At 42.1% G+C, this 72,089-nt stretch overlaps 1 protein-coding gene across 1 annotated transcript; it reads right to left on the bottom strand.

Annotated features, from left to right (window-relative positions):
* Positions 1–51,258: 51,258 nt before the first annotated feature.
* On the bottom strand, positions 51,259–55,257 carry LOC126267492 (uncharacterized). Its single transcript, XM_049972777.1, has 3 exons — positions 54,579–55,257; positions 54,335–54,448; positions 51,259–54,237 (listed from the first exon to the last, which is right to left on the bottom strand). The coding sequence occupies exon 3, from the start codon at positions 54,094–54,096 to the stop codon at positions 51,583–51,585; it is 2,514 nt and encodes an 837-aa protein (XP_049828734.1). The 5' UTR covers positions 54,097–54,237; positions 54,335–54,448; positions 54,579–55,257; the 3' UTR covers positions 51,259–51,582.
* Positions 55,258–72,089: the final 16,832 nt, after the last annotated feature.

Genomic DNA, 72,089 nt, shown 5'->3' with positions numbered 1-72,089 from the left:
AGGGCGTATAGTGGGCATGCGGGAGGCCGGGTGGACGTACCGCCGAATTGCTCAACACGTGGGGCGTGAGGTCTCCACAGTACATCGATGTTGTCGCCAGTGGTCGGCGGAAGGTGCACGTACCCGTCGACCTGGGACCGCACCGCAGCGACGCACGGATGCACGCCAAGGCCGTAGGATCCTACACAGTGCCGTAGGGGACCGCACCGCCACTTCCCAGCAAATTAAGGACACTGTTGCTCCTGGGGTATCGGCGAGGACCATTCGCAACCGTCTCCATGAAGCTGGGCTACGGTCCCGCACACCGTTAGGCCGTCTTCCGCTCACACCCCAACATCGTGCAGCCCGCCTCCAGTGGTGTCGCGACAGGCGTGAATGGAGGGACGAATGGAGATGTGTCGTCTTCAGCGATGAGAGTCCCTTCTGCCTTGGTGCCAATGATGGTCGTATGCGTGTTTGGCGCCGTGCAGGTGAGCGCCACAATCAGGACTGTATACGATCGAGGCACACAGGGCCAACACCCGGCATCATGGTGTGGGGAGCGATCTCCTACACTGGCCGTACACCTCTGGTGATCGTCGAGGGGACACTGAATAGTGCACGGTACATCCAAACCGTCATCGAACCCATCGTTCTACCATTCCTAGACCGGCAAGGGAACTTGCTGTTCCAACAGGACAATGCACGTCCGCATGTATCCCGTGCCACCCAACGTGCTCTAGAAGGTGTAAGTCAATTACCCTGGCCAGCAAGATCTCCAGATCTGTCCCCCATTGAGCATGTTTGGGACTGGATGAAGCGTCGTCTCACGCGGTCTGCACGTCCAGCACGAACGCTGGTCCAACTGAGGGGCCAGGTGGAAATGGCATGGCAAGCCGTTCCACAGGACTACATCCAGCATCTCTACGATCGTCTCCATGGGAGAATAGCAGCTTGCATTGCTGCGAAAGGTGGATATACACTGTACTAGTGCCGACATTGTGCATGCTCTGTTGCCTGTGTCTATGTGCCTGTGGTTCTGTCAGTGTGATCATGTGATGTATCTGACCCCAGGAATGTGTCAATAAAGTTTCCCCTTCCTGGGACAATGAATTCACGGTGTTCTTATTTCAATTACCAGTAGTGTAATTCCCAATTTGTACTACGTGATATCTTTATACCGCTAGTCAGTCACCCAGGCTGCCGTTTACTGCTACTACACTGTTTAGAATGTACTAATGGAAACCAACTTTCAGTGAGCATGATAAATGTGTTATGGAAAGCATTGTATTTTCCATCTATGTCATCGGCACTATAACATCCTGCCACTCTTGTTCCTTAACGGGGTTTATTAATCTCTTTTTGCATATTGCTGTTCTTGTGATTCAAAAATTATAAATGTGAGCCATATGACAAATAATAAGAAAATATTCTCAACCACAACGACAACGACAACAGTAATATTAACTGTACTAATTCTTATTAGTGTGTTTGTATTAAACCGGGGACCTAGAAATCACGGAGAGGCTTCATCCCGCGGTAGCGCTACGTGGTTCACAACCCCGCAACAGGCCACAGCAGTCCACCCACCCCACCACAGCCCCACACCGAACACAGGGTTATTGTGCGGTTCGGCCCCCACTCGACCCCCCCCCCCCCCCACCCCACCGCCTTCCCTGGAACGTCTCATACCAGACGAGTGTAACCCCATATGTTTGCGTGGTAGAGTTATTATGATGTATGCGTACGTGGAGACAGTGTTTGCGCAGCAATAGCCGACATAGTGTAACTGAGGTAGAATAAGGGGAACCAGCCGGCATTCACCGAGGCAGATAGAAAACTGCCTTAAAAACCATCCTGCTCAGGACGCGCGGGTAGCTGGGCGGGCAGTTCTTAGTAGTCCTTTCATTCTCATTCATCACGGACATTCAAATAAGTACGGAAGATACAGAGAGTGCTATATCGGTAAAGCCAGTTTCTGAAGCCCTTAATCTGATCAGGTTAAATAAATTAAAATATTGTTTAAACAAGAAACTTTTTAATTTAAATCTTTTTAAAAAGGATTAAAAAGTATAAAGTAATTTGTTCTAGCCTCTTACAGATTCCTAACGCCATAGAGAATTTGTTGTTGTGAATTTTTAATGCCTGTGAAAATACTAGTAGAATTTGAACCGAAAAAAGTGGGATGTATGCAATAGATAATTGTATTCATGCACCAATTATGAACTGCATGCACCCCACGTTTGTCGTTTTAAATTCTGTAAGTATTTTCATAACTTTTAAAAATTCACAAGCACAAATTTTCGGGACTATCTGTTTATGGTTAGGAATCTGTATGAGGCAAGGAGAAGTTTATACCATTTAGTCTGTCTTAAAAACGTATTATATCAAAAAGATTTTTATTCATATCCTTATTTTCTGATTTTTAGTCTGGTGTGTGTCAAATTTTACAATCGATTTCAAACATTTTGGTGGGATCGCAGTAAATGCACATAATAATTTTGAGATTATCAGTTTCTCTTCACTGGAGCCCACAATGAGATTTTCACTCTGCAGCCGAGTGTGCGCTGATATGAAACTTCCTGACAGATTAAAACTGTGTGCCGGACCGAGATTGGAACTGCGGACCACGTGCCCGCGAAAGGCAAAGATCCCCGGTTCGAGTCTCGGTCCGGCAAACAGTTTTAATCTGTCAGGAAGTTTCATATCAGCGCACACTCCGCTGCAGAGTGAAAATCTCATTCTGGAAACATCCCCCAGGCTGTGGCTAAGCCATGTCTCCGCCATATCCTTTCTTTCAGGAGTGCTAGTTCTGCAAGATTCGCAGGAGAGCTTCTGTACAATTTGGAAGGTAGGAGACGAGGAATTGGCAGAACTAAAGCTTACCATGAAACATTCGCATCTGATAGAGACAAATAGCTGCGGTGCTCAAAGAAAGCGAGTTCTGAGCTGTGCGGAATTTCGAGTCAATCTCATCAGGAAACGACAGTGGTAAGCAAAGTACCCTCCACCACACACCAGCCAAGAAAGCTAGTACATCGGGAAGTTAGTTTAAAACCAGCCGCAAAATTTGTACGGAACAGACAAGAAAACGACCTAAAAAGGTGTAAAAAATGAAACGCTTGTGTCTGTGTATGACTGAGTGGCAGCGAGCATCAAGGAGAGCAGATGTATCGGCTGACTGCCCAGCGAGCGGCAGCAGAGTAACGACGAGATTTTCTCGCGTCCCGAGGACGGAAACGCACCTGCGGCCGGAGATTCGGCAAGTCAGCGCGCCGAGCGGCCTCTAACAAAAGCAGCTCGCTGCCCCGTCGTCTCCTCCCCCTGCCCCGCCACTCTCCTGCTCGCTGCAGACGCACCGCGGCTAGGCACGTGCGCCGCCGCCCGCCTGCCGTAGGTTATCTTTGGAGTGCGTAACCGGAGCCCGCCTTTGTGCGGCGTGCCTTTTTTTCCAGGACGCCGACTTGGATGCCGACGCCAGCAGCGCCGTCGCTCTCTGACCCTACCAGCAGCGGGGGAGGCTCCGCTCTGAAGTGTCCGGCTGGCTCAGAGCTCAGGAATTCCACAGTCCACTCCTTTTTACGTCTGCTGGCGCCAAAACAAGTGGCGCCACTCTATTTCAAGGAAGCCTTTCCAAAAAAAATATGGTGTTTAAATGAACAGTTACGTGGCGTGGTTTACATCACCCGATAAAAAAATTGCGAAGAATCCAGACGGGAGGAGGACACGAAACGAAACTTCATGGGTCGAAAGGGATGTGATGTTATTCAATAATCACAAAATCGAGCCATAGTTACTAACATCTAGTCAGTATGAGTCCACTTCTGAATATGAGGTTGGATATCCCAAAGAAAGCAGGTGTAGACAGATGTGAAAATTACCGAACTATCAGTTTAATAAGTCACAGCTGCATACTAGTAACGCTAAAAACTGGTAGAAGCCGACCTCGGGGAAGATCAGTTTGGATTCCGTAGAAATGTTGGAACACGTGGGGTAATACTGACCCTACGACATACCTTAGAAGAAACATTAAGGAAGGGCAAACCTACGTTTCTAGCATTTGTAAACTTAGAGAAAGCTTTTGACAATGTTGACTGGAATACTCTCTTTCAAATTCTAAAGATGGCAGGGGTAAAATACAGGGAGCGAAAGGCTATTTACAATTTGTACAGAAACCAGATGGCAGTTATAAGAGTCGAGGGGCATGAAAGGGAAGCAGTGGTTGAGAAGGGAGTGAGACAGGGTTGTAACCTTTCCCCGATGTTATTCAACCTGTATATTGAGCAAGCTGTAAAGTAAACAAAAGAAAAATTTGGAGTAGGTATTAAAATCCACGGAGAAGAAATAAAAACTTTGAGGTTCGCCGATGACATTGTAATTCTGTCAGAGACAGCAAAGGACTTGGAAGAGCAGTTGAACGGAGTGGACAGTGTCTTGAAAGGAGGATATAAGATGAACTTCAACACAAGCAAAACGAGGATAATGGAATGTAGTCGAATTAAGTCGGGTGATGCTGAGGGAATTAGATTAGGAAATGAGACACTTAAAGTAGTAAAGGAGTTTGGCTATTTGGGGAGCAAAATAACTGCTGATGGTCGAAGCAGAGAGGATATAAATTGTAGACTGGCAATGGCAAGGAAAGCGCTTCTGAAGAAGAGAATTTTGTTAACATCGAGTATAGATTTAAGTGTCAGGAAGTCGTTTCTGAAAGTATTTGTATGGAGTGTAGCCATGTATGGAAGTGAAACATGGACGGTAAATAGTTTGGACAGGAAGAGAATAGAAGCTTTCGAAACGTGGTGCTAGAGAAGAATGCTGAAGTTTAGGTGGGTATATCATGTAACTAATGAGGAGGTATTGAATACGATTGGGGAGAAGAGGAGTTTGTGGCACAACTTGACTAGAAGAAGGGATCGGTTGCTAGGACATGTCCTGAGGCATCAAGTGATCACAAATTTAGCATTGGATGGTAGAGTGGAGGGTAAAAATCGTAGAGGGAGACCAAGAGATGAATACACTAAGCAGATTCAGAAGGATGTAGGTTGCAGTAGGTACTGGGAGATGAAGGGGCTTGCATAGGATAGATTAGCATGGAGAGCTGCATCTAACCAGTCTCAGGACTGAAGACCACAACAACAACAACCTTCTGACCAGGACTCACGCCCTGATTCGGTTGGGAAAGTTGTCTCCTAGGTGCCTATTCTGTATCTTTCCGCCACTGTGCCGACCGTTTTGGTACTCAATAGCACCGAACGGTCAAGTACCCGAATTAGAGCCACTGCATTATTCAGTATGCATTTCGGCAGCGACACCCTTCGGGTCTAGAGAACCGAAGCGCTCTTGTCGGTTCGCTTCGCGCAAGCCAATCAAAAGCAAGCGGCCGCAGATCCGCGCATGCGCACTGCAGCGCGCACAGCGCCACGAACACAAAGCGGCTATCAGACGACACAGGCGCGTTTTTCTTCCAAGTACCGAAAATTGCGTTTACGTTGCCATAACGCGCCGGCCGCGGTGTTCTCGCGGTTCTAGACGCGCAGTCCGGAACCGTGCGATTGCTACAGTCGCAGGTTCGAATCCTGCCTCGTGCATGGATGTGTGTGATGTCCTTAGGTTAGTTAGGTTTAAGTAGTTCTAAGTTCTAGGGGACTGATGACCACAGCAGTTGAGTCCCATAGTGCTCAGAGCCATTTTGCCATAACGCATGATGCCGCATTCCATCGAGCTGACGTTCCCGCCTTCATCGCCCTTGCCTTCTCCTTAACAGTATCAGGGGCAGTATATCCATTTCCATGATTCTCAGCTGAAATGCATAAAAATTTTTACAGTTTCTCTGACCACATTTTTCCATGCATGCTTAATAACGATAGCGTATTTGACTGTATTTTGCAGATTGTCGCAAATGCCGCATTATGCCATGTTATTCTCATTCACACTAACATCGTATTTTGGATTTTACGTTTCGGAAAATAAGTTAGGAATATTGAGTAGTACCACATTGTACAAGTACGTCTATAAAAACACCCGAAAAATTGATTCAGAGAGCTTCAAATAATAAGAAGATAAATAGAATGTGGTTATAACACGTTCCTAGAGACCCAAATGATAAAGTAGCCGACTTCCCTACATGATACGTCAAGTATTTGGGTCTTAAAAACAAAACTAAAAAAACCCATTTTCGAGAGCTCCTGCAGTTCATCAAAGTATATAGCATGCATCTCATGAATGAAGATGTTTCGTATATGGTGCTAAGTCTAAAAATATTACGGCAGAGATCTTTGTCTCTGTCTACTGTTGTTGAGGATTCGATCGCAGATAAATACTTCTGACAAGCAAGATTATTAAGATGACTGCTGCTAGTTACATTCCCAGTAATTTAAGTTGTGCTCTTAGATTCCTGTCTAAGCACATACTAAGAAATCTCTACATATTCGGAAAAAATGGTGAATTATTTCTGACAAGAAAAAATATAAAGGTCACTTTCGGTTGTTTCACTCACAGCAATTTCATATTTCGTATTTTAAACACACAATAATTAGGAAATCATTACTGAGGAAGTGCGCTCTTACATTTAAGTAATAAAGAATATTGCAGAAAAATCTTAACTTACACGAATAACAATGTCTCAGAACGTGTTGCATATTTCAATAAGAAATTTTTTTTTGGTGCACACGCCCATGCGCGAACCCATGATCTTTCGTGTCTCAATCCCGCACACCAACCACTTGGCCACGCCAAACAACGGACCTGCAGCGCTCAGTTCTTGTAGTGTTCTGTAGAGGAATGTAGGCTGACTTCGTTGCCAAACGGTGCTGCGTAAGTCATAAATGTGTGATAGTTCGGAAGGTTTCCAATATCAGTCTTCACACAATTGCTTTCCATTGTTACTTGAAAGTTGTAAACAGGTTTTGACAATTACTAACTAACCCATTTGCGGGAAAAAGTACACAAAGGCACTAGTAACGTCAGTTCACACTCATGTAATATACGTAAGCAGAGACAATGTCTTGATATTTAATGATGTTTAAACTCTTATTTACATAAAAATAACACATATTTCGAGAGAATATTGAACGAACACTTTTTAATGTAATCATTCAAAGCAACAATCTAACCTAACCATATTTCTAACAAAAGAAAATAGTCTATTACGAATTCACTTTCCAACCGGATACGTCCTCTGGTGATTCTTTAGTAACTCAATCACTAAATCCAAAGCTAAAACCGCTAAATACGTTTAAAATAACAAATTAGAGATGTACATAAACCACAGGTTACCGATCGACAGGGCCAGACCGAAATCCAAATCCTCTCGGTACAATTGTCGTAAAATCGGTGGGAGGACCATTCGATAACAAGTCTCAGAAGCTTACTGAACAGGATATTTCGATGAGGAACCGAAAATGACGTCACTACCGAGACTAGCCTACTACGCCGATTGGTATGAACGATACAGAACTGGGCCCCTGGGGCAAGCCGGCCCACAACTGTTGCAAATGGTCCTTGATATGCAGTGTAACCGGTACGGGATTTACGTCCAAGCTGGACCCACACATTTCCTATGGGGGACATACCTGGGGATGTCGCTCGCTATGAGAATACCTCAACATCACACAGACAGGTGGTACAGACATGTACGGTATGTGTACAAGCATTGTCATGTTGAAATTTGAACTACGACACTGTCACATGAGAGCTAACACATGAGGACGTAGGCTGTCCATGGTGTACTGTTGTGTCATCAGAGTTCCCTCAATCACTACCACCGATGACCAGAAGTCTAAACCTTGGCACCCCACACCGAGACGTCAGTAGCAACACTGCTGTCCCCCCAAAACTCTGGAAGAAAGTGACCTCACCCCCAGTCGCCGTCATACTCCTCAATGATAGCCATCTGGGTAGTGCAGAATTGTAGTTCATCGCTGGGCTCAATGTGACGCAATCCATCAGCTGCCCATGCTTCCCCGTTAAGGCACCACTCCAAACGCATCCATTTGTGTTGCGGTTTTAATGGTAGCCTAAACTTGCGACGTTAATTCCCTAGTGTGGCTGCTGCTTGTCCTTAACCAATGATGCGGAATGACACGTCGTTGCAGGGAGTGCAGCATTTGTTCTCGAATGGCAGATGCCCATATGAAGGGTTAAGATGTCGTTGATGTACGATACGGCGATCCTCCCTCGTAGTGGTCTGACGGGGGAGACTGGAACCATGACGACGAGTATAGCTAATCTCACGGTTCCCATGCAGCCAACATCAGCTCACTGTCACACACAAATGACCCACGTATCTGCACATTACACTATTCGACCAGCTGGCCGAATAGGCACCCAGAATGAGACTATTTCCAAACAATCTCTGATACTGATTACGCTGTCTCACATGGGTAGGCCGCATAGTCTTGTCCTACACAGTGATCAAACATCAGCTCACTGTCACACACAAATGACCCACATATCTGAATATTGCACGATTCAACCAGCCGGCCGAATAGTCACCCTGAATGAGATCCTTTCCAAATACTCTCTGATACTGGTTACGCTGTCTCACATGAGTAGGCCGCATCGTCTCATCCTGCACAGTCATCAAACATCTGATGCTGTCCACACACCTTGCATGCCCCGTGAGGCCTGGTAACAATACTAAAAGTGAGCAACAGTGGGCACTTTACCTGTCACTGAAAATTACGCTCATGATCAGAAAAAAAAAGAACTCCTTGAATGTCTAAAGATACGACGTTCGTATTCACGAGGGATATACATTAGTATGTTCTGCAGAAATGATTAGCATGTCAGTCACCTCAGTTCAGCATGTGTCCTTTTGTCTATTAGGCACAGGGTCAGCCATAGGATCACGATAACTTGTTCCGTGTGTGATGGCAGTGACTCGTGTAAGGAGCGAATGGCGTCCAGCGGTACAGCCACCCACGTTGCATTTACGTGGTTACAAAGTTTATCGTGGTGGTTGCCATTGGGTCACAACACTGCACCTCTCATTTCACCAAATCTTACAAATTTCGATTGACGACAAATCTGGTGATCGGTGGGCTAGGGCAAAAAGCTGACATCTTATGACAGCAAGACGCCACGTATTCGTGCAGCAACGTGTGGTCGTGCATTGTCTTGCTGAAAAATGGCGTCTGGGGTGTTGTGCAGAAAGGGTATGACTGTTGGTCACAACATGTCGTTCGCGCAGGTCACATTGGAGGACACACCACAACTGTTATTTGTGTTGTACCCAATAGCCCCCCACACCGTAAGGCCTTAAGATGGCGCTGCATGTCTTGTGGCAATGCATTCACTGTGATGCCGCTCCTCTTGTGTGCCGCGAACCAAAATACGACCATCATTTTCAAACAAACAGAACTTGCATTCTGTAATGTTATGTGTGCCTCACTGCTTTTTTTAAAACTAATTTGTGCCTGATTTTATTCTGTGAAGCTCAGTAATGTATGTAAATACCGAAAATGTAAATGTGATTCAAATAGTACTTGAAGTGAAGTGAAGCGCAGCTGGACAGCAAGAAACTCTTTAGAGCGCAATCCCCGCAACGATAGTATTAGAGAATCTTTGAGTATGGACTCTAAAAAAAGACTGTTGATCTGTATCTTGTGGAAAGAGGATTTGTTGCTAGGCCGTCGCTCGGAACGTATTGTTACGTTTAATGAAAATTGATATATTAGTGATAAAACTGGGTGAAGTATGTGTAAGAGTTGCCAAACATTTATGTATACAAATTTTCTGGAAGTGAAGAATAGAAATATCTTGTTTTCGGAAAAGGAGGTGAACTTCACTGTCGTCGCCGTCTATTAACTGACAGAATTGTAAGTGTACTAAGTTCATTAAAATACAGGAAAAGAAAAGAATTCTCTATAGTTTTCATTCAATAAGTAACAACCTCTCATAATTTCTTAATTACAGTAATTGGCTTATATTCTTGTACAATAGTATGGTGCTAAACTCCACTGACCAACTTTTATGCAGCAGGACGTGCAGTTGAAGGAAGTTTGTGTTTCAAGCAATCTCCTTTTCTCACGAATAGCAGATTGCTGTTTGATCTTATTTATTTACAACAGTAGTCCCTTAGGTATGAAAAGTTACGAAAACTTGGGCTCAAAGCTATCCGCAATACGGCCAAGTAACTAACAGAGTCGTATTTTAAAACTTAAAGAACAATAACTTCCTCCAAACTGCACTACGTCAACAATTAGTGCAGAAGCTGATCATTGAAGGAGGCAACAACCAAAATTCTGGTACCAGTTACGACTTAAAGTAAAAATCTCAATCAACAATCGATCTCTCTCTCTCTCTCTCTCTCTCTCTCTCTCTCTCTCTCTCTCTCTCTCTCCAAACACATATATGTTGTTGATGTTGTCTTCAGACCTGAGACTGGTTTGATGCAGCTCTCCATGCTACTCTATCCTGTGCAAGCTTCTTCATCTCCCAGTACCTACTGCAACCTACATCCTTCTGAATCTGCTTAGTGTATGCATCTCTTGGTCTCCCTCTACGATTTTTACCCTCCACGCTGCCCTCCAATACGAAATTCGTGATCCCTTGATGCCTCAGAACATGTCCTACCAACCGATCCTTTCTTCTGGTCAAGTTGTGCCACAAACTTCTCTTCTCCCCAATCCTATTCAATACCTCCTCATTAGTTATGTGATCTACCCATCTAATCTTCAGCATTCTTTTGTAGCACCACATTTCGAAAGCTTCTATTCTTTTCTTGTCCAAACTATTTATCGTCCATGTTTCACTGCCATACATGGCTACACCAAAAGAAAAATTCGGAGTAGGTATTAAAATCCATGGAGAAGAAATAAAAACTTTAAGGTTCGCCGATGACATTGTAATTCTGTCAGAGACAGCAAAGGACTTGGAAGAGCAGTTGAACGGAATGGACACTGTCTTGAAAGGAGGATATAAGATGAACATCAACAAAAGCAAAACGAGAATAATGGAATGTATATAAATATTCATAATATTATTAGAAAAAGGTCAATTTACAATTCGTTCCGAAACACTATCTGATGCCATTCCTGTCCCCAATGACGTATTTCCATACACTGCTGTCGTGTAGCACGTTTCTGCACATTTGTCCAAGTAGGCGGTGAAGTGGACGACACGCACGTAACCCACGCCATAACAGGCGGTGACGGACTATTACACCCAATAATGGACGATGTGTTACACTATTCTACTGTTGCGCTAGAGCCGAGGAGGACGCAGATCTGTCCTGCAACGCCATTCGGATGAGGTGTCGATCTTCTCGGTGGATGATCTGGGTGATGCGACCTGACACATTTCATCGTGTTCTACTGCCTTACGTCAACCACTCTTCACACACCCATTGCACTGCCGAAACACAGTCCCACACGAGCAGCATGTGGAGGTATGCATCACATTCGCTCATGCCAATAAAGCGCTCTCTTCAAACTCACTGATTTGACGGCACGATTCGCGCATACGTCTACGTGCCATCCTGCACGTCTACACAAGTCACACTGGACTACTGTCTTCGATTTATGGCGACAACTAGAGCCGCAGCAATATTTTACCCGTAGGTGGTGTTGCACCGCGATGTCGTTGATGACCTTGAACCCGCGGACCGACCGACTAGATTCAGTAGCTAATCATTTCTACAGAACATGATGTACCTGTCAATATCAACGCCCTATCTCTAGTTGTTCAAGGTGCTCTGTTTTCTTCTGAACATGAGGATATAATACTAAATCATTTACATACCGGCCCATGGTGTGCACCGTGTACGAAGTTACATTGGCATGCCTTACTTTTTTTTGTCTTGCACTGTAGTTTGGCAGTAATATTAAACCAGCCTGCCCGGTTCGCCGTGCGGTCTGATGCACGGCTTTACGGGCGGGAAGGAGCGCCGGTCCCCAGCACGAATCCGCCCAGCGGATGGTTTTAGGCGGTTTTCCATCTGCCTCGGCGAATGCGGGCTGGTTCCCCTTATTCCTGCGGCAACAAGTTCTCCACGCACGCGTGCACCACCATTACTCTACCACGCAAACTTGGGGGTTACACTCGTCTGGTGTGAGACGTTCCCTGGGGGGTCCACCGGGGGCCGAACCGCACAATAACCCTAGGTTCGGTGCGGGGCGGCGGAGGGGTGAAGTGGACTGCGGTAGTCGTCGTGGGGTTGGGGACCACTGCGGCTGCGGCGGGGAAGGAGCCTCTCCGTCGTTTCTAGGTCCCAGTTAACATAACATAATATTAAACCACATGATAGGTATAGGCAAATATCTGAAGCATTCAGTGAAGAAATATAAAGCAGATAGTTTCGCCAGAAGTAACAAGCACACGATCATTTTCTGAGGTCATTGAGATCTGCAGTCATGTGCTCCACGATAAGTGTGATGTTGTCAGGGAACAAAGAAACCTGAATAACATTGTTTTCTTAGACTTCTTTCAGAATGTGTCTGATATATTAGACTGCAGTTAATTATAACGCTGTCACGTCTCTCTACAAAGCACAACAGGCCCACTTATTGTAAACGAGAGACCATGCGCAGTTCCTTATGGGCACATGTCATATTAACATCCTATTTATGTGCAGAGATAGCCTTTGCTGCTTCCCTTCGTTCATCACAGGCTGTCTGAGCGTCGACTGCTGTGCTTTGTCGTTTCGTATCGTATTAGTGCTTTATTGTTCTGAATTGTTTTTACAATTTTTTAAAATTATGTATCCATATCACCCCTTTAATTACCTGCTCCTTACGGCCCCTACTTGTAACTTACCACGCTTGCCACTCTTCAGCACCCACGAGGATGAAATTCGTATGGGGACTTCCATTAACACGACCTTGTTTCCTGCCAGACCACTTACAACGCTGCAGATATACAATCCGTCATCTCGGTTTCTTACTTGTTGATTTTTAGTCTTCCATGTTCGTTTTCGTTTCGTAATTGACAAAAGCCAGTTTCACGTTTCACCACACTGTGCTTCTGATTACTTCTCGTGTGTATTGTATTTTTTCAGCTGAGGGGGTCAGAAGCAAAAGGGGTACAAGCGACATTCCCCAGAAAAATGATCTAAGTGCATGTAGAGCGCCGCGCGGGATTAGCCGAGCGGTCTACGCGCTACAGCCATGGACTGTGCGGCTGGTCCCGGCGGAGGTTCGAGTCCTCCTTCGGGCATGGGTGTGTGTGTTTGTCCTTAGGATAATTTACGTTAAGTAGTGTGTAAGCTTAGGGACTGATGGTCTTAGCAGTTAAGTCCCATAAAATTTCACACACAGTTGAGCAAATGCCTGTGCATGGTGATGCACGTAAAAGTGTTGTGGCAATGAGATAAAAGTGAAATTCCACTCTGTGCTGCTCTCCGGTGTACGAGAAGAACTGAGTCATAAGATATCACGAAACAGCTGGCACCAAAGAGATACATAGGCTCGTGTGTCTAACAAAACAAGACAGACAAGGCAAAACTCCCACGAATGTCGTCTTGTCAGCTCTGTAAAATTAACCTCCAAAGCTTAAGCTTTCTAAATATAAGCATTGTGGACTTGTTTCCATTTATCCCGCCTATCCATCAAGAATTCTTCCGCTCACTTCCTGAAGAAGGGCAACCAGGAAGTACAACTATGGATGACCTGCCTAAAGAACTTAAACCGACTGACGAGAAAGACTTTCTAGACACAGATCATGAATAGAATGTTTCTTATTTTGTAGCATTATTTTAACGCTGTATCAACAAAATGTGTTGTATTCAAGTAGGATACACTCATTTTTAATGTTTTGTGTTACCTAAATAACCTCTTTTATGACACACGAGACGAGGGAAGTGACGCAGGTGGTGCGAAATATTTTCTATGATGGAATAATGCATTCAACAATATTCTTTCTTATTGTGTTTCACTATTTCCAGCAAAAAAGGCATAGTACCCATGCATAATTACAAAAACCCTTTGTTATAGCTCTAAATATTTTGTGATAACTGAATGGATAACAACCAATAATAAAGCATTATAGAATAAATATAAATCACTTTCTTCTTAATTCACAGTATTCTGGAAGCAAATGAATGCAAGTCCATACAGACCTATACGAAATGTGATATAAAACTGATTATTTGTATTAATCTGTTATTGCATCATGCAAACGGAAAATGTTACAAAGTATTTTTGCTTCTAATGTACACAAAAAAATTCATATTCTGTTTTGCAATCTCAAGACACTACTGAAAACATTTCCTCAAAACTACAAGAAGTATACTTATACCCATTTTCTTCTGACTCCCTCACTTGGATTGTAAATACGTTATTCGTATTCTGATGGAGTTCTGCTCGCATCCGTAACACAGGGTGGGGTAAATTATCCCTTATTTCGTTTTGTTTCACAGAAAACTGAAGCGGGTTTCGCTACGTGGTGTTCTGTGGACTTTATTGTATTATTACCGCTTACGGATCTGTACATGAACTGCTTGATTTAAATACATTTTATTGTGCTTTATTTTCATTTGCATCCTTTTTCCATAGTTTCTCGTTAATTGAGAATCCATGTTAGCAACTTTTGACAGTATTGGTATTTAACTTTATTGCATATTGTCATGGAATGAGTACTTGAGTATGCTTTGAATGGCGTTACTTCTTCGCACAGTACCTTTCATTTCTCAGTGGCTTGCAGAGTATGCATATAGGTGTAGATGAGTGTGCTTTGTAGTCTTGATGATTACGGAATTATTACTTGCAAATGCTATAACGCAACAGAGTTACGCAAACTTTTTCACTCTTTATTAACTGGTACTACAAACAACACGTTTTAGCAGAAGCTAGTGAAAATTTCTGTGGCCTCCATTAAATGCGAGAGCACGAAAAACGGATGGGAACAAAAATATCGTAGAATACGAACAATATGCTTACAAATCATTTAAATCGAGCAGTTGACACACGGGTTCGTAAGCAGTAACAAGTAGACATGAGTCCACAGAATAGCGTGTGACGAAATCAGCTTTTGTTTCATATGAGACAAAACGAAATATGGAATTTACTCCACCCAGTATTACAGACGATAGAAAAAATCAAGCAGAATACGAGCAACAGATTTACAATGCAATCCACAGAGTGCCGTACACACAAGAAGGTCGTAATCAGGAACATAATTTCCATTAGAAATTAGCCACACTGTAAAACTGCAGTATTGAATTCTACAAACAAATAAACTTTAACACCAGATCCACCCATAAAATATAAATGAAAAGTATTATCATCTAGTGCTCATATTCCGCAAAGCACGAACACCGATTATCGCGCCGTATTTTCCCCAACTCAAAGTTCACCGCCAGGCCACGCGAAGCGCTGCTGTCGGTCTCTGTGTCCGTATCGTAACATGGGCCTAACACTTCTGATATTTTGCTGTTCTGTGCTGTGATCACTCAGGACGCTTGACGGATAAGTACGAGAGACGTAATTATGCCGATTAGACTGTTAGTTAGTGACATGCCCCAGAGATCATTTGATCCATTTTTTTAAAATCGAAATGACGTGAAACGACTCAGTTTAAAGGATTGGTATATATGATTAGTTCTAACGTTAGTAAACACATCATTATTTTTAGTCCTAGTCACGCAATTGTTTTTTTGTAACCGACTTCTTATCATATTCATCTTATTATAGTGTTTTTATGATGTTTGTTGACAAGTTGTTTTTCAGAATTATTTAGTTTAAATAACTCATATCGTCCGCAGCTCGTGGGCGTGCGGTAGCGTTCTCGCTTCCCACGCTCGGTTTCCCGTGTTCGATTCCTGGCGGGGTCAGGGATTTTCTGTGCCTCGTGATGACTGGGTGTTGTGTGATGGCCGTAGGTTAGTTAGGTTTAAGTACTTCTAAGTTTTAGGGGACTGATGACCATAGAAGTTAAGTCCCATAATGCTCAGAGCCATTTGAGCAATTTTGAACCATAACTCATATCCATTTTAATAATAGACGAGTTCACATTCCATTACGTCAGCTTATTGTTTTTTAGAAGTGTGTGAACGCATTCCTTTGAATATTTATGTATTTGAACTGTCGTTGACGATTTTTATTGCTGCCATGTGACTAATTCTCTCGTACATTAGTGCTTGACATTATTCGGATACCACTAACTAATGGTTTTGGGGGCAGAAATAGGTCGTGGTTTTAAATAAACAGAAAAGTGCAACTGATGAAGACATTTTCTTCACAGATGAGGAATCGCCATATAGACGTTCCACATGCTGAACAAGAAGTTACAAATAGAAATACAACAGTAGCAAATGGAAAGAGTTAAAGAGTAATGGGAGACAACGGAAGACCTTTGTCATTTGTCAAACTTCGAACCGAAGAGGATTTCCTGTCCACTGCGAATAGTCACCTGAACACTTAGGCTATGTAAGCGCATCCGCAAGCCGGCCTTCGTCTGTTGTTATGAGACGAACTTCCAATTCCCGCCACAAACTCATACTCATTACACTGCTGGCTCAGCATATCTGAACGGTTTGCAGTCGTATCATTTCATGTCACTGCTACTTCATCGATCCGTCGTCGGAATTTCAGCGAATTTAATTAACTTTAGAAAGAGTAAACTCATTCCTGTGTAATCCATTTTCTTCACGCGAAGCACACTCTAGTAATCAATAGAGATGGAATGGCACGAGATGCAAAAATCAGGAAGGTGGAAGTTGAGATCGCTGCTTGTCACCAAAAATATTTCATTTGTGTATTGTAGATGGATATAAAGGAATATCTCAATGTGGAAGTTCTTTCTTACGAATTGATACGGTTCGCATAGGCTATAACAGGCGTCGTCGAAAGCGAACAGAAATTTTGTGTGTGTGTGTTTGTGTGTGTGCTTTTGTGTGTGTTTGTGTGTGTGTGTATGTATGTGTATGTATGTGTGAGTGAGTGTGAGTGTGTGTGTGTGTGTGTGTGTGTGTGAGAGAGAGAGAGAGAGAGAGAGAGAGAGAGAGAGAGAGAGAGAGAATTTGGTGGACTACGGATGTTCAACTGAAGATTATTAGAGACTTTGCTAAAATAGTCCGTGGTGAATAGAAATTGAGTGACGTGCTTAATGAAATGCAACATATGCTAACTGATGGCAACAGAAACTAATGTAGCGACATGCGTATAAGAGACTCACTTACAGGTGAACGAATTTTGTTAAGTCAGAGATAGTATAGTTATAGAAGGGGAAGAAACACGGACACACCAGGAAGGATTGAAATCAAAAGATATTTTATCAAACGAAACAGTCCGTAATATCCACGCGTATAAAACTAGATCAGAAAATATTCACAATAAGCTACGTTTCGATCACTTAGAAAAAAATATAAAAATTAGCAGGGTATTGCCAGTTGGAGGGTTGATTATGTGTGATATAACGAATCCATTAATGGGAAATAATTAGTTAAGAATTGCTTACCCCTGAGTACCAGTTTTTAATCGACCAATTAAGCGCTGTAACTGTAAATTGTCAGGGTCCGACAACGATGGAACTCTTATTGACATTAACACTGATGTTGCAGATAAAGACAGGAAAACTTTCTCGAAAGATTTTTATGCGGGAAAAATGGCTCAGGGATACCAGATTCTCGACACCCTGGCACCAAATGTACAGCACGCAATGTAGGGCTACGTCCGCTGCTTTCGGCTCTATATGGCCACGTCTTCCCAACTGTGTGAGATGCTCGTCCTTGGCTTAGGCACCGGGAGAGGTAGTGCAGTGGTTAGCACACTGGACTCGCATTAGGAAGGACGACGGTTGAAACTCGCATCCGGCCATCCTGATTTTGGTTTTCAGTGATTTTCCTAAATCGCTTCAAACAAATGACGGGATGATTCCTATGCCTTTCTTCCCCATCCTTCCCTAATTCCGATTGGACTGATGATTTCGCTTTTTGGTTCCCTCCTCCAAATCAACCAACGAACTTGGCGTAGGTAAAGCTAGAGACGTGGGTATCTCTCGCATGTAACCCCCGTTTGGGTTGGTATCCAAGGCCAGATGGTGGGCCACGTGATCAACGTCATGTCAACAGTTTTTCCATGAGGTGATCTCTTTCCATTCAGGTGCCCTTGGTACAGTGGTTGTTGGGGTAACTAGTTGTAGCAGGGCAGTGTGCTGTTTCTAGGTTTTCTCTAAAAGTCTGCTGTTTCAACTAAAGTAGCAGATCAATATCAACTGTGTTCTCACTGCTGAAATCATTAATAAACGCCTTTCACTTCATTTTGTCTGATAAATGAAACTCTTATGGTTGAGTAACGGCTGCGGAAAGAAGATAACTTAGGTGTGAAATAATTTCATTTGCACGGTGACAACGCGGCACGGACGTTGGTCCCCCCCTCCCCCTCATCGACCCTCCCTAAAGCCACCACAGGCAATCGACTTCTTATTCAAGCCTTTCCGCACACTGAAATGTATGGAAGCAAAAATGGAGAAGGGGAAGACAAGGAGTAGATAAAAGCCTGTGAGATGAGGTGTTCAAGGAAAATTTTGAAGATACAGTGGATTGATAGGGCAGAGATATCGTACGAGTCAAAGTCTACGTCTCTATCTTAGTTTCCGCAGCCGTCACTTAGCACAGGATGAATTTCATTGAGCGCCTCACTCAACCTCTGTTCGCCACGGACTATCTTAGCAAGGGCGCTAATAATCTTCAGTTGAACGTAGTCAGTCCACCAAACGTTCTCTCTCTCTCTCTCTCTCTCTCTCTCTCTCTCTCTCTCTCTCACACACACACACACACACACACACACACACACACACTCACACACACAGAGACAAACAAACAATTTCTGATTACTTTCGCCTTTAATAAAGAATAGGTGCTGCTTCAAGAAATACACAACATGTTCGTACGTAGCGCAATAAAATACCTCGTCTCGGGTACACAGAAAGTTTTCCTTACGATATTCCTAACAAAACAGTTATATGGCCTATATTATAGTAATGATCATATCGGCGTATAAAGTTGCATGCGTTCAGTGGACCGAACAACACAGATTACAGTCAGTATTATAGTTCGATGAGACGCAATTTTGTGTCGTTTCAAGTGACTTAAGGCGTCCACGGAACCGACGATCGGATCAGGCGTTTAGCTCGCAGCAGTTAGTCGTGGTTGTAATTCAGGCCGGAGGCGATTCTGGGATATTTTGGGGTTATTTGTCGTACCATGACTTGCATCCACTCACTCTACTTTCCCAGAAAATGAATTAGTATGTTTATTTCATACGAGTTAATACTTTTTGTCATAGAGTTCTGAGCTTCGTGGAAAGTTTCATGTCTCTAGCTCACCGCGAAATTAGTTTAAAATCAATTGGAAAATCTATACCGAACAGACAAGAATCGACCTAATAAAATTTGTTAAAATTATCTGACACGAAGGTTAATTTGGTTCTGGCATTTACTTTAAAAATAAGATGCTGTAGTGTCTATAAACAAAGATAATTAACCCCATAATATCCGATTATAAGGACAATGATGAACATCTTCAGCATGCCATTTTTTCAAACATTTTTATTTGTACTGCTAAAAAAAAACTGGGACGTATTTGTTCCTGTGATCCTTAAAGGACAGTTACAGAACACATTACACTTAATACATCGAAAAATTACAGAGGCTGTGTGTAGGTTGTCTATTTGATGTGAAATTCTGCAAAACAGTTTCTGCTTGAAGTAAAGCATAAATTAACACCGCACTGTTCGCAATAATTGTAAGTGCGATTTTCAACACACTTTGAAGCACAATGAACACATCTCTTCCTTACGTCCGATTTTATCATTCGGTGCTCTGGACTCTTTGGATTGCAACTGGTCTGCGACCTTCTTGATGTTTTCACTACTGTTGATAAATTGCTTTGTCGACTTGAATGATTTCCAATTAGATTTCTCGCTATGCATTGCCTGAACTCTAGGGATGATAGTGTTGATTTGAATCCTGATTCTTCTGCCAATTTTGAATATATTACATACGCATTGCTTACAACAATGTCAAGAAGATCAAAGAAAATTCTCAAGTAATACTTAATCTTTTCCTTCCTGTCGATCTCATTAGTCATTTTCTTCTGGTCCATAAGATCCACCTGTCCCATCCACTTGCTGCACTTTCTTATCATAAGAGGACACTGAACATTGATCTTTTCAGAAGAACCAGACTGACGCCTCTTCACTGTCGTACATGGTATTCGGGAAATATAATTAGTGAGTAGAAAAACTGGCTTGTTATCCATCCATTTGAGGATTGTCAGACCATTGCTACTGAGACTGTATGAATCACCTCTTTTCATTTCCTTGTCTGGAGGGGATGTCTTTGGGATGTTTTTACGATTGGTGCGCACAGTTCCACATAATCTGATATTTTGTAAACCAAGGTAATACTGCAAAGCTGGAGAGTTAAAAAAGTTATCTATGTAAATTCCACATCTCAGTCTGGATAGTGATTTTGTCAGTTGCAGACCTACTGACTCACCAAGCCCTACTTGAGCACCTGAGGGTTTTTTTTTTTTGCCAGTGTATAAATCACACTCAAATAGATAGCCAGTTTCCGAATCACATCTGCACCACATTTTGAAATCCTATTTGACTGGCTTATTTTTGACATGCTGTCGCATAATTTTATGTCCTTTGAATCTGATCATATGCTCATCTACAGATTGAGCCCTAGTTGCACTAAGAGATTCCTGGAAGGTTTTGTTCAAATGGGTAATTACAGGTCTCACTTTGTATATGCGGTTTTCCTTTATTGACTGATCTGCATTGTTGGAAAAATGTAAGTACTTTCGAATCTCTTCAAACCGATGTAGTGGCATAATTTGAGTTATATAAGGAATACCTAAATCAGGTTCAGTCGCCCAGTAGCTTCTACATGTAGGCAAAATACGGTACCCCATTACCAGGTTCATACCAATAAATGCCTTGATTTCATCTTCATTTGTGCTGAATGCGTTGCCTGATTGTTCTGCAAACCAAATACTTTCAGGAATTGATATATCATGCACCAAATCTTTTAGGCCAATAGTGGAAGAAAAAATTTCAAATGGCTGTGACATTTCACGATTTTCACTGACACTAAACAAAAGCACTTTCCCAAATTCATGATTCATGTTATCACTGAACTGTCTTGGTTGGTAACTTCTGGACCATTCAAATTCTGGTAAATCTGTAAGGGAATCAGGTACCTCAGCATTTGGTTCTGAAATTTCGTCTGTATGCCTACTTTTGCTAGGTGGGCTACATGTTTCTTTTTCAGGATCTTCTATAATACCATTTCCTCTTTCATCTTCCATATCTCCTTCAAGAAAATTTTTGTCTTCTTCATCCAGTAACTGATTATCTTCGTCATCACTACTGCAAGCCTCCAAAATCTGCAAAACACTTTAATCAGTGATGAAAAATTCTCTTTTCTGGAGCACATGACCTAAAAGCAGATTTGAAATTATACCAGTACAATTTTTTTCCGCTTATTTAATAAAATGAAAGATAATATATTTTCAACAGACTTTTAAATACAATTGTGCTCGTTTTTTTACGTATTAGTAACTACTTCATGACATTCAAAAACAAGAACACAAATTACTATTGTGGTACATTGGGACAACTATGTCCCACAGAATCAAAATAAAGATTTCCACTGATGAAATACAATAAATGAATGGTCTAAAGTAAAAGAGAAACTTATTTGAATATACTTTCAAGCTTTGACAGTAAGGCAGAGAACACTATACACACACAATAAGTGCATAAATTTGTGTGTCTACTCGAAGTGAGAACTACCAACAGTAATCACGACTAATGCTAGTTATAGTAATTGTTGCCACCAAAGATGTACGATATTAAAGAAAACAAACATCTCTCCTTCAAGTAGAGCATCTGCAACACATCAACTGTGATTACAGTCCAATTAGTAAGGTGATTTATATGTGGGACAAATGTGTCCCATGTACAGTCATGCTCAAAAGTATCGGAACGACCTGAATTGCATTTCACCTGATTCGCATGCAACCGGCATAACGCAGGTGTCTACCAGGTCCTCTAATCGCTCCTTGGTACAGTCGTTTGATATTGAAAATGTACTGCTCCGTATCGCAGTAACTCAAGATGTAAAGTAATACTACAAATATCAGGGAACACCTTATCACAGATAAGACTTGTCCTTAAGGCTTATAAGCTCACATTTATTACAATAAATGACATACCTGAAATATTACCACTCTCATTATTACGTCAGATAGGTAATGCAAGTAGTAAGTTCGTCGTATTCATGATTTCCTCTTCAAAGTAACATACAGTACTTATTATTTGACACAAAATGACATTAAAAATTTAAGTTTGTACATTAGCTGTCGTGTGGTAGTGGCATTTTATTCTTCTTCAAACATTGTTTGACAGCCTTAACTCAGAACAAGTTTTCTACGTGTGTGTAATCAATAAACTGCGTGTGCAGTGTCCGACTGTTATAGATAACATCAGAGAATTCGCACATATCGTTGATGACTAATTTCGCTCTCACGTTTACTATCGTTTCAACAACACTAAAGGAAACCTTACGAAAACTGCGCACTGTATTGTAAGAAATCAAATAAAACTACCAACGATAATCTTACGACGAAAGTCTGTTTTAATAAAACTGAGTATCTGTACACAAGCGTGCCTCTATCGACACGAATTAGTAAAATACTACTCACTTAGATTTTGATTGGGTCTAATTGGTATGCTGTGTCATACTCAAGAGGTATGCAAATGTGGCATTTCATAAGTATAGTCATGTATATCTAGAAACCCAAAATTTGCTTGTCAGCAGCGGAAAGAGGCGTTACCTGTTGTGCAGCATTGTAAGCTTGTCACCATTGCACTATGAGCCGAAAGTATTTTCTTGCGATTTCCTTATTGATGTTTGATCTGACTGCTTGTAGCTCTTACACAGAAGGGATAAAAACTTCGCATTCAGTGCGACTGGAACTGCGAACCATAACAGTAGCTTTTTCACAGGTCAGCACGTAACCACAGAGCTGGCGAAGAGGTACGTGTCTTACCTTCCTCTAACGAGGCCAATAGTGGCTAGACCTCATAAACCGCTACTTAAAGGACGAGACTAGGTGCGATTTCCACCTGCAACGAGTTTCCTGGGCTGAAAACCGTAAGTTTACAATCTTTTGTTACACCTCAAGCGATAATAACTCAGATTTTTAAATGGAAATGACAGGTAAAATCAAGTGAACTTGGAGGCTTAATTGCGTGCGCACCTGGAAGTAACTCGTCGATCACAGAGTTGCCAAACATACGTTGCCTTGTTGCCAAATCTCAGTTACAGTACCAACAGGTAGATGACGAACCGATGTGATCCTACAGCGGGCTGTGAAATGACCATAGCTAGTGTCTCCAAGTCGCAGCTGCTACAGCCTGGAATACGTAATGCGTCTGATTCGCATTTCTGTAACTAGGTTTAGGGACTGGAGCGTAGCTACTAATAATACTCAGAATTGACTGCAAACTAAGCATCATAAATCAGTAACCCTCATAATTGTTTTTATATTCCTTTCGTTAGTGTACTCACAACTATGAAACTCATTCACAGGCGTTTTCGTGCCTTGCCGATAGTCAAGCACAACAAACAAATAATAATAAAAAAAGAATGTGTGTGTGTGTAAAACAGAGTGAGAGAGAGGTCACCTTCGATCTTGATTGTACGAACGTTTGTGTTCATGGTGCAAGATAATGGTTTGTTTTGAACGTTTCTTAAATGCTGACGGTGTCGATTTTGGATGTGTAATGCATACATCCCATAGAAAGTCGACCTCTACACCCATTTTCTGTCGCCCTCCTGATGCACATGGTGAGTCATTAGCAGCTAATATTTTTCGTGTCATAACTGATTCTTAGTAAAGATTGAAGCTGCATCCTCACACTCAAGGAGTTCCTTGTAAGTAAAATATCGCATCGATGTAAGTATTTTTCAGTACACTAATACAGGCTGAGTCAATGGCTTGTCTCTCAAATCTGTTGGTACACAAAAAGTTAAAGCAGTCTATTGCTTTTCGAAAATCATTCAGTCATAGACAAACGAAGTGGTTCATACTCATTTCAACGTCTTCTAATCTCGCTCAATTGTACTATATCCAATTGCGAAGCCCACTAGTTCCTATAGCCACTCTAAAGTGGCTATAGTTTATTTCGTAGGGAAAGCTAAATAGGAGTATGTGCAAGCTGTAGGGTGAAACATCTAGGAAGAGTTGAACTGTGAGACTAGAACAGGCCTTATGGCCAACATTGATAATAATGATGACACCTTTAACTTGTATATTATTCGCTGTTTTGCGCTCCTCGCAAATGCAATGCTATCCATTAAAACTGCAACACCGAGAAAGATAGCAAATGAAATTTCGCTTTTATACAGTGGTTAGTTAGTTAGCTGGTTGCCTGTACCAGTGATAAATCGCACAGTACGGTAGCCGTTATTATGTGTAACGTGTCAAGTGCACAAGAAATGCACACATGAAACAAGATTTTACAATACAGAGTTAAAGATTGATAATTCTGTTATTTGCCCCATTCCCTTAAATGGCACAAAATGCATATACTATATTTATAGATTTATTTATTCCTGTTCAAGAACTCAATTACGGTATAGAAGGAGTTGTCAGGGAGATATGATTTCAATTTATTTTTGAAGCTATTACTGCTGTCTGTCACATTTTATTTGTTGTGGTAATTTATTGAAAATTGTTATAGCAGAATATTTTACCCCTTTCTGTGGTAAAGATAGGTTGAGTAAAGGATAGTGTAAGTCTTTCTTTTTTCTAGTACTATAATCGTGAATGTCACTGTTGTTTTTAAACTAATCCATGTTGTTGACAACAAATTTCATTAGTGAGTAAATGTACTGTGAGGCTGTTGTAAGAAATCTTTTAAATGAGACCTGCAATATGTGCGACTATGAACCCCACACATACAGTATACCAAGAAGAACACGTTACTAGACTTGTCAGTGATTTGGGGTTCAAAGGAAGCGAAAAACAGTACATAAAATTGACACCTCTAGCTGAAAAGTGGCTCAAACACGGCAGTACATTATGTCTGACAGAGCTAGGATGACAGATACCGGTCCGTCATTCCATGCTCCTCCATATATGTGGCTGATTTTATCAATTGCGTTGGTTGGCGAGGGGTGCCGTGCAATCTCCTTGACAGCATGTGTTGGCCAGTCGAAAACCCTCTGTACAGAACTAGGTCATGACAACCCCATCAACATGCTGAACGACAATGTCACGGAGACCACGCAGATAGGGCACATCCTCCAGCCTTAACACGAAATAAACTGTGAACCAGAGATGATAGTGTTGTATAGCCAGTGGCGCCAGACAATTAGGCGACGTGCTGGGCACGTATGACAACTGGCTAACTTCTTTATAGTCGGAACTTTGAAGCACTGTTGCGAACACGGAGGTGCTTCACGTAGAGCCGGCACTTTTCTAAAAAGACTTGTGGTGACACTCCTGCCCATAGTGCTGTCGTTGGGTTCTCTCTGCTGCCGCGCCTGTGAAAGCCGTAAAAGTGTCGCCATGTTGTCGCATTGTCTGTGTATATACGTATATTGCTGTAAACAAGCCCATTTCCTGACGGGTGGCGTAGCTGTAAGATGCTGATACGACGAATGAACTGAGTGTCTGTCCTCTCGGGTGGTACTTACTGGAGCCACTGAGATCCAGCATTACGTTGTACCCCCATCCCCCCCTCCCACATTCACATGACAATTTTGGGATCCCGATCGAGCAACAGTATTGAAAACACAAAAGTACGTTGCTGGAAACCCACGATCCTGCTGGTGTCGAATTCCGTCATGTGCTGGTAAACGTTTATTTTCCTCACAATAAGCATAAATTGATGTTTTCAATTATAATCAACATTCAAACACGATCTCTGATTCAGGAAGGTACTGCGTAATCTGTTATTATAAACAGGACGGTGTTACGTGTACCTGCTCCTATTCCTAGCTGATCTGCAGAAGTGCTTGTACCGAAAACTAAGCACAGTTCATTCACATTATTGTGTCCTGTCCAATAACCAGTCGCAGACAGCATATGGCAGCACTAGCAATCGGATGTGTGTAAGGCGTATCGGGTGCACACGAACAACCCTGTAGTCTGAGACCTTAATTACCCGGCATATACAACGTTCAGATAACTTAAGGGAATGCAGCCGGGTGACGTCCTCAGTAAGAGCTAATATTTCTATAGGAGCACACCCTAACGTTTTCAGGGCAAAACTACAACAAATAAGGGCTGTGCAACCTCAATTTTCACAGAAACTCCGTAAAGATGACACACACACACACACACACACACACACACACACACACACACACACACACACACACACACACTGCAAACACTACAGCCATCACAAACCAGAGATGACTGACGTCAGACTTCTGATGTCGGTCATCATTGGTTTATGATAGCGCTAGCTTTTACAGTGTGTGTGGGTGTGTGTGTTGTCTTTACGGAGTTTTTGTGAGGTGTTAAATTCACTTGCACAGAACTTATTTGGTGCAGTTTTACATGGCAGGGTGCGCTCCTGTCGAAATATCGGCTGTTGTCGACGACGTCACCAGGCTGCATTCCCGTACGTTATCTGAACAACAGTGCAATCGTTGGCGTAATCAGGAAATGGGGCAATTTATCTGACATCCAAAATGGCATTTGGCTCTCGGACCAAGGGTGGAAGCATTTCCTAAACGTCTAATTTTGTAACCTATTGACGTAGCGTGTAACACTTATATCGATTAGGAGTAGGTTTATTTTAAGTAACTGTGTATCCGCAGTTTATGAAGTGTGCATTCCGTGTTGTTTGAACCTGGTTGATGTATGGCAGGAAAATTTGAGTTTGTAATGTATATATGAAAGAAGCGAAAGTATATGTTGAAATTTTAAATTATTATAATATGAATATGTTTATGAAAGAAGTATGTTTGTTAAAAGCTGGTTCATGCTTAGGGCACTTGTATTTGTAACATGTACACTGTGTAGGGAAGTCCTTCCGCAACGGAAGTGGCATGGCGCGATGTAAAAGGTAGGCTTGGCGGTCGAACTAAGCGGTTCCTTTGTATGAAAGGCACGCAGTGTGTGACTAGATTTAGCACGGTACATCTCGACGGTATTAAGAGAGGCAACTGGAAGGCGCATTAGAAGGGATTTTCCTCGGATGTGGATCTGGCTATTATTTGGTATTCATGGAATAATGGAATGGATGTAACATGTTGTTAATCCGACGCCAAGAAGAGAGTTTATAGAGCATTCGCACACCGAGCGCCGTGAGTACAGTTACCCGCCATTTCGCCTGGCACTAATCTTCTCCACTGCTTCACAGACTTCATACAGCCAGTTACGTAATGTATGTTGGCATGCACCAGTTAATTTGTGTGTTGCTTCAATAATAATCACATAAAACGTCAATTCATGTTCGAAACCATAACTTCAAACCTGATCACGAACCTACGCAGGGCCGGCGGGTGTAGCCGTGCGGCTCTAGGCGCTTTAGTCTGGAACCGCGTAACCGCTACGCCTGTGCTTATTCTAAAATATAGTTTTGTAGGATTACAATGGAAGCTTTTGTAAATATTATTGCCAAGAATACCAGCTTCACTGGCGATTAAAGCACAAGTACATATAGATCTTTAATGAACCCATTTGAGGTAGTACTATTAGAAGCGAAGTTATGCATATTTTCAAAGATATCGTAGTTTTGGTACCCATCCTGAATGGTTCCTTTTAAAGTTAATTAACCCCTGTGTTGAATTTTATTACCAAGCCAAGTAATTTATGTGAATGATTAGTTTTTAGAGATAGCATTTTTTTTTTAATAATCAAACAACCTTGGCTAGTGAAACTATACCCCGTCACATTGTCCTCCTATATATAAAAAAGACTGTTAACGTTATTAAAGAACGCTGCAATATGAAGAGGAGCTTAAATAGTGTATTTATAGCATTATTCGTCTTACTTGTGTTATTCATGTCAGTCAAGATAGAAGCATCTCATGTCCAAATTTAGTTCTGCACTTCATGCAGTGATGTTTCAGTACTTTGATTAAGTGATATTAATGATTGTGGCGGTCATTAGTATGAGCTCGGTGCAATTTGTCTCCCCATAATTTAGTGGTGCGTGTGTGTGTTATTGGTGGCTGCTGCTGCACAGAATACAGAGTGCGCTGTGTTAGTTTTTATCCTGTTTCCTATTCAAAGGAAAATCTCGACAAAAGTAACTTCAATAACTAATATTCAATTTTCTCAAATATACATAGTGGTCCAATGATCGTGAGTGGGCCAAATATCTCACGAAATAAGCGTCAAACGAAAAAACTACAAGGAACGAAATTCGTCTATTTTTGAAGGGGGAAACCAGATGGCGCTATGGTTGGCCCGCTAGATGGCGCTGCCATAGATCAAACGGATATCAATTGCGTTTTTTAAATAGGAACCCCCATTTTTAATGCATATTTGTGTAGTACGTAAAGAAATATGAATGTTTTAGTTGGACCACAATTTTCGCTTTGTGATAAATGGCGCTGTAATAGTCACCAACATATGGCTGACGATTTTAGACGAACAGTTGGTAACAGGTAGGTTTTTTAAATTAAAATACAGAACGTAGGTACGTTTGAACATTTTATTTCGGTTGTTCCTATGTGATGCATGTACCTTTGTGAACTTATCATTTCTGAGGACGCATGCTGTTACAGCTTGTTTCCCTGTAAATACCACATTAATGCAATAAATGTTCAAAATGATGTCCGTCAACCTCAATGCATTTGGCAAATACGTGTAACGACGTTCCTCTCAGCAGCGAGTAGTTCGCCTTGCGTAATGTTCGCACATGCATTGACAATGCGCTGACGCATGTTGTCAGGCGTTGTCGGTGGATCACGATAGCAAATATCCTTCAACTGTCCCCACACAAAGAAACCCGGGGACGTCAGATCCGGTGAACGTGCAGGCCATGGTATGATGCTTCGGCGACCAATCCACCTGTCATGAAATATGCTGTTCAATACCGCTTCAACTGCACGCGAGCTATGTGCCGGACATCCATCATGTTGGAAGTACATCGCCATTCTGTCATGCAGTGAAACATCTTGTAGTAACATCGATAGAACATTACGTAGTAAATCAGCATACATCGCACCATTTACATTTCCATCGATAAAACGGGGGCCAATTATTCTTCCTCCCATACTGCCGCACCATACATTAACGCACCAAGGTCGCTAATATTCCACTTGTCGCACCCATTGTGTATTTTCCGTTACCCAATAGTGCATATTATGCCGGTTTACGCTACCGCTGTTGGTAGATGACCCTTCGTCACTATATAGAACGCGTGCAAAAAATCTGTCATCGTCCCGTAATTTCTCTTGTGCCCAGTGGCAGAACTGTACACGACGTTCAAAGTCGTCGCCATGCAATTCTTGGTGCATAGAAATATGGTACGGGTGCAATCGATGTTGATGTAGCATTCTCAACACCGACGTTTTTGAGATTCCCAGTTCTCGCGCAATTTGTCTGCTACTGATGTGCGGATTAGCCTCGGCACCAGCTAAAACACCTACTTGGGCATCATAATTTGTTGCAGGTCTTGGTTGACGTTTCACATGTGACTGAACATATCCTGTTTCCTTAAATAACGTGACTATCCGGCGAACGGTCCGGACACTTGTATGATGTCGTCCAGGATACCGAGTAGCATACATAGCACACGCCCGTTGGGTGTTTTGATCACAATAGCCATACATCAACACGATATCGACCTTTACCGCTATTGATAGACGCGTCCATTTTAGCACGGGTTATGTATCACGAAGCAAATACCGTCCGCACTGGCGGAATTTTACGTGATACCACATACTTACACGTTTGTGACTATTACAGCGCCATCTATCACAAAGCGAAAAAGTGGTCCAACTAAAACATTCATATTTCTTTACGTACTACACGAATATGTAATAAAAAATGGGGGTTCCTATTTGAGAAAACGCAGTTGAAATCCGTTTGACCTATGGCAGTGCTATCTAGCGGGACAACCTTAGCGCCATCTGGTTTCCCCCTTCAAGCTAGACGAGTTTCGTTCTTTATAGTTTTTTCGTTTGATGCTTATTTCGTGAGAAATTTGGCCCGGTCACTATCAATGGAGCACCCTGTATAGGTGCAAATTAATGTGTATAATTGTGCTGGCGATCGTTCACTTTTTGTCATCCACTTATAATTTTACTACTTCAGTTAACTTCCAAGGTTAAGGCCCGTTTGGTTTTACTGTCAACTTCACAAAATTCGAAATTACAGCCCCATACCCTTTTCTATTAGACACACGCTCGGTAGAACTTCGAAATAGTCTAAGAGGGTAGCATTAGCGTGTTTCACGGCACGTTAGTCCTATAGCCGCTGTGGCTAAAGTATATAGTCGACTGCAAAATGGCGCTATTCAGAACTGGTACAGACGTAAGTGGGTTGCGCCGAACGCCATAGATGACAGGGGTGACGACGGCTCCGGAGATGTGTACCGGCGATTAGATGCGCAACTTTTGAATAACTGCCTGCCCATATGAACCAAGGGCCATTCAGCGACCGTGGCTACGTATGAGCCTCTGCAGCAGGCGCTTGGTTCTTGCTCCCACGTTGACTGTTGCTCGTCAGCGACAGGGGCTGGGATTTGAACGCCAGTACCGGAACTACACGTCCACTGAGGGCGACAGGTGGCTTTTTCAGATGAATCACGTTTTATATTACATTGGAGAGCTGTTTGGACGAATGGCCGGGTACGACGAGAAACATCTGAAAGCAATAGTCAGAAGGATCCAGGCCGGAGGTATGATATCCTCTAAGTGATCTCGTCACTCTGTTAGGTACAGTGGATAGACACGAGTATGTATCCATTCTTAGGGAAAATGTTCACCGCTATATGGTGTTTGTTTTTCTTCGGCAGGATGGCATCTACCAGCAGGGCAATGCAACGCGTCACATACACTACTGGCCATTAAAATTGCTACACCACGAAGATGACGTGCTACAGACGCAACATTTAAGCGACAGGAAGAAGATGCTGTGATATGCAAATGATTAGCTTTTCAGAGCATTCACACAAGGTTGGCGCCGGTGGCGACACCTACAACGATTTCTCGGCGTTGCCTGGTGATACGTTGTTGTGGTGCCTCGTGTAAGGAGGAGAAATGCGTACCATCACGTTTTCGACTTTGATAAAGGTCGGATTGTAGCCTATCGCGATTGCGATTATCGTATCGCGACATTGCTGCTCGCGTTGGTCAACATCCAATGACTGTTGGCAGAATATGGACTCTGTGGGTTCAGGAGGGTAATACGGAACGCCGTAATGGATCCCAACGGCCTCGTATCACTAGCAGTCGAGATGCAGCCATCTTATCCGCATGGCTGTAACAGATCGTGCAGCCACGTCTCGATCCCTGAGTCAACGGATGGGGACGTTTGCAAGACAACAATCATCTGCACGAACAGTTCGACGACGTATGCAGCAGCATGGACTATAAGCTCGAAGACCATGGCTGCGCTTACCCTTGACGCTGCATCACAGACAGGAGCGCCTGCGATGGTGTACTCAACGACGAATCTGGATGCACGAATGGTAAAACGTCATTTTTTCGGATTAATCCACGTTCTGTTCACAGCGTCATGATGGTCGCATCCTTGTTTGGCGACATCGCGGTGAACACACATTGGAAGCGTGTATTCGTCATCGCCATACTGGCGTATCACCCGGCGTGATGGTACGGGGTGCCAATGGTTACACGTCTCGGTCCGCTCTTGATCGCCTTGACGGCACTTTGAACAGTGGACGTTACATTTCAGATATGTTACGACCCGTGGATCTACCCTTCATTCTATCCCTGTGAAACCCTACATTTCAGCAGGATGATGGACGACCGCATGTTGCAGGTCCTGTACGGGCCTTTCTGGATACAGAAAATGTCGACTGCTGCCCTGGCCAGCACATTCTCCAGATCTGGCACCAACTGAAAACATCTGGTCAATGGTGGTCGAGCAACTGTCTCGTCACAATACGCCAATCACTACTCTGGATGAACTGTGGTATCGTGTTGAAGCTGCATGGGCAGCTGTACCTGTACAAGGCATCCAAGCTCTGTTTGACTCAATGCCCAGGCGTATCGAGGCCGTTATTACCGCCAGAGGTGGTTGTTCTGGGTACTGAATTCTCAGGATGTATGCACGCAAATTGCGTTAAAATGTAATCACATGTCAGTTCTAGTATAATATATTTGTCCAATGAATACCCGCTTATCATCTGCATTTCTTCTTGGTGTAGCTATTTTAATGGCCTACTGGCCATTAGTAGTTCTCAGCAGGTGTGCGTGGTTCAAAGAGCACAAGGAGTTTACCATCTTTCCCTGCTCACCAGTCTCCCCGGTTTTAAACCCAGTCGAGAGTCTGTGGGACCACGTCGAACAGGCTGTCCGCTCCACGGATCCTCGACAGAGACACTTAGCGCAAATGGGCAGTACATGGTTCCACAACTATATCGCTACCTTAGACTAATTCTTTGTCTCTTCCTGCAGCTGTTGCAGCGGCCTGCGCTTCAAAAGGGAATTGTGCTGCAATTTTAGTGGGCCGAAGTGTATTCTTGATGACAAGTGACCTCCAAGTAAAGTAAATGCCGTGTCACTTTGTCCTCCTGTTCCAGTTTACCTTCGCACGCAGCCGTCTCCAGGAGTGTGCTGGAGAAGCTGATGCTGCCACAGAGGCGGCCCATTGTGGCGCAGACTAGACTCATCGCTCGCTCGCAGACCGGTCGTTTTAATGAGAGGAGGCGGTGTGGAGGCGTCTGCGCCGCGTCGTGTGTTTGTTTGGGGGCGGGCGGCGGCGAATGACGCCTTTACAAACGGCTCAGCAGCGCGGCTGGCGCAAACAAACACGGGCGCGGCGCGGGCACACTCATCCCGCGGGCACCGCCGTGAAACCACACGGCGCGGCTCCGACCGCGGGACTCCTGCTCTCTGCCAATATCCCACTCCACTAGCGCCTTTTACATACTTGTTGCTTTGCTCGTCAGCGGTCCACTCCACTCGCTTTGCAATCATCTTCCGCATTGCAGCCTAACTACTGCTCCATACTACATCGAGGACCATCTGTATTATAAATTAGCAGAAGTATCCGGAAAACCCTACGTAGTGCGGAGTTGAACACTAGATGTCACGAGTGGTGAACTCAAGTGGTAAATGTCATTGGCTAGCGATTTGTACATATACAGATGACGGTAGTATCGCGTACATAAGATACACCGAAGAACCAACGAAACGGGTACACCTGTCTAACATCATGTAGGGTCCCGTAAGCACGCACAAATGCAACACGACGTGGCATGGACTCGACTAATCTCTGGTGCTAGAGGAAACTGACACCATGAATCCTGAAGGGTTGTTCATAAATCCTTCAGGGTACGACGGGCGGAGATCTCTTCTGAACAGCACGTTGCAAGGCATCCCAGATATGATGTTCATGACTGGGAAGTTTGATGGCCAGGGGAAGTGTTTAAATTAGAATGTTTCTGCAGCCATTCTGTGGCAATTCTGAACGTGTGGGGTGTCACATTGTCTTGCTGGAATTGTCCATTCAGAATGGAAATGAATGGATGCAGGTGGCCAAAATCAGATGGCTCTGAGCACTATGGGACTTAACATCTGAGGTCATCAGTCTCCTAGAACTTTAATCTAACTAACCTAAGGACATCACACACATCCATGCCGGAGGCAAGATTCGAACCTGCGACTGTAGCGGTCGCGCGGTTCCAGACTGATGCGCCTAGAACCGCTCGGCCACACCGTGAGGCGCTGGTGATCAGACAGGATGGTTACGTACGTGTCACCTGTCTGTGGCTTATCTGGACATGTTATTTGGGTTCCACATCAGTGAACTGCGCACGCCCCACACCATTACACAGCCTTCACCAGCTTGAACAGTCCCCTGCATGCAGGGTCCATGGATTCATGAGGCTGCCTCCATATCCGTACACGTCCATCCGCACGATACAATTTCAAACGAGACTCGTCTGATCAGGCAACATGTTTCCAGCCATCAACAGTCCAATGTCGGTGTTGCCGGACCCAGGCGAGGCCTAAAGCTTTGTGTCGTATAGTCATCAAGGGTGCACGGGTGGGCTCTCGGCTCCGAAAGCCCCTATCGATGATGTTTCGTTGAATGGTTAGCACGCTGACGCTTTTTGATGGCCCAACACTGAAATCCGCAGCAGTTTGCACTTCTGTCACTCTGAATGATTCTCTTCAGTCATCATTGGTTCCGTCCTTACCGGATCTTCTTCCGGCCTCAGATGTGTCGGAGATTTGATTTCTTACCGGATTCCTGACACTCACAGTACACTCGTGGAATGGTCGTACGGGGAAGTCTCCACTTCATCGCTACCTCGGAAACGGTATGTCCAATCGTTCGTGCGCCGACTATTACACCACGTTCAAACTCACTTAAATCTTGATAACCTGCCTCTGCAGCAGCAGTAACCGATCTAACAACTGCGCCAGAGACTTCTTGTCTTACACAGGCGTTGCCGACCGCAGCGCCGTATTCCACTTGTTTCCATATCTCTCTATTTTAATACGCCTACCAGCACCAATTTCTTTGGTGCCTCAGTGTATAAAACGACAGTGCATTCACGGAGCTGTCATTTGTACTCAGGTGACTGATGTAAAAAGTTTTCCGACGCGATTTTGTCCGCACGACGGGAATAAACAGACACTCGGCGCTTCAGTCCGGAACCACGCTGCTGCTACGGTCGCAGGTTCGAATCCTGCCTCGGGCATGGCTGTGTGCGATGTCCTTAGATTAGTTAGGTTCAAATAGTTCTAAGTCTAGGGGACTGATGACCTCAGATGTTAAGTCCCATAGTGCTTGGCACCATTTGAATAAACAGACTTTGAATGCGGAATGGCACAGGGAGCTAGAAGCATGGGTCATTCCATTTCGTAAATCGTTAGGAAATTCAATATTCTGAGAGCCACAGTGTCGAGAGTGTGCCCAGAATACAAAATTTCTGGCATTACCTCTCACCACGGACAACTCATTAGCCGACGGCCATCAATTAATGATCAGGAGTAGCGTCGTTTTCGTAGAGCTGTCAGAGCTAAGACACAAGGAACATAACGTGAAACTACCGCAGAATTCAGTGTAGGACGTATGACGAACGTATTCGTTAGAAGAGTGCGGCGACATTTGTCGTCAGTGGGCTATGACAACAGACGGCTGACGCAAGTGCCTTTGCTAATAGCACGAAATCGCCTGCAGAGGCTCTCCTGGGCTTGTGTCTATTTCGGTTCGACCCTAGACGACCGGAAAACCGTGGCTTCTTCAAATGAGTCCAGATTTCAGTTCGTAGGAGCTGATGGTAGAATTCGAGTGTAGCACAGGACCCAGGTTATCAACAAGGGACTTTTCAAGCTGCTGGTGGCTCCGTAATGGTGTGGGCTGTCTTTACATGGAATGGACTGGGACCTCTTGTCCATCTGAACCTATCATTGACTGGAAATGGTTACGTTCTGATACTTGGATATCATTTGCAGCCATTCATGGACTTCATGTTCCCAAACAACGATGGAATTTTATATGGATGACAATTCGCGATGTTACCACGCCACAGCTGTTCGCGACTGTTTTGAACATTCTGGACAATTCGAGCAAATGATCTGGGCACACAGATCGGACGACGCGAATGCCATCGAACATTTATGGGACATAATCGAGAGATCAGTTCGTGCGCAAAATCCTGCACCGGCAACACTTTCGCAATTATGGACGGCTATACAGGGAGCATCGCTCAATATTTCTGCAGGGGACTTCCAACAACTTGTTTAGTCGATTGCTGCACTACCCCGGGCAAAGGAAAGTCCGACACGGTATTAGGAGTACTGTATTATCAGTGGAGAGGCAGTAACAGCAAAATGGGTCGGTCATCAGATCTCAGCGACTTCGGATGTGGAACTTCTCATTGGGTGGCACATCAGTAACAAATCCATCAGAGACATTTCAATCATTCTATGGCTGCAGTGTTGATGAACAGACTGTGAAGAGTTAACTCGAAAAATCAAACACTCTAAACGAAGGCCAGGCAAATGTCCTGTAGAGACGGACAAAGACTGTAGAGCACTGTGGAAGGTGATTCTAAAAATCGCACGAAATGGGCGGGAGGAATCTCTCGTGAGTTCCAAAGTGATAGCAACAGTGAAGTTATCACAATGATATGCGTGGGTAGTTAAAAAGAATGAAACGCTGGTTCAGCAACTCGTAAGCCACATTTCTGTAATCTTTGTTAAGCGTCGCTTGAGGTGGTGTAAAAAGCGACGCCACTTGTCAGCGAAACGAGCAATTTGGGGTGATGAATCACGGTACATCCTGCGGCAATTGGTTTGAAATTTTTTGGGGTCTGACGAATGCCTCGACGCCTGCCATCACATGTAGTGCCAATAGCGAAGTATGGAGGAGAGGGTGTTACCGTATGGGGATATTTTTGGTAATTGGGACGTTATCCCTCCACAGTCATTCAGACACTTCTGTGAAAGTGACCCCAAAACAGCTCAAGCCGTCGTAAAGGAGGATTACAGGCACACCTCATATTAGCATGTTGTTGTTGTTGTGGTCTTCAGTCCAGAGACTGGTTTGATGCAGCTCTCCATGCTACTCTATCCTGTGCAAGCTTCTTCATCTCCCAGTACCTACTGCAACCTACATCCTTCTGAATCTGCTTAGTGTATTCATCCTCCCTCTACGATTTTTACCCTCCACACCACCCTCCAATACTAAATTGGTGATTCCTTGATGCCTCAGAACATGTCCTACAAACCGATCCCTTCTTCTGGTCAAGTTGTGCCACAAACTTCTCTTCTCCCCAACCCTACTCAATACTTCCTCATTAGTTATGTGATCTACCCATCTAATCTTCAGCATTCTTCTGCAGCACCACATTTCGAAAGCTTCTATTCTCTTCTTGTCCAAACTATTTATCGTCCACGTTTCACTTCCATACATGGCTACACTCCAAACAAATACTTTTAGAAATGACTTCCTGACACTTAAATCTATACTCGATGTTAACAAATTTCTCTTCTTCAGAAACGCTTTCCTTGCCATTGCCAGTCTACATTTTATATCCTCTCTACTTCGACCATCATCAGTTATTTTGCTCCCCAAATAGCAAAACTCCTTTACTACTTTAAGTGTCTCATTTCCTAATCTAATTCCCTCAGCATCACCAGACTTAATTCGGCTACATTCCATTATCCACATTAGCATAATGCCCCTAATAGGTATCAAGACACTTTTGAAGAGGTAGTGTACCTCATATTTTGATCTGCCCTTGTAATCTTTGCCTATCCTGCCCCTTCACCCCATGTTTTCACCAATGACTCATAATGCAACATTCATCTGATGCTCACTATTATTTCAAAGGGTCTGTCTTCCCCATTGTTCACGTTCCGCACCCTAAGTGAGCTGTGACCCAAATATAACTTTTCTAGAATTCTTTATGCGGCTCTGTGCTTTTCTTTTTTGGATATGGGTAGCAACTTCTGTCTATAGAAATCCCTTTGTTTTGTGCAGTCCTTCCTACGAGTCATGTCGTAATATGTGGCGGACCCTTATATTTTTTTCGTTTCAGTATGTTGTTTATCAGGATTTTTCCTAGTAGTCTCGTTGCGGGAGGTCTTCGTTTCTTAATCATTCAGTCCACCTCATTTTCAAGAGACTCCTGTAACGCCTCAATTCAACAGCTTCTAATGCTTTCATTTCTGTCTTCCCCACTTCCCATATTTTGCATTCATTCACGACTGTGTTCCTAATGTAATCTTCATCTCTCTCGAATCCCAAACTTTACGTTATTGGACGATAATGGATACTTGTGTTTATAAAAGCCATTTCTCTACATGCAGTCCTTGGTGCTACGTCTTCCTCACGTCTTCCACTGATCGAAGTGGTGCAGTGATTATCACACGGGATTCACGACACGATCGGGAGGTCGACGTTTCAAATCTACATCCGACCGTCAAGATTTAGGTTTTCCGTAATTTCTCTAAATCGCTCCAGGCAAACACCAGAACAGTTCCTCTGAAAAGGTACGGGCATTTCCTTCTCCATCCTTGCAACAATACGAGTTTGTGCTTCGTTTCTAATAACCTCGTCGTAGATGGGACGTTAAAGCCTTTTCTTCCTTCCTTTTTTTTCACATCTTCCTGAGCGTGGGGTCCCGGGTTCGATTCCCAGCGGGGTCAGAGATTTTCGTGCCTCGAGATGACTGGGTGTTGTTGTGTTGTCTTCATCATCGTCATCATTCATCCCCATTACGGTCGGAGGAAGGCCATGGCAAACCACCTCCGCTAGGACCTTGCCAAATCGGCGGTGAGCATCTCCCGCATCGTTCCCTTGGTTCCTCGGAGTATGGGACCTCATCTTCATCATCATCATTTATTATATTTTCCTCGTCAAACTCTAGAAGAATCTGTTTTCCCTTGTTTAGCATTTAGTTATCCAGTACTTCTACTTGCTGTCACTTTTTAACGGTTAGTTTTCTTCTATTTTATGCGCTTATGATAGCTATGATCAAACATACCTTCTATTTCATTAATCAAGCGACTCAGTTCCTGTTCACTTTCAACGACCACGACCATGTCATCACCGATCTCTATTTTCTGTCCCTGACAGACAGCCTCTACATCTAGTTATTTCTATACTTCTCTCATAGTCTGTCCTAAAAATGAAATGTCTCTGACGGCAATGAGAAAACCTATCTTCAAAATGAGAATATTTAAAAGAAGTTACCGAAGATGAATAATGTATTACACATCGATATATGAAGATACTGACAACAACAGGAAGAAATATTTTTCTGTAAACACTGCTCGTTAGGGTTTAAGCAGCTGAAGATGTATTCAAGAAACTATCAGATAGCTGCTGTATGATCAACGAAAATGATGCAGCAACTGTTTGGTGCTTTTGTGACAACACACCAGCCTTAAAAGCTATGGAATACCTTTTGCTGAAAATATTTCTGCAGTCAACGTAAGACGATAATGTCAACTAAATGCGTCGAAAGAAACAAGTAGTGATTCATCTTTGGTGTGATGTCACAGGTGGAAGATTGCTATTCACATCGATCTCCAGTTTTTTAAAAATATTTTTAGGTTTCCAGTACTTTTTACAAACTTTTGTCACAATATTTGCTCTAAAATTCATTTAATAGCTGATTTACATTTATCTCTCATTATCTTGGACCGTTATTAGTTTTAACGGTCTGTTATCTGTGAATATGTTTACTTTTGCAGCGGAGTCTCTCAGCTAAGTGTGTTTAGATTTCGTGAAGAGCAGTTAGCTGTTGGAGCGGTTCTGAAAGCTTTCAGCTGTTAATTTCAACCGGTATTTCTTGCTGTTTCTTGGGAAGCAGCTGTGGATAAAACTTTCGGAAAAGTTCGTTGACTGTGTAGTAACAATCTCGCTGCGTGTACCAGTGGATTGTGAAGTATTTGTGGCATTGGTATTACCATTAGAATAGTTGTCTTACTGGAAATTACATTCTTTCTCGAGAGTAAAATTTGAAAACTCTGTAGTCAGTTCATATAGACGCTTTACTGTAGCAGTATAGCTCAAGTAACGTAAATTATTTTTTTAGATAGGTTCAGAAGGAAGAAGGAATTGGAGCTCACAAGCTGCTATGAGAAGGCTATACCTAGGTAGTTTCACTTTGTGTATCACCTTTAGATTTGACCAACTGTCAGAATTAAATGGAGAGGAGTCTCTTTTAGCTGTAGGTGCAGCAAAAATGCAGCAGACCTTAAGCCTAAGTCTTTTGTAAATTAAATTAAAAGGAAATGGTCTGCTCTTAAGTAGTTCTCGTGGTAGAGGCGTAGGCCAACAGTCGAAAAAAGTGTTGAGCAGTAAGTACCAGGTCATCATCATCGTGAAACCTAGTGCAGGGGTAACTTAGATGACGTATAACATCGGGGAATTATGTAGGAATTTTACAAAAGAGGAAAATATTGTGCATAGAGCTGGGAATAGTCTTGACAGGGAAACGGATTATTACATAGGTGGTGACCTGAAAGAGATTTATATACAAATGAGATATATATACAAATGTACACTTCAGCGTCATGATCGGGCTCATCTTAGTATAGCTGTTACATATTTTAACATAGGACATGAGATAGCCCTGACAACACAGGGTATGGCTCATAGTGCAGTGATGCAAATTAAGTGTATCGTCAGATCGGATTTGACTTCACATGACCTGCTCCACAACAGAGAAGGCAAGGGGAGGTAGTAAGGAGTGTTGGGATCACTCATGGAGAAATTTCTATAGTAACTGATGCTAGAGTCGCGTCTTTTATAGACTGGAGTCAGTTGATCGGTGTCCCTGCTTAAGGTAGGTCTCTCTAACAAAGGAATTAGCATATTTTACCAAAATTTAAGGGACGTTAGAGATATATTTAGTGAAATACTTACAAATTTTGACCTGTCCTTACTGGTATGTCAAAGCACCGCTTAAACAATGTAATAATTCAGAGTCTTCCTATGCTGGCATATAGATTAGCTGGATACTTTTCAAGCAGCTCTTTGTGGAGTGGAGGAGTGGCTATGTATGTGAAAAAGGATATTCTATTTGAATCTAATGACTTATCAAAGCGCTGCACTAAACAGGTTAATGAATGATGTGCAGGGACCGTTGAATTTGGGTAAACTAAAATTTTAATTATAGTGATCTGTAGGTTTCGTAACTCCGATTTCAGCAAATTTAGGTTGAAGCTAGAGAGAGTTTTTGGTTTACTATATAAAAAAGTACAAAAATGTTTCGTATGTGGTCACTTTAATATTAATTTTATAAGAGATTATAAACGAAAAGAATCTTGGAAGGTATCCTAAATTCTTAGCGTCTGATACAGACTGTATTCTTTCCAGAGTGCAGCGTAACATTAGCGCATTTACAGACAACATTTGTGTTATTCTTCACTACTGGAGCGGCACTCCATTACTAAAACGGTAAATGGCCATTCAGACCATGGCGTAAAAACTTTAACACTAAAGGAATTTGTGCACACACGCAAATTAAGTATAATGACAAACTATTTAGAAATGTTAATCCAGTGACAACAGAAACTTTTCTAAGCCTCATTAAAGAATGAGAGTGCAGGACTAGTACTGCTAAGGGAGATACCAAACATAATCCTTTCTCATGCGCTTTGAAAGTTTCTTTTCTTTACATTGTCTGAAACACGGTAGTAGCACTAACAGGCACCATGGGTGGCTGATTAATGGAATAAAGATATCATGTAGAACAAAGTGGAAATTACACCAAAACGTTAGAAGTAATGATAATCAAGTTGCTGTAGTCCATCCCAAAAAGCAGTGTGAGGTGCTTAAAATGTCAACAAAAGAACACGCAAACGCAGTAGCCAATACTCTAGATAAAATTAAAACTGTATGGATAGTAAGTGTCTGACCAATAGCACAAGGTCGAGGATATAAATTAAGTTCGTAAGAAAAATGTTTTTAAAAAACCGGTGAGATTCTAAAGCAGTCTTCTGAGCATGTAAACCCTATATTTAACCAAATCTGTAATTTTTCCACTAGTAATGATCAGTTTCCTGAATTATTAACTACTCAGCAGTGAAACCACCGTGTAAAAAAGGAGTAATTGATAATGTCGATAACTGTAGACCTAATTTTATGCCATCGGTGTTATTGAAAGAGTATTTAATCATTTCATTTCACATACTATGCTGTCAAAGAAGCTGTGGTGTCAGAAGTGGTTTGACAACTGTATAAGTTACACTGTTTTTTCCTTGTTGGACAGTGGACGGATTAAACCGGAAGCTGTGAACATTAAGTCTTCTTTGATTTAGCTAAAGCGATAGGCTGTGTTACTGCAGAAGTTGGTTTATTGTGGAATAAGAAGAGTAGCTCACAATTGGTTTTCTCTCATACTTTAAGAGCAGACAGATATATATCTCCTATGTCTGTCCGAGTTTTGATTAAGGCACTGTGGAAATTATTATATAAATCGGTCAGGAAATCTATATTATTTCTTCTTGCTGATGGCGCTAACATGGCAGCGAAGGATGTTAAGAGCAAATACCTAAAACAGAGCAAATGCCTTAAACAGCACAGTTCAAGACATTACAATCGCGGATATAGAAAATCAAGTGATACTATATCACAGTAAGACACGGTTTTTACTGTTTCTGACACACAAATCAGCTAAAACTAATAGTTTGACTACACAGAAAGGGAATATGATTAGGGAGCCTGAAAAATCGAAATTCGTACGTGTGCATAAAGCTGACAAGCTGTCACGGAATGCCCACACTCAATTTTAGTTCAAAAAGTGACTGCTGCAATATTTATTTTTAGAAATACACCTGGCGATGACGAATAAACGCATCCAATGTGCGTTTACCCCGATGTCGCCAAACACGGATGCGACGGTAATGATGTAAACGCAACCTGGATTCATCCGAAAAAATGACGTTTTACCATTCGTGCACCCAGGTTCGTCGTTGAGTACACCATCGCAGGTGCTCCTGTCTGTGATGCAGCGTCAAGGGTAATCGCAACCATGGTCTCAGAGCTGATAGTCCATGCTGCTGGAAACGTCGTCGAACTGTTCATGCAGATGGTTGTTGTCTTGCAAACGTCCCCATTGGCATTTCTCCTCCTTAACGAGGCATCACAACAACGTTTCACCATACGCCGGTCAACTGCTGTTTGTGGATGTGAAATCGGTTGGAAACTTTCCTCATGTCAGCACGTTGTAGGTGTCGCCACCGGCGCCAACCTTGTGTGAATGCTCTGAAAAACTAATCACTTGCTTATCACAGCATCTTCTTCCTGTCGGTTAAATTTCGCGTCTGTAGCACGTCATATTCATGGTGTAGCAATTTTTATGGCCAGTAGTGTAGCATTAAGCTAACAGATTAAGATACAACTAATAAGCCTAAATCAAAATCAAAGTAAGTAATAAGTTTAACAGACTTGTGAAAATTATGTAAAAATTGGCCCCTTAGAGAGGGAATTAGACGAATTCAAGTTAAAATCAAATCTAAAGAAGGAAAAATTTGGCTAAAGTGTTGCTAAGAAAAGTATTTCTTCGAGTGATTTTGTTGAAACTAAACCGACCTTGTTGCCCGGCGATATGACCGACCGGTTCTAGGTGCTTCAATCTGGAACCGAGCGACCGCTTCCGTAGCAGGTTCGAATCCTGCCTCGGGCATGGATGTGTGTGATGTTCTTAAGGTAGTTAGGTTTACGTAGTTCTGAGTTCTAGGGGACTGATGACCTCAGATCTTAAGTCCCATAGTACCAAGAGACATTTGAGCCAAACTGACCTTGTTAACCAAAAGAAATCAGAGAGAAGTATCTGTTGCCATGCAGCGTTAAGTGTTAAAGATACAGTGGACAAACATACCTACACTTTTAAAAAACACATCTTTATTATGAGAATAGTATTATTATAAGTACGTATGGCAAAAAGACGCTAGACCTATTCAAAATGTCTGTTGTTGTCCATGGTCATATAACAAACAGAATTGTAAAAATTATAAATTAACAGAGTAGAGATGTGGAAACTACGAATAATAAGAACAACGGTAGGGAAATCTTGGAAGTTATTATTAAGAGATTAATCTCCCTCATAGCTGTAGCTTTTGTAGCCAATAAGGCGCATACCATGGCAATCGTATAAAACGAATACATACATAGAAAAAACACTAAAATGTTTCAATTTAAATAACATTTACCTAATCCCATAAAGATCCAGTGAAAAACTTGGCACAGAGGTTGAAAATGATGGTCTAAATTTTAATGAAGTGTTAGAAACAAGGAAAGAAACAGAATGTTACTTTGTAACTTACTGCAATAAATTATTTGCAGCAATTATTTTTCATTCCAAAGTGAAACATATCAGAAGAAATGCTCTGAGATGTTATCTAGTCGACATATTGACTAATATTTTACTGACGACTATTAAAATAAATTTTTTGTATAACAAAAATGTACAAACGTTTCATATTGCAAAATGTGTATTAACGATACCATCATATTTACGAATGACAACAAGAAAACCACACAATAGCTTTCTGACGAATTCTTGACGGCACATTTTTCAAACAACAGGACGAAATGGGGGGGGGGGGGGTGATGTTATGCCGTTCGAAAGAATGAGAACTCTTTAAAACAAAAAAAGAGACGAGAGAGTAGGGGTAGTGTCGGACATTCCCCTAGTGGCAGATGGGTTGCCAGCTACCTCCGCCAAACCTCAAATCCGTGCTCATCGTCTACAGAGTGCGCCAACGTTGAGCTGATGACGCCGTCAGTCTGGCGTTCAGCCCGGCACGTCTTGAAGGAAGTCGGGTGTTGAGCGATGCGAGATGTTTCCACACTGCCCAATCAGTCGTTAAGAACATGTTTTACAATACACTCCTCACTGTAGTCTATGTTCTAAAGTTGCAGACCAAACACGTTTCCACTTCCAATTCGCGAAGGATACTACCAACTGAGAAGTCTTTCCAAACTAGATAGCATTGCACTGCTAGATACCGTGCCAATACACTAATGTTTAATAATAATATTTAATAATAATAACAGTAAAAGCAATAATTACAATTATAACAGGGAAGAGAATGCAAAGATCAAAACACCCACTTCCCTTACACCAACACAAATATTCAATAATAATAAGTTTATTTCAGCCCAATAGCCATACAAATTCAAAGCACATTGATAATAACAAACGGAATTAGAAATGTTACATATTGTGATTTGCATAGCCACTTATTGACCGTGTCCTTTCGTACATTACAGTACGTTACATTATATTTATCTTTTTCCATAGATCCCTTGGAGAGAAGTCTTTGGGATGTGGAAGGAAAGAGTCCAAGTTTTTTTTTTTCTCAGATACATGGATGTTGTACAATTCTAATGCAGCCAGAGCTATGAGCTATAATCCTTGTGAAGATATTTATTGATGGAGTAGAAGTAGTTGGCCAACAGGAAGTTCTTTAATTCACCCTGAAACCGCTCTTTATCACTTACAATACCTTTTACATGCTCTGGTAAGTTACTGAATATATGAGTACCCATGTATTTGACTTCTTTTTGTACTAGTGTTAAGGTTTTATAGTCCTCATACAGATTGTTTTTGGTTCTGGTATTATAATCATGGTTTGCACTATTTTGTATAAAAAGACACATTTTGGAAATTACAAAGATCATCAATGAATATACATACTGAGAAGTAGTAGTTAGCATACCAAGGTTCTTAAAGAGGTCTCTGCATGATGATCTAGGACTGACACCAGATATAATTCTAATGACTCGTTTCGGAATTTTGAAAATGTTCTCTTTGTGAGAGGAGTTTCCTCAAAAGATGATTCCATAATTCATTATTGAATCGTTAAGCCTAGAGTGTGTGTTTTCCTATTTAGGTTGTGATCAATTTGTAGCCCTAAAAATTTCATTGTTTGAATGTTATACTTATAGGGTCAGGTATTCTTTGTGAGCTACTAAACTGTATGTACTGGGTCTTGTCAAAATTCAGTGACAATCCATTTGCTCTGAACCAACCATTGATACTTACAAATATTTCATTAGCTGACTGTTCAGTGAGTGCAACAGATTTCTGTATGGTTCTGTATGCTAACGTTTGCATATTGGATGACACAGTTTACACTCAGAGATTGCCTTTGGTTCATGATATGAAGTGTTGTTGCAAATAAGGTTGTAGAAACTATGGTTTGGCATCCTGCCTCATTTCTATGCTCTCCTTTGTCCATGTTCGGTCAATCCTAGCGCCTGCGCTGTAAAATTCTGAAGGTACGTCTTCCCTGTTTTTCTTCAATCTTTTAAGTAAACTTTCCAAAGTGCTGCTGTTTGGTAGCATCAGGTTTGTCCGTAGGCTTTTAATGAGGAAGGGTTCCCTCGCCTGCAGATATATAAGTCTCGATCGTGTCGTTTTGTACACTCCTAGAGCTCTCTTTTTATAGGTCGCCACTGCAAAATGGTCTTTAACTATTAAATTTCTTCTCTCCAGAAATGCCCAACTTGCCTGTGTTAGTCCACTTTCTAAGTCCTTTTTCTCATTCCTGTTGTCTATCACCAGTCTACACTCAGTTCATAGAGTGTTGAAACATTACGAGAGGAGGAGGTATATATGGAAAAAGGACGATTCCAGCAGGATTACATCATGTTAAGGTAGAGATTCTGAAATCATAAATTAGTTAGCAAAGGGTACCCATGAGCAGATGTCAACTCACGTCACAGTTTAGCGATGATGAAGAGCTGAAGTATAAGAGAACTGTCATCAAGAATCGATGTGTAAAGACGTGGGATACAGAAGTAAGGAAGAATGAATTGCTTTTGAAATTTCCTGAAGTGATAGATAATACAAGGGTGTCCCACTCAAACCTCCCTGATTTCAAGGACCCAGGAGAAAAAAAACCACAGTAAATATGACAATGAGAGGAGCACCACATTGTAGAAATCTCAAAGAATTTATATTCCCGTGTCAGAAGTGCCAAGTGTCGTCGTCAGAGCACAGCATGGTAGCATGAAGTGAAAATGGCGACTCCACAGTAGTGCATGAAAGCAGTAGTGTGGTTTGCAGAAAAAAAATCACCGATTACTGCTCAAAGAAATTAACGTCATGTGTATGAATGTGATCCACCTGGTGTGAAAACAATTATGGACTGGTATAGGAAGTTTCTGGCAACAGGAAGTGTCCTGAAACATTCTGGCAGTGCACGTTATGGAGTTTCAGAAGGGACAGTGGACGACATCAAACAAACGTTTCTCAGAAGCCCATGTAAGTCAATTCGTCAAGCATCTAGACAACTTGATGTACCTCGATCAACATTGTATAGTATAATTCACCTCCGTCTTCGTATGCATGCTTACAAAATGCCAATTCTGTAGCATCTGACTCTGAACGACAAACCACGGCGACAGCAATTTGCTGCAAATATGCTGCAGCGTATTGATATGGATGCCAGCTTCCTGGAAAGATGTTTATTCTCAGATTAGACAACCGTCCATCTATCAGGAAGAGTTAATAGGCATAATGTTCGGATTTGGGGTTCGCAACATCAGCACGTTACCATTGAACATATTCGTGATAACTTTAAACTAAACGTTTGATGCGGGCTAATGCACAGCAGGATTGTTGGACCGTTCTTCTCCGCGGAACAAACAGGGAGTGGGTGAGTGTATCTTGACATGTTGGAGCAGTTTGTGTACCCTCAGATACAAGACTTGCAACCCAACATCATTTTTCAACAAGATGGGGCTCCGCGCATTGGTCAATGGCTGTTCGCAAGCTCCTAGATAGGAAGTTTCCCAGTCGTTACATGGGATTCGGGGGACGCATTACCTGGCCATCACATTCACCCGACATTACGCCGCTTGATTTTTTCATGTGGGGATTCGTGAAGGACTGCGTGTATGCGACCAAAGAGGATAATGTTCCTATGTAGCGACATCGTATCACTAATGCGGTTGCAACAATAACAGAAGAAATGTTGCAAAGAACTTGGCAAGAAATTTAATATAGACTCGATATACTTCGTGCTACAAATTGTTCACATGTAGAGGTGTATTGATGATAAATGAATAAATTGTCTGAGATGCTCTACAATGTGGTGCACTTTTCATTGTCGGTTTACTGTGGTTTATTTCCTAGATCTTTGAAATCAGGGAGGTTTGAGTGGAACATCCTGTAAATGGCACTGTAGCCAGGCCAGTTGAAGAGGTGTGGACATTTCTAAAAAGGGTGACCACAGAAGTTGGACAGACCAATACAGGTACGAGGAAGGCAGCTGGGAAGAAACCGTGGGTAACAGATGAAAAACTTCTGTTGACCGACCAAAGAAGAAACGTGCAAAAATGTACCAATCAGACCATTCCAATCAACACATCTTGTGTTTCTTCTTCTGAATGAATGTATGCCAATGGTAAGGTTCGCTGCTGATCGCTATTTTCAGTAAAAGCGAAGTGGGGCGAACACCGTTGGCTGAAGAAACGCGAAGCGGCAGGCTGGTGAGTGCAGTGACTCCACACAACGTTCAGCGAGTCGCTGGTGTCATTCGTGGTGACCGACGGGTGACGGCAGATGATTTGTGTTGCATTACCTCCATCAGTAAAGACAGTGTGATGACCACCATTGAACGACTGGGATACTCAAAGGTTTGTGCAACTTGGCTACCAAAATAATAACTTCCATTTTTTGATTCTTAAATAAAGTTTGTTAAGTGGTTTTGTTTCGTACAAGGAACACTCCTTCAAGCACCATGTAAGTATCTTGCGGAGTATGAATGTACATGTAAATGCAGAATAATTTTGAATTTGGCACTATTCCGCGAAGGTTCTTTTCCTTCAGCTTCGTTACTTTGTCACAATGTTAACCGACCGGTTTACAGGGGCAAGACAAAAAGTTGTCTCACAACTCATTCAGTGCTATCGCTTAGAGGGGGAGGAATTTCTATAAAAAAACTGTGACCGGAGGCGAAACATTTGTTCATTTTTTTTTAACCAGAATTAAAAAGGTAGTCAGTGAAATGGTATCACTGGGCCGTGCGTTATACCACACTGGAATACACACCATTGTTAAAAGGTGGGCCAGAACTGTGGAAATGGTCAGAGAGTACATTGAGAAGTCCACTGCAGAAGCAACTTTCTGTGTCAAGAGATGCCAGTACTGCAGTCACTTGCAAAATGGCCGACATCAATTTTCGGTTTAGACAGCGCTCTGCTACCACAGAAGTATGCTTGTATCTTATAATATGGCCCGCAGCTTCAACAATTTTTTAAATAACGTCATTTTGATTTGAGCCCTTAGTGTTTTATTTTATGATTGCAATTTCGGCATCTGTGCCATTTTCAAGCAGCTACAAAACTTAATGGTTGGATTATTAACAGTATGTAAGAGCAATTTCGTAGTTTGTTGACAATCATGTACTTACAAGGGGCCTGTAATAGAAACCACTGAAATTATAAAAAATCGAAACAAACACAAAAAACTTGAATAGCCGAAAATGATGAACTAATTAAGTTGCTACAATTAATCTTGTTTTTTAGTTATTTTAAATTCCAAGATGAGTTATATTCACAACTACATGTTGCAATGGGCACTTGCGTTGCTAGCACACTGGCTGATATTTTCGCAGATCATGTAGATAACAAATTCAGTGAAAAATATACTGATGTTACCAATAATATTTCACATTTCATATGTAGACTTGTTGTAACACTCTTGTTCTAATCAGTGGCACAATTACTGAAATCGAAAGTATGCTTTCTCGATTTCACAGCGTACATCAAAAAACTATTTTTAATGTGGGACTAGGAAAACAACACTCTATTAATTTCATTTTTTTTATTTGATAATAAAGAATGACAATAGCGCCCATAATTTTGGAACATTTCAAAGACCAACCAGCACTGACAGAATAGTACACAACAGTTCATGCCACCCAGATATACATAAGAATGCCTTTTTCACTCCATAGCAAACAGTAGCATGAACTTGCCACTAGATCAGAACGAAATTACCGTAAGGTTGTGCATACTAAAACATATAGCAACAAGTGATGGTTACAATGCTGATATGGTAGACAGAACGTACCTATACTAAAAATTACATAATAAATTAAAGAATATAGATAACGAAATACCATTAACAAGAGAAGCAGAACAAAAAACTAAATATATTACTTTACCTTATTATGATGCAGTATCAGACTGAATAGCCGGCAAATTTCCTAAAACTAATGTGCGGATCGGCTACCGCGCGAATGGCAAAGTAGGGCAGAAGACACATCAGCCACAAAATAAATCCATTTGCACAATCAGGGATTTGCAAAACAAGTGTGGTAAATGTGAATGGTTGTATGTGACGCAAACAGATAGATGGTTCTACACCAGGTTCAGAAAACACACAATAAACGAGTACTGTAAATCTTCATCAGGTGCATATCGATGAAACTGCACTCGTAACACCAACAACCTCGAGAAACCCTTATAGGTACAACATAAGGCAGAAAACGACTGATTAACGGTGGCTCTTGAAGAAATTAAAACGGTAATTTCCAAGAATGATTGCCTATTGAAGTCACGGGCTCCAAACGATACATATCGAACGTACAATGGTAAATCACTCATGCGACTCTGGTGGCAGGCGTTATAAGTATGTTTACGGTTGTCGCTACAGCAACTACTAAAGAAGAGCGTTACAAAAATACTTGTAATTGCAAAGGAGACTACTTACCTTTCTCGTCGTCGGTGTTGTCATCATGTGAAAGTCCATTACGGTGGTCTGGCTGGATAATTTGGAAGAGTCGAACCACGTGTTCTTTCTGATACTCGTTCGTTTTCCGTACTGTCCGCAATGAAATTGTAAACGGTATTTACACAATTCGCACCACGGCAGTGTACGCAGTCCCTTCGTTCCTCGTCCGGTAGCACTCCATATTTGCGACAAAAAGTAGAACTATTTTCTACGCTACATGGAATTACATCTTTCCTTGTGAGAGAATCCGCCGAAGAAATGTCAAGAACACCAGCCATCCCACTCACTAAGTACATAAATCGTCTCGGATTCCATAGCAACTCACAAATAATTCGCGGAACGACGGAAAACATAAAAATGACGATCACAAATAACTGATCACAAGGCCCGATACCAGAATCGCATGATCGATTTACCATCGCACGTTCGAACGTATCGTTTGGATCCCGCGACTTCGATAGGTAATCCACAGAAAAAATTTCTCGATTGTCTTAGACATTTACTCTAATGTATTACATGTGCATACTTTTAGTTGTGTCAGACTGTCGTGATATATACAGTCCACTAAAAATTGCTGTACATCAAACGGAATATTGACTGGTATCAAAAACAATATCAGAAGTTGCGTCCGCCTTGATGCAAAACACCTTGTTATATGTTTAATTTCTTTATTTTCCCATACTAGTTTCGGCGACAAATATCACCATCATCAGTGGGCTTTTCTAATCTAGAACATGCAGAGAATAGCATGGTTACACAAACAGTGGCACATTATTACATTTTTACTGATCGTTTTTTGAAATATACTTTTTTTATACTACCTTATTTATTGCAAGTTACATAATGTTTTTGAGCATTATTTTTGCTGTCTGCAACATGTATACTCCGTGCTATGTCACCGTTTTTATTCACGAACATCATGTCATCTGCAAACTGTATGAGCGGCTGTTAGTAAACAAATACTGAAGGTGAACTGTGTATGTCAGCAATATACTCTTGGGATTGCAGCAGCGTTGTGGAATGCAGTGTAATGAAACTGTTACTTAGCTATTTGTGTACTTACGTTCGTTGGATGGTGTGGAGACGCTTTTACATACACAAAACAAAACTTTGGCACTTTGTTTTGGCTCGCGGGTATTACGCCATCTTGCCGTTCGCGCGTGTCGCGAGAGGTGTATCGCATGTGGCGAGAGAGGCTATGAAAAACGTAGCGCGAATTACGACGACTCCTGTTCTTTATTTATGTCTGTGTGTGTGATGGGGAAGTGGTTCTATTGCGTGTGTGTGCTTGTCTGTTCTGAGTCCTTGGCCAGTTCTCTCAGAGCAGTGAAGAGTGTGTTATTGCAAAGTGTTGTGTATTCGTTTATTACATTTTTCCCTTCGACTATGGCCTTTTGTATATAGTAGTTTTCTTCTATTGTTAATTGTTGGTATAGACTGTTGCTGTTTTTCAGAATGTGTAGATCGTTTTCAATATTAGTGGGGTTATGGTTTTTGTTCATTAGATGATCTGCAAAAGTTGAATGTGTGCTGTCACTCTTTAGAGCTCTCATGTGCTCTGTGTACCTTGTTCGGAAGTTTCTGCTTGTTTGTCCTATGTACTGGGCCTGACAGGAGTTGCAGGTGAGTTGATATATTCCAGCGTTGCTGAATTTGTCTGCAGTTTTTCTGTCTGGTCTTAGTCTTTTCTGAACAGTATTGTTTGTTCTGAATGTTATTGGGATCCCTTGTTTTTTCAATATGTTTCCTATTCTATGTGATATTTTGTTATTGTATGTAAGTGTGTACCATCTCCCTCTATTTGCTTGAGTGGTGTGGTCTGCTGTGTTGTCTGTGTGTACTGCCTGTTTCCGTTTTATCTTGTTGTTGAGTTTGTTTATGATGTCTGTTTTGTAGTTGTTTTCAACAGCAATTTGTTTGATTATATTTAGTTCCTGTGTGTAGTTTTCTGGTTTAAGAGGTGTTCTGTTTATCCTGTGGAGCATGTGTGTGAAACTGGCATATTTATGTACTGTAGGGTGGTTGGATGTGTTATGGATAACAGTGCTTGTGGATGTGGGTTTTCTGTAGATGGAGAATTCATGTTGGTGGTTGTTTCTTGTGATTGTAAGATCCAAGAAATTTAGTGTCTGGTTTTTTTCTATTTCCATTGTGAAGTGGATTTGTGGGTGTACTGTGTTGATGTTACTGTGTAGCTCTTCTATTCTGTTATGTGTTTCATCTACAAGACAGATTATGTCATCCACATATCGATACCAGTAGATGATTTTGTACCCCCCTTGTTTTACAATGTTATTGAATATTGTGTTCTCTATATGGTCCAAGAAGATGTTGGCTAAGGTTCCACTGATGGGGGATCCCATGGGTAGCCCCTCTTGTTGCGAATAGAAGTTGTTGTTAAAAGTGAAGTAGTTTTGTTCTGTGATCAGCCTCAGAATGGACGAGATTTCATTTATTTGTATGTCTGGGAATTTCTTGCATTTTAGCTGTTGTTCTATAATGTTTATAGTTTCTTCTGTGGGTATGTTTGTGTACATGGATGTGATGTCAAAAGATACCAGTTTTGCTGTTGGGGGGATGTTGATATTCTTAATTTTCTCTATTATGTCTCCTGTGTTTTTGAGGCTTCTGTTGTTTGTGTATGTGTATGTTTTCTGTAGGAATGTGTGCATGTGTCTCCCTAGTAAGTAAGATGGGGCTTTTCTGAAGTCAACCACTGGTCTGACTGGTATGAGAGGTTTGTGGACCTTTGGCAGGCTTGTTAAGAGTGGAGCTTTAGGGTTTTTTTGTGTCATTCTTTTTGTCTGGTTCTGTGTCAAGGTGTGTGTGATGTTTTTTAAGAGAGTCTTTACATTTCTTTGGTATCTTTGTGTTGGGTCACTGGTTAGCTTGCTTATTTTATTCTCTGTCAGGAATTTTTCTGTTTTTTCAATGTATTCTGCCTTAGTTATTAACACTAGAGCATTCCCTTTGTCTGCCTTGGTGATGAGAGCATTGTGTTGTTTTAGTTTTCTGTGTATACTGTTAATGGTTTTCTCATCAGCTGTTTTTTTATTTGTGTTTATTGATGGTTTGTTCCTTCTGATGATTTGTTTCATTTCCTCTGTCACTAATTCTCTTGTTAGGCCTGGGTTGAAGTCTCGAGTGTTAGTTTTTTCATGTTGTCCTATGATGTATTCAGTCTCAGTAATAAGATTTTCTATGGTCTTATGTGTTATGTGGGTGTTCAAATTGTATTTTGGGCCTTTCTCAAGTAGCTGTTGTTCTTCTTTTGTGAGTGTTATGTCAGTAAAATTAACCAAGCGTTCGTGGAATGTGTGTTGTGTGTGTGTCTCGGTTTTGGAGCAGTTTTTGTTCAAGAGTTTATTTAATTTCTGTTCTTGTTTCTGCCATTTCCTTTGCATTATTGACTGTGAGTGGTGGTTTATTCTTTCTATTGTGTCATACAGTACTGATGAGCTGGAGATGTGGTTTCCTAATTCTAGGTGTAATTTGTATAAGCTGACATTCAGTTCTTGTTTTTTTGAGTATAGAGAGCTAATTTCATATTTCAGCCAAGCTGTTTCAGCTGTTCGTTTAGCACGCTGTGCTGCAGGTGACATGTTGTTTACATTAATTTTAATATAATTAGGAATGATGTTGTTGGCAGAGCAAATTTTGTTGTACTTGAGGTTCAAGTTTGTTTGGTGTAGTTTCACTGTCGTTTTCTTAAATTTGTTGAAGAGCTTTACTGGAAATGCCTGGCGTGGCGTAGAAACAATAATTTTATCTTGGAACTCTTCCATTTGGTCCGTGTTTGCATAGAAAAACAATATCAGAAGTTGCGTCCGCCTTGATGCAAAACACCTTGTTATATGTTTAATTTCTTTATTTTCCCATACTAGTTTCGGCGACAAATATCACCATCATCAGTGGGCTTTTCTAATCTAGAACATGCAGAGAATAGCATGGTTACACAAACAGTGGCACATTATTACATTTTTACTGATCGTTTTTTGAAATATACTTTTTTTTTTATACTACCTTATTTATTGCAAGTTACATAATGTTTTTGAGCATTATTTTTGCTGTCTGCAAACATGTATACTCCGTGCTTATGTCACCGTTTTTATTCACGAACATCATGTCATCTGCAAACTGTATGAGCGGCTGTTAGTAAACAAATACTGAAGGTGAACTGTGTATGTCAGCAATATACTCTTGGGATTGCAGCAGCGTTGTGGAATGCAGTGTAATGAAACTGTTACTTAGCTATTTGTGTACTTACGTTCGTTGGATGGTGTGGAGACGCTTTTACATACACAAAACAAAACTTTGGCACTTTGTTTTGGCTCGCGGGTATTACGCCATCTTGCCGTTCGCGCGTGTCGCGAGAGGTGTATCGCATGTGGCGAGAGAGGCTATGAAAAACGTAGCGCGAATTACGACGACTCCTGTTCTTTATTTATGTCTGTGTGTGTGATGGGGAAGTGGTTCTATTGCGTGTGTGTGCTTGTCTGTTCTGAGTCCTTGGCCAGTTCTCTCAGAGCAGTGAAGAGTGTGTTATTGCAAAGTGTTGTGTATTCGTTTATTACATTTTTCCCTTCGACTATGGCCTTTTGTATATAGTAGTTTTCTTCTATTGTTAATTGTTGGTATAGACTGTTGCTGTTTTTCAGAATGTGTAGATCGTTTTCAATATTAGTGGGGTTATGGTTTTTGTTCATTAGATGATCTGCAAAAGTTGAATGTGTGCTGTCACTCTTTAGAGCTCTCATGTGCTCTGTGTACCTTGTTCGGAAGTTTCTGCTTGTTTGTCCTATGTACTGGGCCTGACAGGAGTTGCAGGTGAGTTGATATATTCCAGCGTTGCTGAATTTGTCTGCAGTTTTTCTGTCTGGTCTTAGTCTTTTCTGAACAGTATTGTTTGTTCTGAATGTTATTGGGATCCCTTGTTTTTTCAATATGTTTCCTGTTCTATGTGATATTTTGTTATTGTATGTAAGTGTGTACCATCTCCCTCTATTTGCTTGAGTGGTGTGGTCTGCTGTGTTGTCTGTGTGTACTGCCTGTTTCTGTTTTATCTTGTTGTTGAGTTTGTTTATGATGTCTGTTTTGTAGTTGTTTTCAACAGCAATTTGTTTGATTATATTTAGTTCCTGTGTGTAGTTTTCTGGTTTAAGAGGTGTTCTGTTTATCCTGTGGAGCATGTGTGTGAAACTGGCATATTTATGTACTGTAGGGTGGTTGGATGTGTTATGGATAACAGTGCTTGTGGATGTGGGTTTTCTGTAGATGGAGAATTCATGTTGGTGGTTGTTTCTTGTGATTGTAAGATCCAAGAAATTTAGTGTCTGGTTTTTTTCTATTTCCATTGTGAAGTGGATTTGTGGGTGTACTGTGTTGATGTTACTGTGTAGCTCTTCTATTCTGTTATGTGTTTCATCTACAAGACAGATTATGTCATCCACATATCGATACCAGTAGATGATTTTGTACCCCCCTTGTTTTACAATGTTATTGAATATTGTGTTCTCTATATGGTCCAAGAAGATGTTGGCTAAGGTTCCACTGATGGGGGATCCCATGGGTAGCCCCTCTTGTTGCGAATAGAAGTTGTTGTTAAAAGTGAAGTAGTTTTGTTCTGTGATCAGCCTCAGAATGGACGAGATTTCATTTATTTGTATGTCTGGGAATTTCTTGCATTTTAGCTGTTGTTCTATAATGTTTATAGTTTCTTCTGTGGGTATGTTTGTGTACATGGATGTGATGTCAAAAGATACCAGTTTTGCTGTTGGGGGGATGTTGATATTCTTAATTTTCTCTATTATGTCTCCTGTGTTTTTGAGGCTTCTGTTGTTTGTGTATGTGTATGTTTTCTGTAGGAATGTGTGCATGTGTCTCCCTAGTAAGTAAGATGGGGCTTTTCTGAAGTCAACCACTGGTCTGACTGGTATGAGAGGTTTATGGACCTTTGGCAGGCTTGTTAAGAGTGGAGCTTTAGGGTTTTTTTGTGTCATTCTTTTTGTCTGGTTCTGTGTCAAGGTGTGTGTGATGTTTTTTAAGAGAGTCTTTACATTTCTTTGGTATCTTTGTGTTGGGTCACTGGTTAGCTTGCTTATTTTATTCTCTGTCAGGAATTTTTCTGTTTTTTCAATGTATTCTGCCTTAGTTATTAACACTAGAGCATTCCCTTTGTCTGCCTTGGTGATGAGAGCATTGTGTTGTTTTAGTTTTCTGTGTATACTGTTAATGGTTTTCTCATCAGCTGTTTTTTTATTTGTGTTTATTGATGGTTTGTTCCTTCTGATGATTTGTTTCATTTCCTCTGTCACTAATTCTCTTGTTAGGCCTGGGTTGAAGTCTCGAGTGTTAGTTTTTTCATGTTGTCCTATGATGTATTCAGTCTCAGTAATAAGATTTTCTATGGTCTTATGTGTTATGTGGGTGTTCAAATTGTATTTTGGGCCTTTCTCAAGTAGCTGTTGTTCTTCTTTTGTGAGTGTTATGTCAGTAAAATTAACCAAGCGTTCGTGGAATGTGTGTTGTGTGTGTGTCTCGGTTTTGGAGCAGTTTTTGTTCAAGAGTTTATTTAATTTCTGTTCTTGTTTCTGCCATTTCTTTTGCATTATTGACTGTGAGTGGTGGTTTATTCTTTCTATTGTGTCATACAGTACTGATGAGCTGGAGATGTGGTTTCCTAATTCTAGGTGTAATTTGTATAAGCTGACATTCAGTTCTTGTTTTTTTGAGTATAGAGAGCTAATTTCATATTTCAGCCAAGCTGTTTCAGCTGTTCGCATGGTGACTGTTGTATTCAATCCCGATGCAATTTCTGTGCTCCATCAACACTCTGATAGTAGACAGATTACACAATGCATCCAGATGTGTATCGGAAACTACTACTGGTCCTCCAGGGAACTCAAAGCGTTCACTGTTTGAGACATGACTCCCATGGAGGAAAGTGAGCATGGTGACTGTTGTATTCAATCCCGATGCAATTTATGAGTTTCATCAACACTCAGTTAGTACATAGATTTCAGAATGCCTCCAGATGTGCATCGGAAACTACTACTGATCTTCCAGGGAAGATCAAAGCGTAGACTGTTTGAGACATTACTCCCATGGAGGAAAGTGGGCATGGTGACTGTTGTATTCAATCCCGATGCAATATCTGTGTTTCATCAACACTCTGATACTCCACAGATTGCAGAAGTCTTCCAGATGTGCATCGGAAACTACTACTCGTCTTCCAGGGAACGATCAAAGCGTAGACTGTTTGAGACATTACTCCTGTGGGGGAATGTGCGCATGGTGACTGTTGTATTTAATCCCGATGCAATTTCTGTGTTTCATTAACACTCTGATAGTTTACGGATTACAGAATACCACCAGATGTGCATCGGAAACTACTTCTGGTCCTCCAGGGAACGATCAAAGAGTAGACTGTTTGAGACATTACTCCTGTGGAGGAAAGTGCGCATGGTGACTGTTGTATTCAATCCCAATGCAATTTCTGTTTTTCATCAACACTCTGATAGCCCACAGATTTTAGAATGCCTCCAGATGTGCATCGGAAGCTACCACTGGTCCTCCAGGGAACGATAAAAGAGTAGACTGTTTGAGACATTACTAACATGTTGGCAAGTGCGCTTGGTGACTGTTGTATTCAATGCCAATGCAATTTCAGTGTTTCATCAAAACTCTGATAGTCCACAGATTACAGAATGCCTCCAGATGTGAATCAAAAACTACTACTGGTATACCAGGGAACGATCAAAGCGTATACTGTTTGAGACATTAGTCCCATGGAGGAAAGAGCGCATGGTGACTGTTGTATTCAATCCCGATGCAATTTCTGTGTTTCATCAACACTTTGAAGGTCCACAGATTACAGAATGCCTCCAGATGTACATCGAAAACTACTACTGGTCTTCCAGTGAACGATCTAATGGTAGACTGTTTGAGACATTACTCCCATGGAGGAAAGTGCGCATGGTGAATGTTCTATTCAATCCCGATGCAATTTCTGTGTTTCATCAACACTTTAAAGGTCCACAGATTACAGAATGCCTCCAGATGTGAATCGGAAACTACTACTGGTCTTCCAGAAAACGATCAACGCGTAGACTCTTAGAGACATTACTCCCATGGAGGAAAATGAGCATGATGACTGTTGTATTCAATCCCGATGCAATTCCTGTGTTTCCCCAACACTCTGATAGTCCACAGGTTGCAGACTGCCTCCAGATGTGCATCGGAAACTACTACTGGTCTTCCAGGGAACGATCAAAGCGTAGACTGTTTGAGACATTACTCCCATGGAGGAAAGTGCGCATGATGACTGTTGTATTCAATCCCGATGCAATTTCAGTGTTTCATCAACACTCTGATAGTCCACAGATTACAGAATGCCTCCAGATGTGCATCGGAAACTACCACTGGTCTTCCAGGGAACGATCAATGCTTATACTGTTTGAGACATTAGTCCCATGGAGGAAAGTGCGCATGGTGACTGTTGTATTCAATCCCGATGCAATTTCTGTGTTTCATCAACACTTTGAAGTTAAACAGATTACAGAATGCCTCCAGATGTGCATCGGAAACTACTACTGGTCTTCCAGAAAACGATCAACGCGTAGACTCTTAGAGACATTACTCCCATGGAGGAAAGTGCGCATGGTGACTGTTGTATTCCATCCCGATGCTATTTCTGTGTTTCATCAACACTTTGAAGTTCCACAGATTACAGAATGGCTCCAGATGTACATCGAAAACTACTACTGGTCTTCCAGTGAACGATCTAATGGTAGACTGTTTGAGACATTACTCCCATGGAGGAAAGTGCGCATGGTGAATGTTCTATTCAATCCCGATGCAATTTCTGTGTTTCATCAACACTTTGAAGGTCCACAGATAACAGAATGCCTCCAGATGTGAATCGGAAACTACTACTGGTCTTCCAGAAAACGATCAACGCGTAGACTCTTAGAGACATTACTCCCATGGAGGAAAGTGAGCATGATGACTGTTGTATTCAATCCCGATGCAATTTCTGTGTTTCATCAACACTCTGATAGTCCACAGATTACAGAATACTTCCAAATGTGCATCGGAAACTACTACTGGTCTTCCAGGGAACGATCAAATCGTAGACAATTTGAGACATTACTCCCGTGGAGAAAAGCCCGCATGGTGCCTGTTGTATTCAATCACGATGCAATTTCTGTGTTTCATCAACACTCTGAAAGGCCACAGATTACAGAATGACTCCAGATGGGCTTCGGGAACTACTACTGGTCTTCCAGGGAACGATCAAAGCGTATACTCTTTGAGACATTAGTCCCATGGAGGAAAGTGCGCATGGTGACTGTTGTATTCAATCCCAATGCAATTTTTCTGTTTCATTAATACTTTGAAGGTCCACAGATTACAATATGCATCAAAATGTGCATCGGAAACTACTACTGGTCTTCCAGGGAACGATCAAATCGTAGACTATTTGAGACATTACTCCCATGGAGGAAAGTGCGCATGGTGACTGTTGTATTCAATCCCGATGCAATTTCTCTGTTTCATGAGCACTCTGCTAGTCCACAGATTACAGAATGCCACCAGATGTGCATCGGAAATTACTACTGGTCTTCCAGTGAACGATCTAATGGTAGACTGTTTGAGACATTACTCCCATGGAGGAAAGTGCGCATGGTGAATGTTCTATTCAATCCCGATGCAAATTCTGTGTTTCATCAACACTTTGAAGGTCCACAGATTACAGAATGCCTCCAGATGTGAATCGGAAACTACTACTGGTCTTCCAGAAAACGATCAACGCGTAGACTCTTAGAGACATTACTCCCATGGAGGAAAATGAGCATGATGACTGTTGTATTCAATCCCGATGCAATTTCTGTGTTTCATCAACACTCTGATAGTCCACAGATTACAGAATGCCTCCAGATGTGCATCGGAAACTACCACTGGTCTTCCAGGGAACGATCAAAGCGTAGACTGTTTGAGACATTACTCCCATGGAGGAAAGTGCGCATGATGACTGTTGTATTCAATCCCGATGCAATTTCAGTGTTTCATCAACACTCTGATAGTCCACAGATTACAGAATGCCTCCAGATGTGCATCGGAAACTACCACTGGTCTTCCAGGGAACGATCAAAGCTTATACTGTTTGAGACATTAGTCCCATGGAGGAAAGTGCGCATGGTGGCTGTTGTATTCAATCCCGATGCAATTTCTGTGTTTCATCAACACTTTGAAGTTAAACAGATTACAGAATGCCTCCAGATGTGCATCGGAAACTACTCCTGGTCTTCCAGAAAACGATCAACGCGTAGACTCTTAGAGACATTACTCCCATGGAGGAAAGTGCGCATGGTGACTGTTGTATTCCATCCCGATGCTATTTCTGTGTTTCATCAACACTTTGAAGGTCCACTGATTACAGAATGCCTCCAGATGTACATCGAAAACTACTACTGGTCTTCCAGTGAACGATCTAATGGTAGACTGTTTGAGACATTACTCCCATGGAGGAAAGTGCGCATGGTGAATGTTCTATTCAATCCCGATGCAATTTCTGTGTTTCATCAACACTTTGAAGGTCCACAGATTACAGAATGCCTCCAGATGTGAATCGGAAACTACTACTGGTCTTCCAGAAAACGATCAACGCGTTGACTCTTAGAGACATTACTCCCATGGAGGAAAATGAGCATGGTGACTGTTGTATTCAATCCCGATGCAATTCCTGTGTTTCACCAACACTCTGATAGTCCACAGGTTGCAGACTGCCTCCAGATGTGCATCGGAAACTACTACTGGTCTTCCAGGGAACGATCAAAGCGTAGACTGTTTGAGACATTACTCCCATGGAGGAAAGTGCGCATGATGACTGTTGTATTCAATCCCGATGCAATTTCAGTGTTTCATCAACACTCTGATAGTCCACAGATTACAGAATGCCTCCAGATGTGCATCGGAAACTACCACTGGTCTTCCAGGGAACGATCAAAGCTTATACTGTTTGAGACATTAGTCCCATGGAGGAAAGTGCGCATGGTGACTGTTGTATTCAATCCTGATGCAATTTCTGTGTTTCATCAACACTTTGAAGTTAAACAGATTACAGAATGCCTCCAGATGTGCATCGGAAACTACTACTGGTCTTCCAGAAAACGATCAACGCGTAGACTCTTAGAGACATTACTCCCATGGAGGAAAGTGCGCATGGTGACTGTTGTATTCCATCCCGATGCTATTTCTGTGTTTCATCAACACTTTGAAGTTCCACAGATTACAGAATGCCTCCAGATGTACATCGAAAACTACTACTGGTCTTCCAGTGAACGATCTAATGGTAGACTGTTTGAGACATTACTCCCATGGAGGAAAGTGCGCATGGTGAATGTTCTATTCAATCCCGATGCAATTTCTGTGTTTCATCAACACTTTGAAGGTCCACAGATAACAGAATGCCTCCAGATGTGAATCGGAAACTACTACTGGTCTTCCAGAAAACGATCAACGCGTAGACTCTTAGAGACATTACTCCCATGGAGGAAAGTGAGCATGATGACTGTTGTATTCAATCCCGATGCAATTTCTGTGTTTCATCAACACTCTGATAGTCCACAGATTACAGAATACTTCCAAATGTGCATCGGAAACTACTACTGGTCTTCCAGGGAACGATCAAATCGTAGACAATTTGAGACATTACTCCCGTGGAGAAAAGCCCGCATGGTGCCTGTTGTATTCAATCCCGAGCAATTTCTGTGTTTCATCAACACTCTGAAAGTCCACAGATTACAGAATGACTCCAGATTGGCTTCGGGAACTACTACTGGTCTTCCAGGGAACGATCAAAGCGTATACTCTTTGAGACATTAGTCCCATGGAGGAAAGTGCGCATGGTGACTGTTGTATTCAATCCCGATGCAATTTTTCTGTTTCATTAATACTTTGAAGGTCCACAGATTACAATATGCATCAAAATGTGCATCGGAAACTACTACTGGTCTTCCAGGGAACGATCAAATCGTAGACTATTTGAGACATTACTCCCATGGAGGAAAGTGCGCATGGTGACTGTTGTATTCAATCCCGATGCAATTTCTCTGTTTCATGAGCACTCTGCTAGTCCACAGATTACAGAATGCCACCAGATGTGCTTCGGAAATTACTACTGGTCTTCCAGTGAACGATCTAATGGTAGACTGTTTGAGACATTACTCCCATGGAGGAAAGTGCGCATGGTGACTGTTGTATTCCATCCCGATGCTATTTCTGTGTTTCATCAACACTTTGAAGGTCCACAGATTACAGAATGCCTCCAGATGTACATCGAAAACTACTACTGGTCTTCCAGTGAACGATCTAATGGTAGACTGTTTGAGACATTACTCCCATGGAGGAAAGTGCGCATGGTGAATGTTCTATTCAATCCCGATGCAATTTCTGTGTTTCATCAACACTTTGAAGGTCCACAGATTACAGAATGCCTCCAGATGTGAATCGGAAACTACTACTGGTCTTCCAGAAAACGATCAACGCGTAGACTCTTAGAGACATTACTCCCATGGAGGAAAGTGAGCATGATGACTGTTGTATTCAATCCCGATGCAATTTCTGTGTTTCATCAACACTCTGATAGTCCACAGATTACAGAATACTTCCAAATGTGCATCGGAAACTACTACTGGTCTTCCAGGGAACGATCAAATCGTAGACAATTTGAGACATTACTCCCGTGGAGAAAAGCCCGCATGGTGCCTGTTGTATTCAATCCCGATGCAATTTCTGTGTTTCATCAACACTCTGAAAGTCCACAGATTACAGAATGACTCCAGATGGGCTTCGGGAACTACTACTGGTCTTCCAGGGAACGATCAAAGCGTATACTCTTTGAGACATTAGTCCCATGGAGGAAAGTGCGCATGGTGACTGTTGTATTCAATCCCGATGCAATTTTTCTGTTTCATTAATACTTTGAAGGTCCACAGATTACAATATGCATCAAAATGTGCATCGGAAACTACTTCTGGTCCACCAGGGAACGATCAAAGTGTAGACTGTTTGAGACATTACTCCTGTGGAGGAAAGTGCGCATGGTGTCTGTTGTATTCAATCCCAATGCAATTTCTGTTTTTCATCAACACTCTGATAGCCCACAGATTTTAGAATGCCTCCAGATGTGCATCGGAAGCTACCACTGGTCTTCCAGGGAACGATAAAAGAGTAGACTGTTTGAGACATTACTAACATGTTGGCAAGTGCGCTTGGTGACTGTTGTATTCAATGCCAATGCAATTTCAGTGTTTCATCAAAACTCTGATAGTCCACAGATTACAGAATGCCTCCAGATGTGAATCAAAAACTACTACTGGTATACCAGGGAACGATCAAAGCGTATACTGTTTGAGACATTAGTCCCATGGAGGAAAGTGCGCATGGTGACTGTTGTATTCAATCCCGATGCAATTTCTGTGTTTCATCAACACTTTGAAGGTCCACAGATTACAGAATGCCTCCAGATGTACATCGAAAACTACTACTGGTCTTCCAGTGAACGATCTAGTAGTAGACTGTTTGAGACATTACTCCCATGGAGGAAAGTGCGCATGGTGAATGTTCTATTCAATCCCGATGCAATTTCTGTGTTTCATCAACACTTTGAAGGTCCACAGATTACAGAATGCCTCCAGATGTGAATCGGAAACTACTACTGGTCTTCCAGAAAACGATCAACGCGTTGACTCTTAGAGACATTACTCCCATGGAGGAAAATGAGCATGATGACTGTTGTATTCAATCCCGATGCAATTCCTGTGTTTCCCCAACACTCTGATAGTCCACAGGTTGCAGACTGCCTCCAGATGTGCATCGGAAACTACTACTGGTCTTCCAGGGAACGATCAAAGCGTAGACTGTTTGAGACATTACTCCCATGGAGGAAAGTGCGCATGATGACTGTTGTATTCAATCCCGATGCAATTTCAGTGTTTCATCAACACTCTGATAGTCCACAGATTACAGAATGCCTCCAGATGTGCATCGGAAACTACCACTGGTCTTCCAGGGAACGATCAAAGCTTATACTGTTTGAGACATTAGTCACATGGAGGAAAGTGCGCATGGTGACTGTTGTATTCAATCCCGATGCAATTTCTGTGTTTCATCAACACTTTGAAGTTAAACAGATTACAGAATGCCTCCAGATGTGCATCGGAAACTACTACTGGTCTTCCAGAAAACGATCAACGCATAGACTCTTAGAGACATTACTCCCATGGAGGAAAGTGCGCATGGTGAATGTTCTATTCAATCCCGATGCAATTTCTGTGTTTCATCAACACTTTGAAGGTCCACAGATTACAGAATGCCTCCAGATGTGAATCGGAAACTACTACTGGTCTTCCAGAAAACGATCAACGCGTAGACTCTTAGAGACATTACTCCCATGGAGGAAAGTGAGCATGATGACTGTTGTATTCAATCCCGATGCAATTTCTGTGTTTCATCAACACTCTGATAGTCCACAGATTACAGAATACTTCCAAATGTGCATCGGAAACTACTACTGGTCTTCCAGGGAACGATCAAATCGTAGACAATTTGAGACATTACTCCCGTGGAGAAAAGCCCGCATGGTGCCTGTTGTATTCAATCCCGATGCAATTTCTGTGTTTCATCAACACTCTGAAAGTCCACAGATTACAGAATGACTCCAGATGGGCTTCGGGAACTACTACTGGTCTTCCAGGGAACGATCAAAGCGTATACTCTTTGAGACATTAGTCCCATGGAGGAAAGTGCGCATGGTGACTGTTGTATTCAATCCCGATGCAATTTTTCTGTTTCATTAATACTTTGAAGGTCCACAGATTACAATATGCATCAAAATGTGCATCGGAAACTACTACTGGTCTTCCAGGGAACGATCAAATCGTAGACTATTTGAGACATTACTCCCATGGAGGAAAGTGCGCATGGTGACTGTTGTATTCAATCCCGATGCAATCTCTCTGTTTCATGAGCACTCTGCTAGTCCACAGACTACAGAATGCCACCAGATGTGCATCGGAAATTACTACTGGTCTTCCAGGGAACGATCAAAGCGTAGACTGTTTGAGACATTACTCCCGTGGAGGAAAGTGCGCATGGTGACTGTTGTATACAATCCCGATGCAATTTCTCTGTTTCATCAACACTCTGATAGTTCACATATTACAGAATGCCACCAGATGTGCTTCGGAAACTACTACTGGTCTTCCAGGGAACGATCAAAACGTAGACTGTTTGAGACATTGCACCCGTGAAGGAAAGTGCGCATGGTGACTGTTGTATTCAATCCCGATGCAATTTCTGTGTTCCATCAACACTCTGATAGTAGACAGATTACACAATGCATCCAGATGTGTATCGGAAACTACTACTGGTCCTCCAGGGAACTCAAAGCGTTCACTGTTTGAGACATGACTCCCATGGAGGAATTTGAGCATGGTGACTGTTGTATTCAATCCCGATGCAATTTATGTGTTTCATCAACACTCAGTTAGTACATAGATTTCAGAATGCCTCCAGATGTGCATCGGAAACTACTACTGTTCTTCCAGGGAAGATCAAAGCGTAGACTGTTTGAGACATTACTCCCATGGAGGAAAGTGGGCATGGTGACTGTTGTATTCAATCCCGATGCAATATCTGTGTTTCATCAACACTCTGATACTCCACAGATTGCAGAATTCTTCCAGATGTGCATCGGAAACTACTACTCGTCTTCCAGGGAACGATCAAAGCGTAGACTGTTTGAGACATTACTCCTGTGGGGGAATGTGCGCATGGTGACTGTTGTATTTAATCCCGATGCAATATCTGTGTTTCATTAACACTCTGATAGTTTACGGATTACAGAATACCACCAGATGTGCATCGGAAACTACTTCTGGTCCTCCAGGGAACGATCAAAGAGTAGACTGTTTGAGACATTACTCCTGTGGAGGAAAGTGCGCATGGTGACTGTTGTATTCAATCCCAATGCAATTTCTGTTTTTCATCAACACTCTGATAGCCCACAGATTTTAGAATGCCTCCAGATGTGCATCGGAAGCTACAACTGGTCTTCCAGGGAACGATAAAAGAGTAGACTGTTTGAGACATTACTAACATGTTGGCAAGTGCGCTTGGTGACTGTTGTATTCAATGCCAATGCAATTTCAGTGTTTCATCAAAACTCTGATAGTCCACAGATTACAGAATGCCTCCAGATGTGAATCAAAAACTACTACTGGTATACCAGGGAACGATCAAAGCGTATACTGTTTGAGACATTAGTCCCATGGAGGAAAGAGCGCATGGTGACTGTTCTATTCAATCCCGATGCAATTTCTGTGTTTCATCAACACTTTGAAGGTCCACAGATTACAGAATGCCTCCAGTTGTGAATCGGAAACTACTACTGGTCTTCCAGAAAACGATCAACGCGTAGACTCTTAGAGACATTACTCCCATGGAGGAAAATGAGCATGATGACTGTTGTATTCCATCAAGATGCAATTTCTGTGTTTCATCAACACTCTGAAAGTCCACAGATTACAGAATGACTCCAGATGGGCTTCGGGAACTACTACTGGTCTTCCAGGGAACGATCAAAGCGTATACTGTTTGAGACATTAGTCCCATGGAGGAAAGTGCGCATGGTGAGTGTTGTATTCAATCCCGATGCAATTTCTCTGTTTCATGAGCACTCTGCTAGTCCACAGATTACAGAATGCCTCCAGATGTGCATCGGAAATTACTACTGGTCTTCCAGGGAACGATCAAAGCGTAGACTGTTTGAGACATTACTCCGTGGAGGAAAGTGCGCATGGTGACTGTTGTATACAATCCCGATGCAATTTCTCTGTTTCATCAGCACTCTGATAGTTCACATATTACAGAATGCCACCAGATATGCTTCGGAAACTACTACTGGTCTTCCAGGGAACGATCAAAACGTAGACTGTTTGAGACATTGCACCCGTGAAGGAAAGTGCGCATGGTGACTGTTGTATTCAATCCCGATGCAATTTTTCTGTTTCATTAATACTTTGAAGGTCCACAGATTACAATATGCATCAAAATGTGCATCGGAAACTACTACTGGTCTTCCAGGGAACGATCAAATCGTAGACTATTTGAGACATTACTCCCATGGAGGAAAGTGCGCATGGTGAGTGTTGTATTCAATCCCGATGCAATTTCTCTGTTTCATGAGCACTCTGCTAGTCCACAGATTACAGAATGCCACCAGATGTGCATCGGAAATTACTACTGGTCTTCCAGGGAACGATCAAAGCGTAGACTGTTTGAGACATTACTCCCGTGGAGGAAAGTGCGCATGGTGACTGTTGTATACAATCCCGATGCAATTTCTCTGTTTCATCAACACTCTGATAGTTCACATATTACAGAATGCCACCAGATGTGCTTCGGAAACTACTACTGGTCTTCCAGGGAACGATCAAAACGTAGACTGTTTGAGACATTGCACCCGTGAAGGAAAGTGCGCATGGTGACTGTTGTATTCAATCCCGATGCAATTTCTGTGTTCCATCAACACTCTGATAGTAGACAGATTACACAATGCATCCAGATGTGTATCGGAAACTACTACTGGTCCTCCACGGAACTCAAAGCGTTCACTGTTTGAGACATGACTCCCATGGAGGAAAGTGAGCATGGTGACTGTTGTATTCAATCCCGATGCAATTTATGTGTTTCATCAACACTCAGTTAGTACATAGATTTCAGAATGCCTCCAGATGTGCATCGAAAACTACTACTGATCTTCCAGGGAAGATCAAAGCGTAGACTGTTTGAGACATTACTCCCATGGAGGAAAGTGGGCATGGTGACTGTTGTATTCAATCCCGATGCAATTTCTGTGTTCCATCAACACTCTGATACCCCACAGATTGCAGAATTCTTCCAGATGTGCATAGGATACTACTACTCGTCTTCCAGGGAACGATCAAAGCGTAGACTGTTTGAGACATTACTCCTGTGGGGGAATGTGCGCATGGTGACTGTTGTATTTAATCCCGATGCAATTTCTGTGTTTCATTAACACTCTGATAGTTTACGGATTACAGAATGCCACCAGATGTGCATCGGAAACTACTACTGGTCTTCCAGGGAACGATCAAAGCGTAGACTGTTTGAGACATTACTCCCGTGGAGGAAAGTGCGCATGGTGACTGTTGTATTCAATCCCGATGCAATTTCTGTGTTAAATCAACACTCTGATAGTCCACAGATTACAGAATACCACCAGATGTGCATCGGAAACTACTTCTGGTCTTCCAGGGAATGATCAAAGAGTAGACTGTTTGAAACATTACTCCTGTGGAGGAAAGTGCGCATGGTGACTGTTGTATTCAATCCCACTGCAATTTCTGTTTTTCATCAACACTCTGATAGCCCACAGATTTTAGAATGCCTCCAGATGTGCATCGGAAGCTACCACTGGTCTTCCAGGGAAGGATAAAAGCGTAGACTGTTTGAGACATTACTAACATGTTGGCAAGTGCGCTTGGTGACTGTTGTATTCAATGCCAATGCAATTTCAGTGTTTCATCAAAACTCTGATAGTCCACAGATTACAGAATGCCTCCAGATGTGAATCAAAAACTACTACTGGTATACCAGGGAAAGATCAAAGCGTATACTGTTTGAGACATTAGTCCCATGGAGGAAAGTGCGCATGGTGACTGTTGTATTCAATCCCGATGCAATTTCTGTGTTTCATCAACACTTTGAAGGTCCACAGATTACAGAATGCCTTCAGATGTACATCGAAAACTACTACTGGTCTTCCAGTGAACGATCAAATGGTAGACTGTTTGAGACATTACTCCCATGGAGGAAAGTGCGCATGGTGAATGTTCTATTCAATCCCGATGCTATTTCTGTGTTTCATCAACACTTTGAAGGTCCACAGATTACAGAATGCCTCCAGATGTGCATCGGAAACTACTACTGGTCTTTCAGGGAACGATCAAAGCGTAGACTGTTTGAGACATTAATCCCATGGAGGTAAGTGCGCATGGTGACTGTTGTATTCAATCCCGATGCAATTTCTGTGTTTCATCAACACTCTGATAGTCCACAGATCACAGAATACTTCCAAATGTGCATCGGAAACTACTACTGGTCTTCCAGGGAACGATCAAATCGTAGACAATTTGAGACATTACTCCCGTGGAGAAAAGCCCACATGGTGCCTGTTGTATTCAATCCCGATGCAATTTCTGTGTTTCATCAACACTCTGAAAGTCCACAGATTACAGAATGACTCCAGATGGGCTTCGGAAACTACTACTAGTCTTCCAGGGAACGATCAAAGCGTATACTGTTTGAGACATTAGTCCCATGGAGGAAAGTGCGCATGGTGAATGTTGTATTCAATCCCGATGCCATTTTTGTGTTTCATCAACACTCTGATAGTCCACAGATTACAGAGTGCCTTCAGATGTGCATCGGAAACTACTACTGGTCTTCCAGGGAACGATCAAAGCGTAGACTCTTTGAGACATTTCTCACATGGAGGAAAGAGCGCATGGTGACTGTTGTATTCAATCCCGTTGTAATTTCTGTGTTTCATCAACACTTTGAGGTCCACAGATTACAGAATGCCTCCAGATGTGCATGGGAAACTACTACGGTCTTCCAGGGACCGATCAAACCGTAGACAGTTAGAGACATTACTCCCATTAAGGGAAGTGCCCATGATGATTCTTGTATTCAATCCCGATGCAATTTCTGTGTTTCATGAAAACTGTGATAGTAAACATATTACTGAATACCTCCAGACGTGCATCGGAAACTACTACTGGTCTTCCAGGGAACGATCAAAGCGTAGACTGTTTGAGACATTACTCCCATGGAGGAAAGTGCGCATGATGACTGTTGTATTCAATCCCGATGCAATTTCAGTATTTCATCAACACTTTGAAAGTCCACAGATTACAGAATGCCTCCAGATGTCCATCGGAAACTACTACTGGTCTTCCAGGGACTGTTTGAGACATTAATCCCATGGAGGTAAGTGCGCATGGTGACAGTTGTATTCAATCCCGATGCAATTTCTGGGTTTCATCAACACTCTGAAAGTCCACAGATTACAGAATGACTCCAGTTGGGCCTCGGAAACTACTACAGGTCATCCAGGGAACGATCAAAGCGTAGACAGTTTGAGGCATTACTCCCATTGAGAAAAGCCTGCATGGTGCCTGTTGTATTCATTCCCGTTGCAATTTCTGTGTTTCATCAACACTCTAATAGTCCACAGGTTACAGAATGCCTCCAGATGTGCATGGGAAACTACTACTTGTCTTCCAGGGAACGATCAACGCGTAGACTCTTAGAGACATTACTCCCATGGAGGAAAGTGCGCATGATGACTGTTGTATTCCATCCCGATGCAATTTCTGTGTTTCATCAAAACTTTGAAGGTCCACAGATTACAGAATGCCTCCAGATGTGCATCGGAAACTACTACTGGTCTTCCAGGGACTGTTTGGGACATTAAGCCCATGGAGGTAATTGCACATGGTGACAGTTGTATTCAATCCCGATGCAATTTCTGTGTTTCATCAACACTCTGAAAGTCCACAGATTACAGAATGACTCCAGTTGGGCCTCGGAACCTACTACAGGTCTTCCAGGGAACGATCAAAGCGTAGACACTTTGAGGCAATACTCCCATTGAGAAAAGCCTGCATGGTGGCTGTTGTATTCATTCCCGTTGCAATTTCTGTGTTTCATCAACACTCTAATGGTCCACAGATTACAGAATGCATCCAGATGTGCATGGGAAACTACTAATGGTCTTCCAGGGAACGATCAACGCGTAGACTGTTTGAGACATTAATCCCATGCAGGTAAGTGCGCATGGTGCCTGTTGTATTCAATCCCGATGCAATTTCAGTGTTTCATCAACACTCTGATAGTCCACAGATTACAGAATGCCTCCAGATGTGCATCGGAAACTACCACTGGTCTTCCAGGGAACGATCAAAGCGTATAATGTTTGAGACATTAGTCCCATGGAGGAAAGTGCGCATGGTGACTGTTGTATACCATCCCAATGCAATCTCTGTGTTTCATCAACACTTTGAAGGTCCACAGATTACAGAATGACTCCAGATGTGCATCGGAAACTACTACTGGTCTTTCAGGGAACGATCAAAGCGTAGACTGTTTGAGACATTAATCCCATGGAGGTAAGTGCGCATGGTGACTGTTGTATTCAATCCCGATGCAATTTCTGTGTTTCATCAACACTCTGATAGTCCACAGATTACAGAATACTTCCAAATGTGCATCGGAAACTACTACTGGTTTTCCAGGGAACGATCAAATCGTAGACAATTTGAGACATTACTCCCGTGGAGAAAAGCCCGCATGGTGCCTGTTGTATTCAATCCCGATGCAATTTCTGTGTTTCATCAACACTCTGAAAGTCCACAGATTACAGAATGACTCCAGATGGGCTTCGGGAACTACTACTGGTCTTCCAGGGAACGATCAAAGCGTATACTCTTTGAGACATAAGTCCCATGGAGGAAAGTGCGCATGGTGACTGTTGTATTCAATCCCGATGCAATTTTTCTGTTTCATTAATACTTTGAAGGTCCACAGATTACAATATGCATCAAAATGTGCATCGGAAACTACTACTGGTCTTCCAGGGAACGATCAAATCGTAGACTATTTGAGACATTACTCCCATGGAGGAAAG

The sequence above is a fragment of the Schistocerca gregaria genome, chromosome 4 (assembly GCF_023897955.1).
Source record: "Schistocerca gregaria isolate iqSchGreg1 chromosome 4, iqSchGreg1.2, whole genome shotgun sequence".
Lineage (NCBI taxonomy): Eukaryota > Metazoa > Arthropoda > Insecta > Orthoptera > Acrididae > Schistocerca > Schistocerca gregaria.
This window is presented reverse-complemented; position numbering and strand designations above follow the sequence as displayed.

Excerpts from the sequence above, each read along its gene's own strand:
- LOC126267492 (XM_049972777.1), bottom strand. The coding sequence starts at position 54,096 with ATGGAAGAGTTCCAAGATAAAATTATTGTTTCTACGCCACGCCAGGCA.